At 33.5% G+C, this 60120-nt stretch overlaps 4 protein-coding genes, 2 long non-coding RNA genes and 3 other non-coding genes across 9 annotated transcripts; 2 read left to right on the forward strand and 7 right to left on the reverse strand.

The window, feature by feature from the left end:
- Nucleotides 1–8082: 8082 nt before the first annotated feature.
- Nucleotides 8083–16354, forward strand: LOC112792583 (mannosyl-oligosaccharide glucosidase GCS1). Its single transcript, XM_025835877.3, has 22 exons — nucleotides 8083–8565; nucleotides 8696–8769; nucleotides 9018–9269; nucleotides 9543–9717; nucleotides 10103–10189; nucleotides 10331–10399; nucleotides 10689–10785; nucleotides 11171–11253; nucleotides 11418–11525; nucleotides 11844–11965; nucleotides 12150–12257; nucleotides 12341–12414; nucleotides 13117–13242; nucleotides 13336–13403; nucleotides 13955–14104; nucleotides 14249–14299; nucleotides 14759–14815; nucleotides 14903–15052; nucleotides 15143–15234; nucleotides 15499–15608; nucleotides 15732–15795; nucleotides 15881–16354. The coding sequence occupies exons 1-22, from the start codon at nucleotides 8257–8259 to the stop codon at nucleotides 16023–16025; spliced, it is 2571 nt and encodes an 856-aa protein (XP_025691662.1). The 5' UTR covers nucleotides 8083–8256; the 3' UTR covers nucleotides 16026–16354.
- Nucleotides 16355–20587: 4233 nt separating this feature from the next.
- On the reverse strand, nucleotides 20588–23816 carry LOC112792584 (nuclear pore complex protein NUP54). Its single transcript, XM_025835878.3, has 9 exons — nucleotides 22937–23816; nucleotides 22775–22828; nucleotides 22550–22609; nucleotides 22210–22320; nucleotides 21885–21950; nucleotides 21679–21765; nucleotides 21305–21406; nucleotides 21026–21175; nucleotides 20588–20897 (listed from the first exon to the last, which is right to left on the reverse strand). The coding sequence occupies exons 1-9, from the start codon at nucleotides 23354–23356 to the stop codon at nucleotides 20784–20786; spliced, it is 1164 nt and encodes a 387-aa protein (XP_025691663.1). The 5' UTR covers nucleotides 23357–23816; the 3' UTR covers nucleotides 20588–20783.
- Nucleotides 23817–25822: 2006 nt separating this feature from the next.
- Nucleotides 25823–28573, reverse strand: LOC112792585 (F-box/kelch-repeat protein At1g67480). The gene is made up of 3 exons (XM_025835879.2): nucleotides 28088–28573; nucleotides 27047–27915; nucleotides 25823–26754 (listed from the first exon to the last, which is right to left on the reverse strand). Exons 2-3 carry the CDS (start codon nucleotides 27619–27621, stop codon nucleotides 26127–26129), a joined length of 1203 nt encoding a protein of 400 aa, XP_025691664.1. The 5' UTR covers nucleotides 27622–27915; nucleotides 28088–28573; the 3' UTR covers nucleotides 25823–26126.
- An 8024-nt stretch (nucleotides 28574–36597) lies between these two features.
- LOC112793647 (U4 spliceosomal RNA) lies at nucleotides 36598–36748 on the reverse strand. The gene has a single exon (XR_003198350.1). It is a non-coding gene; the product is annotated as a U4 spliceosomal RNA (small nuclear RNA).
- A 1273-nt stretch (nucleotides 36749–38021) lies between these two features.
- Nucleotides 38022–39419, reverse strand: LOC112792587 (uncharacterized). Its single transcript, XR_003197508.3, has 2 exons — nucleotides 38807–39419; nucleotides 38022–38300 (listed from the first exon to the last, which is right to left on the reverse strand). It is a non-coding gene; the product is annotated as an uncharacterized lncRNA (long non-coding RNA).
- On the reverse strand, nucleotides 38414–38543 carry LOC112793582 (small nucleolar RNA snoR74). Its single transcript, XR_003198279.1, has one exon. It is a non-coding gene; the product is annotated as a small nucleolar RNA snoR74 (small nucleolar RNA).
- Nucleotides 38578–38707, reverse strand: LOC112793583 (small nucleolar RNA snoR74). Its single transcript, XR_003198280.1, has one exon. It is a non-coding gene; the product is annotated as a small nucleolar RNA snoR74 (small nucleolar RNA).
- Nucleotides 39420–46638: 7219 nt separating the features above from the next.
- On the forward strand, nucleotides 46639–47394 carry LOC140178085 (uncharacterized). Its single transcript, XR_011870319.1, has 2 exons — nucleotides 46639–46919; nucleotides 47056–47394. It is a non-coding gene; the product is annotated as an uncharacterized lncRNA (long non-coding RNA).
- A 446-nt stretch (nucleotides 47395–47840) lies between these two features.
- On the reverse strand, nucleotides 47841–56122 carry LOC112792588 (uncharacterized). Its single transcript, XM_025835881.3, has 21 exons — nucleotides 55705–56122; nucleotides 55377–55462; nucleotides 55114–55215; nucleotides 53962–54068; nucleotides 53772–53872; nucleotides 53141–53228; nucleotides 52902–52990; nucleotides 52642–52781; nucleotides 52386–52551; nucleotides 52147–52270; nucleotides 51896–51992; nucleotides 51576–51705; nucleotides 51096–51155; nucleotides 50886–51004; nucleotides 50558–50682; nucleotides 49857–50081; nucleotides 49467–49627; nucleotides 49083–49246; nucleotides 48664–48746; nucleotides 48502–48587; nucleotides 47841–48187 (listed from the first exon to the last, which is right to left on the reverse strand). The coding sequence occupies exons 1-21, from the start codon at nucleotides 55921–55923 to the stop codon at nucleotides 48044–48046; spliced, it is 2616 nt and encodes an 871-aa protein (XP_025691666.1). The 5' UTR covers nucleotides 55924–56122; the 3' UTR covers nucleotides 47841–48043.
- Between the last annotated feature and the right edge of the window lie 3998 nt (nucleotides 56123–60120).

The raw sequence follows: 60120 nt of genomic DNA on the forward strand, positions 1-60120 counted from the left end.
CCATCCGCTATAACTTTATGATGGATTTTTGGCTCACCCCATGAGCCGCCATCTACAATAAAAAACTATGGTCCAAATCCTCTCAAGAGAAGGAGTTCAAATTCCTTGTTGTTACCACCTCGGAACACCAAAAGCCACTCGCATTCTCCAATATAACTTCAGTCCGTAGGACTACAGACTTAAAAACTTGGCCGATGACCCACCTATGGTCATTACGGTCAGAGTAGGAATGGGTGTTATAAAGAGAATTTTAGTGGACATGGGCACTGACTCCAATATACTATTTCGGAATGCTTTCGACGCCTTGGGACTAAAAGAAACAGATCTCCAGACCCACCAACACAACATAGTAGGTTTGTGGGACTTCATCAAACCAGATGGGGCAATCAGGCTATTGATTTGCATAGGGAGCAGGAACCAGAAGAGCTCGGTTATGGCCGACTTCGTTGTCCTCAAGGACTCCATTGTATACGCTATTTTGAAAAGAAAAACCATTAACGACTTCTACGCAGTGGTATTCACCATTCACGATGACGTTGATCTAGCAATGCCCTACAACAACGCCAGCCTATCCCTGCAAAAAAAAGTCTCGCGATTTAGTGAGAATATTTGTTGCTGACCTAAACGCAAGACTTGTGGAGCGTCCCTGACTGGAGCCAAAAGGGGACTTTAAGAAGCTACAGATAGGCGACATGAAGGAAAAGTTCACATGGCTAAACCGAAAAACCTACTTTACGAACTCAAGGGCCCCCTCACGACCATCTTAAAAGAAAACGGGGATCTTTTCGCATGGATTCCCACTGACATGCCGAGGTTAGACCCTGGTTTCATGTTTCACAGGCTGTCCAAAAAACCACCGGCAGCCGAAATGAAAAGGCAGACTGAACTCACCTCAACTTGGTTATCAAATGTGGTGCTTGTCAAGAAATCCAATAAAAAAGGAGAATGTGTAGATTATTTAGACTACAATAAGGCCTATCCCAAGGACTCTTTCTTACTGTCTAACATCTTCTCGATACAAGTTTCTAAGCTTCATGGATGCTTACTTCGAGTACAACTAGATATCGATGCACTGACCTGACGAAGAAAAAACGACGTTCATCATACAAAACGACATCTATTGTTACATAGTAATGCCATTTGACTTGAAAAATGCCGGAGCCACATATTAGCGGCTCATGGCAAAGATCTTCCAGGATCAAATCGGTAAAACGATGGAAATATACATTGACGATCTGCTCGTCAAAACCGCAGGTACGGGATCTTTATTGGAGGATTTGCAACTGGTGTTCAAATCCCTCTGTGAGCACAGGATCTTATTAAACCCGGCAAAATGCCTTAGCAATGGAAGCCGAAAAGTTCCTAGGTTTCATGATAACTCAGTGTGGAGTCGAGGCGAATCCAGAGAATTGTGATGCGATTATCCAAATACCCAATTCGGGATCTATAAAAAATGTTCAGAGGCTAACAGGAGGACTCATTGCCCTCTCTTGATTCTTGGAAGCTTCAGTTTAGAAAGAGTTATCTTTCTTTAACTTGATAAAGAAGGGAATCGTATTTTAATGGACAGAAGAGTGCGAGGAAGCCTTCCTCCATTTCGAGAAAATTCTATCGGAATCCCTGGTGCTAAGTAGGCCAGTAGAAGGAGAATAGTTGATTTTATATCTGGCAATTACCAGTGAGGTCATGGGAGCGGCATTCATCCGAGAAGACGACAAACAACACTTCCGATCTATTTCACTAGTAAAATATTCTAAAACGCGAAAGTACGATACTCTCCGCTCGAAAAACTAGCCTTTGCGTTGCTTATACCTTTCAAGTGACTGAGGCAATACTTCCAAAGTTGCTGGATCATAGTCTGTAAAAATCAAGCCATTGATTTCCAACTAAGCATGATGGGATGAATGATGACTTGGTCTGTGGAATTCTTACAATTCGACATTGAGTTCCAACCAAGACATGCTATCAAAGTTCAGGCAATGGTGGACTTCTTGGCTGAAATAGCCACCTAGGATCCTGCTTTCCCGACCCAACGATGGAAACTCCACGTCGATGGAGCATCCAACCAATCCTCGGGCGGCGCAGGAGTAATCATAGGAAACTCAAGTGGCCTCATGTACGAGCAATCCATTAAATACGAGTTTCTAGTATCAAATAACCAAGCATAATACATCATAACAGGGCACTCTTTGGCCAAAGAACTCAGAGCCAAAAGCTTGGATGTAAACAGCAACTAACAAGTCATGATGTCCCAAATTAATGGAACTTACCAAGCTCGGGACTCCCTACTCCAAAGGTATCTGGAGAAAGCCAAGGAGCTATGCACGACTTTTGACGAGACCACAATTTAGCATGTCCCTCAGGAGCGAAACATGAGGGCAAAACTACTGTCGAAACTAGCTAACAACACCATGTCCTCAAGAAGAAATCACTCCCTCATCTAAGAGGCAGTTAAAGAATCCTCAATCACTTTGGTCCTAAACCAATTGGGGCCTCGAACTGGACAACCCCGATTAGAAGATTCATCAAGGAAGGTGAACTCCCAACCAACCCAACTGAACAAAAAAAACTGACAAGTATACTATAATCTAGGAAATACTATTTCGGAAAGGCATTTCACAACCACTCCTAAAGTGCCTCTGCCCTGACCAAACAGAGTATGTCATGAAGAAAGTCCATGAGGGTTGCTGTGGTCATCACATGAGTGGAAAAGCCTTGGCCCATAAGCTAATAAGGGCCGGCTATTACTGGCGAACCATAATTCATGACTCAATGCAGCTCGTTAAGTCGTGCATTAAATGCCAGGAAAATGAGAATTTCCACAAGGTCCCGGCAGAAGAGTTGTCTTCCATCATGGCTTTCCGACCTTTTGCTATGTGGGGAATAGATCTCACGGGCCTCTTCCCTATGGCCTCGGGATAGCTCAAGTTCTTCATAGTAGCCATCGACTACTACACCAAGTGGATTGAAGCCGAAACCATGGCCAGCATAATGGCAACTCAATACAGGAAATTATTTTGGAGGCAAGTGATAAACAGATTTGGTATACTGGAGGTTGTTATCCTGGAAAATGGCACCCAATTCGCCGACAAGAAATTCTGTGACTTCCTCGAAAGACTTAAGATCCAGCAACACTTCTTTTCGGTTAAGCACCCCTAAGTTAATGGGCAAGTAGAAGCCACGAACAAGGTTATTCTAAAGGAAATCAAGAAAAGCTTGGAGCAAAAAAAGGGTGACTGGGTAGATGAACTCGGCTTTGTTCTCTGGTCTTACCATACCAATCAACAGTCGACAACTGGAGAAACACCATTTTGCCTGACCTATGGCACCGAAGCGGCCATACCAGTCGAGATTGGCAAATCAAGCCCAGGGTTCCTCTTCGGAGCCTTCGATCAAGAAATAGAGAGAGACTTAGTTGACGAGGTTCGGGAGCTAGCCCACTCGAGGGAAATAGCAACAATGCATTCAGTACACAATTGAATACCAAAAGACCAAGTACAAACAAATTAAGTTGTATTATTTTAAGATTAACTTGTTCTTCCATCACTGTACATAATCACTTAAATTCTACATAAGTCACACACATAAAGCAAATAAGGATCATATTTTGCCATTTCTACTTCTACAAAGTTGATAAGTCACCTGGAAGGAAGAACTGCTTGTGGAACAAAAGGAGTATATGTTGTTTCTCTCTCAGCTGCAAGACAATGAGCCTTCTGAAATTTTTTTAGCACGGTCTTAAAATCTTTTGTGGGTTTGGCATCTGCCATCTTCTTGCTTTCCTGCGAAACAAAAATTTTGAAATCAAAGGCATTGAAGTTCATGGCTCGATCACGGGCTAGATAGGGTTAGGGTTCTTCGGAAGGGGATTTTGAATTTGAGAGAGAAAGAAAGAGGGAGAGGTGCTGTGTGTAACAGCGTGACGACGTCGACGATTGCAAAGCTTCTGACAGGGAGGAGTCGACGGGAGGGTAACAGCCACGACGACGTCTATAAAGTGGCTGGAAGGCGATGATTGTGACGGCAACAAGGTGAGCGAGAAAAGCGAAATGGACGAGCTTGCGCAGGCAAAGGGAAGGGGATGATAGCAGAGAGGGGGAATGCGGCGGCTGGGTAGGAGGAGAGCAAGGCTGGGAGACGGTTGGGAGAGGAAGAAAGATGATTTCATAAGGGAGAGGGTTATGCGTTTTGGTTGGATTTGGGAATTGGGACTGGGATAGTGGGCTTTCTCTTTTTTTTTTGTCTCAGGCGTTAAACGACGCTGTTTTCTGAAACAAATGACAAAACCGAACCTTTAAAAAACCTGGCCGGTTTATCAGTTAACCACCGGTTTGGTTGGTTTTTTTTATTAATTTTTTGCAGAACAGTTTTAGAGGACAACCGGACAGGCCAAATAACCAGTTTTTGGTCAAACCAGTCTGTCCGGTTCGATTTTCATAACCTTGATATTTACTAAGGTTAGGAGAACCGAATCAGTCACTATTGGATCGAGTGATTGGTTCAATGATTTAATAGTCCAATTAGGATCAAAATGTAGTTAAACCGATTTAATTAAATATACAATAAAATTATTAAAAATTTAATTATTTTTAAGCTAATAAAATTTAAAATTTTATAATTTTATATAATAAATTATTTTATCATTAAAAATTTATAAACAACTTTAAACATCAAAGTTTATAAGTCACAAAAAAAAAAAAACATCAAAGTTTATAACCAAAGAAAATTCAAAACGTACATAAATAACAAACACATGCATATTCTATTATCAAAAGAAACAACAATAAACAAATAAATTTTCAACTAAACAAAGACATTACTCATCAAAAATCATAATCATCATTAAGTGTTCCATTCTTTTCATCATAAAATACACATTCAAGATTCAACAGAGTTAATCAAAATGAACTTATCATTATTTTTGACAATTATATCAAACATAATTTATTATGTCCAACCACTAAAATTTAGAATCCAAAATAGTAAGGAAAAGTATGGGGAGCCAATGGAATATTTGTATAATGCGTACAATGGAGGTTTAGGGAGTATTAGATATATAATTATTAGTGTTGCCTTTTTCATTAGCGTAAATCTTTGGGATGAGTGGTATCATGACATGGTATTAAAGCTTTAGATTTGAAAGGTCAAGAGATCGATCCTTGGTGAACCCTAAAATTAATTTAAACTTTTGGGATGAGTGATTTTATAACATAAGATGTTTATTATCCCTAATACCCTGAAGGGGGAAGGTTTTGTTGGGTTTTTTTCTTACTTATATCAAAACGACGTTGTTTTGATTTGGATTAGTGAACCCAAAGCTTTAAAAATCGGATCAGTTCAATTAGTTTATCGGTCAACTATCGGTCGACTAATTTTTTTATTGATTTTTTGTAGAGTGATTCTTGACATCAACCAGACCAATTAGAGGACTGATTTTTGGTTAATTTAGTCAAATTAATCGGTTTGACCGGTTTTCAGAACTATGATATTTACTGTTATTAGTTTATTATTTTTCTTTTTGTCAATCTCTGTCACTCGTTTGAAATCTAATGATATACCCATTGATGCATTTTAAATGACGTGCTCTTTCAATGTCTAAAATAATAGTATTTATTTACTTATTGAAATTTGATATAAGTTTTACTAATAAAATAAGAGTTAAACCCCAAAGTAGTCCCTGAGATTCACAAAATGTACCGATTTGGTCTTTGACTTCCCAATTGCACTATTTTTATCCTCGAGATTGGAAAAAATGCACCTAGTTGGTCTCTTCCCCCTTTTTCGTCTAAACTCCATCCTGACGGCAGTGATGTGGCAATTTTTTGCCATGCTGGACATCCCAATGGTTACATGACGTGGCTATCGAAAGTTTGTAACCCAATGTGGTCCCTGAGCTCCTTTTTAATCCTAACTGCTCATGGAGTAGTGTACCACTTCTTCTTCTTCTTCTTCGATCTTCTTCGTCGTTGATGTGTACGATGGTTGGAGGTGCTGGAAATTTGAAATTGATGTCATCCAACATACTCTCCGCGGCCTCATTAATTTTCTGGTAACCATAATATCCATCTTCCCAGGTCAAAGTCCTAAAACAACAAGACTTGTGTGATGCTCCAGAAACTCAAACATAAGCAACCAGCTTATTTCAAGCGAATAGTAAAAGTATATGCCATTTATAAAAATAAGAAGTTTCTAAATTACACTGACATTAACTTACACTGAACTTAGTTTATAACATTATATAGATCATGGACAACTATGATGCACCAAGCAAAATATGGTACATCACACACTAAGATAATGGTTCACTCTTATTTCTAGATTAGACAAAGATGATCTTGATCATGAGGTTCTAAAGTTATGTTTCTCAACAAGAAATTAATGAAAAGAAAATTATGGACCTAAACACAAAGATTGACCTATTGAATAAGTTGCAGTTGTTACAAATAAAAACAGGTCAAACAACTATTTGACACCTATAATAACAAAAAATGGCTCATCCATAACCATTATTATTGGCAAAAAGGGGCTTGAGCAGCATACATGCATGAGATCCAAAGTTCAAATTGTACCAACAAGTAACAAAAGGAGCAGACCAAACAAAATTTAGTTAATAATCCAAGGTTTAACCCTTTTTAAAGTAACGTTAGTTCACATAAGCAAATAACATAAGAAAATAGTGAGCCATCAACAACATGATCAATTCTTCTAGAAGCACACGCCTCTAACTCATAATAAGTTAAAAACTGTGAACTTAACTTATTGAGAAACTACCACATAAAAAGACAACTTTACTCATTTCAGCACAAACAAACACAAAAGGCAGCACAACAAATAGCCACAGAACTTACATGGGAAAACGGTGGTTAAGTTTCCAAAAAATAGCATACTTCCACTGTGTACCATCACAAAAGTCCTTCAACATCTGATGAGTCATAAAAGTGGCTTCCGTCTATTTTATATTCTCTTTTTACTAACACTTTTGAGAAAAAAATGTACAAAAATCACAGTCCAAATAACAAGTTCAATGTTCAAAGCACACAGACAGACATAAACACAAAACACCTCTGTATGAACCTCTCCCGACTTGTTTAATCCTCAAACCAGCTCTTTTCTTGATTGGTGGCCCTATTGTACCAATTAGCAAGAAAACAACCATAGCTTGTTTCCTCCAACACAAAAGTATGAGAAAGTAAACATATAGAACCGTACTGTCACAATCAACAATCACTATAAGGGGATCAAGAGTGTACTCATGTGTGTCATTTTCACAAACATGTTATGTGCATCCAATTTTTCTTTAGAAGAAGAATGAGTCAAAGCTGAGATTCAAGCAAGAAGAACCAACACCTCCATAACCAAAGACCAACAAAAAGTTGGTGAAGTCAACTCATGACCTATAAGGCTATAACTAGTCAACTACAGAAACAATCACCTCCCAAAAGAATCAAAATTCATTTTTCTTTTCTTTTTTTTTTCTTGCTTCAATTTTCTCAACAGCCAAACAAACACATTTAACAACAAACAAACAAGATGCTTAACACTTACCTCTATTATGACTACAAAACCAAATCATTTTCACCATGCACAAATTCATTACACTCCATGGGTATCGAAAGCTCTGGCACTCGTGAGGCTCTGCTGCAACTTGGCGTCCTTGTCGTCGATCAAGAAGAAGAAGAAGAAGAAGAAGGAGGTTTAAAAAGAGACTCAGGGACCACATTGGGTTACAAACTTTCGATAGCCACGTCATATAACAGTTAGGATGTCCAGCATGGCAAAAAATTGCCACATCACTGCCGCCAGGAAGTAGTTTGGACGGAAAAGGGGGAATGGACTAACTAGGTGCATTTTTTCAAATCTCAAGGACATAAATAGTGCAATTGAGAAGTCAGAGACTAAATGGGTGCATTTTGTGAATCTCAGGACTACTTTGGAGTTTAACTCAATAAGAGTAATAAAAGTTTTGTATGAACAGTTGTTAGTAAGATTTTTTTTATATAATTCTCAATGTAATTGGTTTAGCAATGATAATTTTTTTAATTAAATCTAAATCTAAATGTTTGCACCCATTTATCATATGGTACATCAGTTTTAGACATTTATGATATGGTTTATAATTCTGAGCTTTCAATCTTAGTATTATATTTTTGGACATTAGCTCAATGCATAGAGAGTTCACTCATACTAGTCCTTGCCAGGTCCTCAGCAGCACCTACGCGACGTTGTGACTTTGCGATCGAGTGACTGAAACCATAAATGACCGGAAGCGGAAGAAGAACCACTCGGAGCAGAGCCAGATCCTCCGCCGATCCTGACGGCGGAGACGACGATGCCTCACTCCGGGAAGCGAAGTTGAAGCTGAAGCGTCGGAGAGAGAGGAGCAAGTACGGAAGCACCATTCCGCTATTCAACAATCCGAACCTCAAGGTGGTGCTCCTTATCACCGTGGTGGCATTCTTCGTAATCTTGTTTCTGATCTTTCACCTTGTCAATTCCACCGCCGAACCCGAGCTCCCTCGCGCCGTCACGCCGCTTCCTGCCCCCAAGATTATGGACCTTCCTCAGGTGAAACTCTCGCTTAACATTATTCCCTCCATTATTTAATTGTTATTCTGAGTTTTTTTCCTCCATTTTTCTTAACTTTCTGATTCCGAAGATTGACGCGCGTGAATGATTTTTTTTTTTCGCGCTGCAGTTTCAAGGTGAACACAGGGAGAGTTTGTATTGGGGAACTTATCGTCCCCATCTTTATCTTGGAATTCGTGCCAGGTATCGTCTTTATTTGTTTTAGTAAATAGTTTCTGTAAAGAGTTTGGTTAAACAAGGTTGTTCGAGCTGACACGGAAGCAAGACTATTTTGGAGGCTAAATATAAGAATTGTGGGTAAAATGAGTGCCATGTCTGGCTTAGATATTGTATTTAGGATACTGATATCAACGACATTTGATTCTGCAAGCATTCTAAGTTTCTAACAATATATATTTTTGTTTGTTTGTTTGGTTGGTTGGTTATGTCAGGACTTCACAGTCTTTGATGGCTGGATTGATGTGGATTGGTGTGAAGGATGGAAGGTATCACTTGCGACATGTCTGCAAAGATGAGGATGATCTTGGCACTTATGGTTGGACAAAGCATGATGGACGTGAATTCGGGCATCAGTTGCTGGCAGATCATGGCATGACTTTGGCTACTGAGTTTTTAAAATCAAAGGTGGGTGGCAGTGGTTACGGAGGGGATTGGGCAGTTCGAATTAGTGTGCACATCAATAAGTAAGTCATGTAATTGCTTTCAAATCACTTTCCACTATAAGTGTTAAAGGGTGGAAAAAATTTGTTAGTCGGTTGTTTTGGACAAAGTAGATACTAGCAATCCTGTTAAATCATTTTTGGCTTTTGGTCTGATTTTTCCTCCTAGAAGATGATAACATAAAATCTAACGCTGATCTTAATTTCTGGTCCGAGTTGCTTTTTGTTTCCCAGCATGAGTCTCATATCTGACTATTGATACGCTATGGTGAACTTTATCTTGTGGTCCAATCTCAGGTCTGAGTGGAACGAGGAGTTTGGGAAAGGTGCCCAGCTTTTCTTCTATTTGGCTGATGAAGGTGGTAATGTTCTGGATCTAAGTAGAGAAAAGTTGAACATTCATGAGGATTCTTTGCTTGCATCTGGCTCTCGACTGGATATTGGAAATTGGCAGCTGCATTTAAAATCAACGGTAATGATAGGACATAGTGTTTTGGTTGAATATTCAAGATAACGTTGTTCATACTATGACTTCTTGTTTGTGTTTATGGTTTTCTGGTTATAAATGTCCTACATTTCCTTTAAGCAGCACCTTGAAAGTGCGATTTTCTTCTTTGAAACAGTTTAGGAATAAGCTTGTGAATCTCCATATCTTGAATCATGCATATCACTTGAGCATAACAGCACCTCATGAAAGTTTACTATCCTTTTTCTTTGGACCTTTAATTTACCTTTATAATCCATTTGTGTTCTTGCCCTAATATACTACATTTAATTGTCAATTTGTCATTCTTTATGATCTGTTATCGTATGCATCCAAGTAACCTGTTATTAACCGAATATTTTTTACTTTACAGGATGATTTAGAGCTGCATTATTCTGGATTTCGCACCCCTCACTTTCATAATTTATCTGATCTTGTTGAGGAAAATCTTGCATCACAAGTATGTTTAGGTGTTCCAGTTCAATTAATTTTGTTGTATAATTTTGGATTTATTATTTATTATTTATTATTTATTATTTATTATTATTTTTTGCTTTTGGTCTTTCCATTGACGTTTCTGCTGCTGTGCATGTCATAGTAGATAAGAAACCATGCTCGATTACAGCTGTCTGACTCATCAGTTGATTCTCCAAATGTGTTAGTTTTTCAGGTAATATAAACATTTAATTACATATGCTCTTTGTGAGGTCTACATCCATGAGGTGGTCAAACGAGATCTACATGTAAACGGTCTCTCTGTAGACATGATACATGACAGAGCACAATGGCGTCATTTGATTCATGTAGCCGACCCCACTTAGTGGGACAAGGCTTTGTTGTTGTTGTTGTTTGTATGCTCTTTGTGAGGTCCATTTGACAATTATAAATGTTTAAATTTAGTTTGTCTTACTCTTCAATACACGCACACACACACATACACACACATCTTTTTGCCGCAGATTATCGGTGGATTTCCTTTCACAACAGATATTGCACTTCTTTCTGGAACTGGTTCGGAAAGCTCAAGAGTAGACGAGCGTGTTAGTCAGTTAACAGGTTTTTTCCACTTCTATAAATTGTTTCTCAAAACACGAAATTTAAATGCACTTAAATGAAGTTGAATAAATCTAGAAATTATTATGTTGTGAGAGTTGGTCATTGCTCTGAGCTGCTTGTGGATGGACATTAAGAGGGCTTATACAATTGTGTAACTAATATGTGCTAAATAATATTGAGGCTGAAATTTGAAAGATAATCATTTATGGCTCCTGTGCTTTTAAATTCATTTCTTTTGGCTTTTGGTTTGTCTCTTATGATTCTTTTGCTTTTAAATCTTAATACCTTTAAAGAGAAATTGGCTACTCTTTTCTGATGTAGATTTTTTAATCTTTTTTATAGTGTGTAATTTTTTGTTTGTTTGTTTTTCTCTGCTCAATCTTAGGCACCTCATTGACCAGTCAACTGAATGATAAGAAACAAGCTTTTGACAAAAAGTTTGAAGATGTTTTCAGTTTGGCTGAGAAGGTACTAATTTCATTGTCCTTTTCCTTATTCAATTTTTATTTCACTTTATGATTTTCCATAATTTCTTCTCTTCTCAAGGGGGGAAATGTTTGAATCTCAAGTCTTCCCCTTTCTCTCTCAAGATGGGAGAAGTTGTTTGAATCCCAAGTTATCTTTGATTCCAGGTGGATTCAGAATCCATATCTGTTGGTAAGGCTGCTGTAGGGAACTTGTTAGGTGGCATTGGTTACTTTTATGGGCAGTCAGTAATTGCAATTCCAAGAACCCTCGATGTAAGTTACTTTTGTTTATTATTTGTTAGTCCTTATTGAAAAGTATTTACCCCATAGTGCCATATAACACGGCTTGTGGTTATACTAAATATGGACATCTTCACATGTTTTATCTTTTCCATAGGTAAATTGATTTTATGCAGAAAACTGTTTTGGTGTCAGTTGATAATCTATACCAATATACCTCATAACAGCAGATTTGCTATTCTTTTATTAATATGTGGGCGGTTTTAGTTTTCAGTCATGATGCTATCTTGTGCTTTTTGCTACAAGCTATTTGGAACTCGCACTTATGCTGTATGTTGTTTTCGTTTGCAGCTTAAAGAGCATGTTAAGTATGTATCATATTGGCCTGCTGAGCTTTATACAGCTGTACCAGGTCGATCTTCCTTTCCAAGAGGATTTTTATGGGATGAAGGCTTTCATCAACTTCTAATCTGGTTAGGTTCTCATCCTAGTAACATCCTTATCTCAACCATAATCATCATATCTATTTGTTTTGCTTGAACTTCTACTCAGAAAAAAGTACTGTATTTTCTGGATTGTTCAAGACTTATGGGTTTCAAATAACAAAAGATTGTCTATTATATGTATGCTTTCTTTGCACTTATGCACATCAACTAGGCGTTGGGATATTCATATTTCGTTGGATATCATTGGACACTGGTTAGATTTGATGAATGTTGATGGATGGATACCTCGTGAACAAATTCTGGGAGCCGAAGCGCGAAGGTAGTACAACACATTTTCTATAAATTGATGCATTCATTTTTAGCTTTTAGCTCCCCAAGTGACAAATTCTTCTGATCTTGCAGTCGGGTCCCAGAGGAATTTGTTCCGCAGCATCCAACAAATGGAAATCCTCCAACTCTGTTTTTAGCATTGAATGGTACTTCTGTTTATTGTTATTTCTATGTTTCTCTTTTTCCGTAACCTTTTCGTTTCAATCTTATTGTTTCAATCATGTTCCCATTGTGTTCAATCAATCATTAACTCCCCAGTCTGATTTTCCTTATGTTGGGGAATGATAATGAGAAAGTTCCTGTGTGGTTTTGTCTCTGCGATGCCCACTTATCCTTACAACTTCTTTTGATTTGCTTGTTCTTTAAGTTGGGAATCATCATAATTGTGCTGGGTTACCGAAAATGTTTGTGAATAATTAGTTTATGGAGAGTGGAGACCAAGCTGGACAAATGCAATTATCTCTGTAAACCTCACTTTAGGTCATAAGGATGACTAACATTGGTTTGATGATGTTGAATGCATGTTAATCACAGGGCCTGCCAGAAAGAAATTATGATGGTTGTGATGCTATCTTTATTACTTGCGCTGCTTACAAACTTATTCTGTAAAATAACTGAAAATATATCCTTCAGAATGAAGCTAGGGTTATTATATCATATATTCATATGGTACATGAAGATTCTGTAGACTGAAAAAATTATTTGTCCTGTCTTATATGAAGTTATGGCCATGACATATTCTTTTTGTTCCTGATTAATTGGTCTGTTCATCTCTATTGCCTTTGAAATATCCCTTTTGTATTATGTGCTAAACCAAGTGGTTAAAAATCTGTTTTGTTTTCCATCAGATATAGTTAACGGCTTGAAGACCAACAAGTTTAATTCAAAGGATAGAAGTGATATATCTCTGTTCCTAGAGCGTGCCTTTGTTAGATTGGAAGCATGGTTCCAATGGTTTAATACAACTCAGTCAGGTATATTATAAATCTAATGCCATGTGTGCTTCAGTGCTGAGATGAGTTAGTTTCTTCCTCACCTAGTTTTGGGTTATCATCTCTTTAATACAGGGAATCAGATGGGCAGCTACTACTGGCATGGACGGGACAATAAAACAATACGAGAATTGAATCCCAAGGTTCTGGCCTGTTTAGTATATTTAATTTTTAGGGTATATTTGGTTGGTAGTAAAAATGAATTGCAAATTTTTATGAATGAGTTCATGTATAAAATAACGCATACAGTTCATCTCAAAAATTTTCACCCTATTTTAACCCACCAATTAAACATACTATTCATTTTTTCTGGACTCATCTGCACTTCCGATTTAAACTATACATACGTAGGTGACTTGAGTAGAACAGTCATGAGCAAACTGAAAGTGGAAACTATTGCTGGCACAGCCACAATTGAGTTTTATTAGATTTTTATTGTAACATGACATGAACCTACTTAAAGCATAGATCTAAAAACAGTTTTGGCCATTTGTGCTTAATTTATATTACGGTGGTTCTACCATCTGTTTTGACAAGCAAAATAGGATTCATTTTTCTGGATGATGTTTATTATTAATAGAAACTGAGAAGTCATATCTGACATGCATTGAATGTGTCTGAAACCTTAATTATTGCATGAATATACATTGCATTATGTCCAAGTATCACATTACATTCATTCTGGCATCTTCAGACACTGTCCTCAGGATTGGATGATTATCCACGTGCTTCCCACCCAAGTGAAGATGAGCGCCACTTGGATCTTAGGTGTTGGATGTCACTTGCAGCAGATTGCATGCATTCCATTGAAGAGCTGTTAGATAAGGAAACCAAACCTAGTAAGGTATAATTTAGAAACAAATTTATCATTATGTGGGAATGCATTATATTTATATACTTTTTATACAAATTAGGGGAAATGTAGATAACTGAATTGTTGAAGCTTAAATCACCCAATTTAACTGACATTTTAAATGAAATGGTGCAGAATTATGGTTCTACAGCTAAGTTGCTATCAGATCTTGAGTTAATAAACCAGGTATTACCTGTGTTCTCCATCTTGCTTGATATTTCATTATGCATCTCTGCAAGAAGGTGAGGAATAAAGATAAAAGAAAATAACCGCATACCCGTAACAGAAATTAGAAATCTTGTGGAAAATATGATGTTCAAAAAGGAAACTTGATTCCTTCCTTACACTACTTTATAAAAATTTCCCATTGTCCTTACATATTAGAAAACACGGTTTCTCTTTGCTTCTTTGTACTATCTAAATAACCAAAGTATGTCATTTGAGTGAAGCCTAATCATGCTCCTTTTATGCCTTCTCCACACACTCCATGGTGTCGTGACCATTGAGATTTTCAATTTTGCTTCTTCTGTGTAGCAGTCCAAGGATGATTGTCTTTTTATCATAAGATTGTGTGCTGATACTAGAGTCATTTCATGTCTACCATTATTCATTCACATGCCTAATTTGTGCTTCATGTACATACAGATGCATTTTGATGTTGCATATGGTGCGTACTTTGATTTTGGAAATCATACAGAGAAGGTATACTGTCAAACTTACGCAAGATTTGCGATGCTTGTGTCCCCATGCCTGAGAATGTGATTTTCTTTGCATGCTTAACCACGATAGGTTCAACTTAAATGGAAAGAGGTGGCGGTTGGACATAATCAAGCTGCTCGCGAGCTTGTCCGGGAAGTTTTGGAGAGACCCAAGTTGAGATTTGTTCCCCACATTGGTTATGTGAGTTTATTCCCGCTCATGACAAGGATCATTCCATCAGTAAGTAGCATTTCCACATTTCGAAGTTATTCCTTGTCTGAATGATTCCACAATTAGATTCATATTATAATTCGGTACTGGCTTGTTCAGGGATCATGGATTCTGGAAAAGCAGCTTGAACTCATTTCAAATCGAAGCCTCTTGTGGACTGACTATGGACTACGTTCTCTTGCCAAAACAAGGTCCATAACCATTGCTCTGATGAATATTTGATTTGAGTGATTTTAGTCCCTATAAAGTACTCTTTTTTATGATCCCTATAAATTTTTCTTTAGTCCCGACTTAGTATGATAATGTGATACATCTTTGCCACGTCAATATTTTTTCTTACCATGTCTACACTTGACCAAAACCAAAAACTCATTTAAACCTTCAATTATTCTAGTTACCTTGTTTAGCACGATGATTCTAGTGAACCAAAAACTATATTATGTTTTGTGTCACAGTTCCATGTACATGAAACGCAACACAGAGCATGATGCTCCATATTGGAGAGGTACAATTTGGATAAACATGAATTACAGAATTCTTTCAGCACTCCACCATTACTCGAAAGGTAATTCTGCACAGGCAAAAAAGAAAGTAGCAAAATTTTCAATTTATTAACTTATGTTAGCCCCCAACCCCTAAAAATCTCATTCGTTCCTGAAACTAATCTTTGGGTTGAATTTTATCTCAGAGAATGGCCCGTATCAGGACAGAGCTAAAGCTATCTACGAAGAATTGAGAAGCAATTTAATTAGGTATTGTTCTAGTGTATTTGGTGCTTTTGGAATCTTATCTTTGATATTAGTTTATAAGAATTACATCTTTCCCATCTCACTGCAGAAATATAGTACGCAATTATCGACAGAGTGGATATCTGTGGGAACAGTATGATCAGGTTAAGGGTAAGGGAAAAGGGGTACACCCATTTACGGGTTGGACATCACTTGTGACATTAATCATGGCAGAGGCTTATGAAAAGATTTAGGCAAAGCAGCAGAGAATCAGAGATTACATGCAGCAACACAGATCAAATGTCTCTCACCGCAAGATTGTTAGTCACCGAAGGCTGCAAGAGATGTGGCGCACGCTGTTGTATCTGAATATTGACCTTCGTAGATTCTAGAAAATGTTTTTAATACCTAGGTCCGAATGTGATTGGTGAAAACCATAAAGCAAGATGCCAATAAACTCATGTAAGGTTAAACTCTTCCTGAAACATTTTTCTTTTGCCTTTTTCTTTTGTCGTAAGTTAAACTCACCAATACCTTCTTACTAACTATTAATATCTTCAAAAGCAATGTTTTAAATGTTAAACCATTTTTTAAATATTTTAGAGACCAAATCAGAGTTTATTTCTGAAAATTGCTATACACGTTTATGTAAATGTCAATAAAAATGAAAGTAAAATAAGTGAATCGATAAATTCAAATGCATATTCTTTCCAAGACAAAGTTCTAGATTTGTTTTGACAATTTTTCTCTATAGACGATTATTGTATGAGAATAAAATCAACGAATAAAGATGCAGACCAATAAATGCCTAAAACGTCAATTTAAATTTAATGACCAACATATTTTGAATATCATTATATAGTATAAAAGGTCATTGATTTCTTATTGTTATTAAGAGAATGAAATCATTAAGGATGATGACGAATTAAACTATTAAAGTATGGCAATATCTTAAGCTAAATGGGTAAAAGGTGATTTTTCTTTCTAAATCTTACTCGGGGATTTCTTGTTGGAATTTATGTTTTTTCTTAAAAAAAATCAAAGATACTTGAAAAAGAATTAGTTGACCGGATGCATTAAGATAATAAATATGCGGGTTAAGTATGATTTTGGTGTCTTCAATTTTTTTTTCATACAAAATTGTACCTAAGGTTTAACATAATTTTAAAATTATCCTTTTGACCTAAATATCAAAATTTTGGACTAAATTACTCCTGACAAAAAAATTATAAAATAAAAAAAGAAAAAAGAATAGAGAAGCCATTAATAAAAGAAAAAGAAACCATAAAGAAGTCATTAATAGAATACCAATAACAACAACTCACAATATTCAATAACAATGTTGTATTTAAATTCAAGAACAACAACAACATCATTATTGCAATCTAATATTTCAAATTCAGCGACAGCATAGTATTCTTATTTCTTTTTTTTTGAAATAAAGAAAAAAAAATCTGAGATACTGAGAAGAGAGGGAGAGAGAGAGAGTGCACGAGCTCGCTAGAACAGCCGTGTTGCCGCCGTGCTTTTATGCTCCGAAATTGCCGCCAAAGAAGGGAAGAAGAGGAGATCTAAAACCGTTTGCGGAGGAGAAGCACGTCCGTGAGCGAGCATGGTGAAGACGACATCGTAGAAAAGCAGAGTTGCTGTCGTCGCTGCTCCTCGCGTGCTTGCCGTTGTTCCACGGTCGTCGCTGCTGTTCTACTTCTGTTTCTGATTCTGTTTTTTCTGATTTTGCTTCTGATTCCATTATTGTTGTTGATGATGTTGTGATGAAGAAGAAGAAAAAGATGCTGATGCTGTAATGAAGAAGAAGATAAGGGTATTTTGGTTCGAATGATGATTTTAAAACTATGTTGAACTTAAGGACGATTTTGTATGCAAAAAAAGGTTAGGAACCAAAAAAATTTTCAATCTATATCTTAGAGACCAAAATCGCACTTAACCCTAAATATGTAAAAAGCTAGACAATCAAGTATTATTTTAATTAAATCCAACTAAGTCATTGGACGCGCACTTTTTTTTTCTTCTTATTATTACGTGCATTGTTGTTGCTTCTTTTTCTTCTTGCTTCATTTTTCTCCTTTCTCCTTCGTTATTGTCATCATCATCGTTGTCGCTACCACCACCACCATCTCTTCCTTTTTTTCATTTAAATTTTTTTCCTTTTTTTTTCTCCTCTTCCTTCGTTATCATCATCATCATCTTCTTCTTTGTAGTTAAATATCACATAAATTTTTTTTAAAAAACCTCAAGTCTAAAACCGATGCATTCAACCAAATAAAATACATTTAAATGTGTTTTAGATTCAAAAGACACATTAAATTATTGCAAATGACATATGAATAGCTAAATCTCTTATATATTAGTTTATATAACAAAATCAATTCTATAATAACAAAAACACATCATTTAATTAGAAATGACATAATAAATTTTGATAAATGATATAAGAAATATTTAAAGAATTACAAGTTCGAAACCTAAATTCGCTCAACCAATAATATATTCAAATATGTTTTGGAACCAAAAAAATACATCAATTTATTATGAATAACACAAGATCGGCTAGATTTCTTATATATGAGTTTAATACCACTCATATAATTCAATGATAAAAAAAGTATATCATTTAGTTAGAAATGACATAATTAAAAAACTTTTGTGTCATGATTAAAAAATTACATGTGAAAATTAAGTAATTTTCTGTGTCATAATTAAAAAATTTTGGTGCTATTTGACGCTTATTAAGTAAATAATTTTATGTGGATGTGTATAAAAAAGGACGAGAGATCAGATATTTGCAATGGTAGAAATTGGTGTCTCTAATATTTTGTTTGGTTGTACAGTGTCTAAAAATCAGACCTACGGATTTATGTTATTTAACTTTTTAAAAAAAATTACAAATCGAACCGTCCAATTTATGTTCTTGAAAATTACAAAATTTTTAATATTAAAATCGGATTCTCTGATTGTTGTTTTCAAAAATAAAAAAAATTAAAGTTAAAATCAGACCTTTTAATTTGTAACCTGTTTTTCCTCTTCAAACAAATCAGACCGTTCAATTTGATCAATATAAATTTAAAAAAAATCCATATCAAAAGAAAATACCTAGACTTCCAATAATAACCTACTACACATATTTAATCCATACGAAAAAATTAACCACTATTTGGTTTGATTAAATTTTTATTTTTCAAAAGTAGTTTATAAAAGCTAACTTTTGAAAAATAGTTTTTTAAAAATTATAATATTTATGTTTGATAAATTAAATAATTAAAAATAATTTTCAATAAGCACAAATAACAAGTATGTTTGGTAAAATAATTTTAAAAATTTAAAAATACTATAATAGACATTAATGTAAGAATTAAATTTAGATATTAATTGATATAATGAATTATATTAGACTTTTAAATTTTAATAGGAATAAGCTATTTTTAGAAAATTTCATCTTAGATATTTTCAAAAACACCCTTATCTTTTAAAAAATACAAACACAAATACATAATTTTTTATTTACCAAATATAAAATAAAAAATTTATACACCTTTTTAAAAATTTTGTCAAACCAAACTTTAATTTTGTAATATCTATGTTTGGACAAACTACATAACACTCTCTTTTTTATTCTCAAAATTTCAACATCTACTAGACTACTAGTCCTCTACATTGCAAAAAAAATAATTTGCTTTTTAATTTTTTATTTTTAAAATTTTGTGAAAAAAATTAATAAAATTTATATTTTATTTTTTTATTTTCATAAAATTCTAAAAACAAAAATATTAAAAATAATAAAAAATAAAAATACAAACCATACGTACTATAAATTATCTTATTCAATTTGTAAGAATTACAATATGATTAAAACTTACAAATAACTTCAAAGTATTTGTTTGCAAGTTCTCATGTAATTACAAATAAAAAACAGAAAATTTCATTCTTTTTAATCTATCAAATAAGATTATTTTATTGGTTTCTTTTCTCCTAGTCGATTCTTACCTTACTTGATTTCGTCCCTTTAGTGAAATATAGATAATGGTATAAAATATCTTTTAGATACCTTTTGGTACTTCCAAACATTTGATTCAAGATGCAGGTACATAGTGTTTATAAATAGGTTATGTTGCAACACTTTTTTAATTTAAAAAATAAAAGTAAAAAGTATTATTAAAATAAAAAAATATGATTTTAGTTTTAATAATAATTTTTAATATTGTTAGAACTCTTTAACTACTGTAGCTATAAAACACTGTATACTATGCTATATAAGTAATATTTAGAGTAAATACTCAATTTGGTTCATAAACTTATACGTGAATCTCAATTTAATTCTTAAAATTTCAATTATTTCTATTTAATTTCTAAACTTTACAAACGTGATGCGCTAATAAGAGCATCCAAATGCCACGTTATAACTTGTAAAACACCATTTTGGTTTTAGTGTTCAAATAGCCAAAAATAAATAATGACAAATCACTTGCTTTGAAGGAAAAAAAAAATTTAATAAATAAGTCTACAATATTTTTGCATGACATTTGACTGTCCACATTAACGTTTGTGCATCAAAAATTATCTCAAAAACTAATTTAAATTACATTTACAAAATTTAGACACTAAACAAAAACAATTGAAATTTCAAGAACTAAATTAAATCTAACGGACAAATCCAAATACCAAATTAAGTGATATCTCGTAGTATTCATCTACTGGTTAATTCATAAGCAGAACGACAAGGACTACTTTCCCTTTCGCAAACTTTTGAATTAAATCCCAAGAAAATTTACCAAAAAGCATAAATCATTACTCATTAGTATTACGGGAACCAAAAGCCAACTTTAGCCCTGATTAAAATATCATAAGAATTTTCGAATAGCGAACAAGGCAAACGATGCCCAATTTACTTCCATGATTTACTAACGATGTCTGTGTTCAGCTATAACAGATGGACAGAAACAAAATACAAGCAAAACCAACACTATCATTTAGAAGTATACATAGGAAGCTCAGAATCAATTCCCATTTTCAGTTGCTGTATCCTCAGCCATCATAATTTCCATATCCCTTATATCTCGCTTCAGAACACTGCCAAGTCTTCCTATGGCCTCCGTCTGCTGCTGCAACACCTGCCCGCAGAAACGTAGCCAAACTATTACATTAAATTCTTTGAATTTAATATTTTCGAACTTTCTTTTTATATTTTGCATAGAGATCCAAATTTTAAAGCATAAATCTCAGTTTCGTCTCAACTTACCTCCTGCAGGTCAGCAAGACTTTGATCATGAATCTTGGCTGATCCTGGAAGATAAACAGAGCCACCAAATCCCATCGAGTTTGCCTGAACACGAGATACTGTTAGAAGGTTTTGTACCCTTCTAGACAGATCAGCTCCAGATCCTCTCAGCTGAAAAGATATTAGCTCAACTTCAGCCATGAATTAATCATTCCAAGACACTCTTATATGTAGCATTTACTCACATTCCATTCAAAGGTATTTCTATGGCTGCAAAATAGTAAATCAAAGGACACAAACCTGCCGGGTAATTGTGGCTAATTTCTCAGCGAGTTCGGCTTCTCCTTTAGTCAGGGGGATGCGACAGCCTTTCCCCTCCAACGCCTCCACTATTCTCATGACCTTATATTAGATACATGAGCAAATAAATTAATGAAATATCAAACAATATATATATATATACACACACACACACACACACATATATACATATATACATATATACATACACACAATGCAAGGTGATAAAATTCATCAATATGATTATCAGCAACTAATTAACCAAGTGCTACTGAGGGCATACAATTGGAGAGGTGAGGAAGAGAAGGGATAAACAAAATAAACCCATTTTACAATCTACAGAACAATTCCTTTCACAAAAAAGGAGCCCTTACTCTTAAAAGGCGCCGCTGGAGAATTTGTTCCTTCTGTTTCATTCTTTGAATCCGAGGAAGTGTCTCAGCTTGAAAATGTCTTTGGAGCTGCAAAATGCATTAGATAATTCAGAATAGTCGAAACGTGATTAATATAGAAATCAGTATTACTACGGTACCACTTTAACATTGAACATGGAAAAGCAGAGAAAGAGAAAGAGCAATACCATTTTAACATTGCTTTGGGTTATACGTAATCTCTCTGCGTCTGAAACAATGACTTCATCTTGGATCTGCACAACAATGTGAATCAGATATGTATGAACTTCTCATGCATAAAAGGTTCTAATGCTAGCACCAATGTTCATGTGTTAACAAATGTTATGATTCGTTTTGTTAAGAAAAAAACCCAACATATAATAGACAATCATCCATATTCCGAAAAAGGTTCAGATATTCAAAGTATGAATGTTATTCTAACAGTTCAACCCTCAAGATAAAAAAATTACAGTAACTTACATTCACTAGAAGCTTAAAATTAAAAGGGCTTACCTTAAGGCGTTGTGAAAGATCCTTAAAACCCTGAACAAGTTGGGGCCACAGGCGTTCTCTATCAGCACTTTCCATTCCCTCAAGCTTCCCCATAGCCTCAGCCCACATGATCTGGCAGTATAAACTATTCTCCATAATTAGCCAAGCGGTGGCAGAAAGATAACAGCTTGATACATTCCATTACAGACCAAAAACTAACTATTAGAGTCAGTCTGGTATCCCATTAAATTTCAGGGTGTTCATTCCTATCTTCGCCATAATGTTGAAGAGGAAACCAAACTGAGCTCAAGAGTACTTAGAGGAACTGAGGAAATAGCACAAATTTCAAGAAGGGACTTACGTCTGAAACACCAGCAGGCTTAACCCTAAACTGTGGATCCGTTACACTGAACAACAAATGCTGCAGAACAAACACAATGGACCAACATTAAGATGAACCAGCCCAGCTCTTGGAATTTGAAATGAATAATACAAGATCAAATCCCACAACTGAAAGGGGGGAAATTGCGATTTTCTCAATTTCTTAACTTAGGGGTAAAAATTTTGAGAATAGTGAGGGAAATACCTTAAAAGCATACTTAAGATTTGTAGGTTCATCCTTGTAAGAATCAACGATTGTCTAAGCGAACAATACAATAAAAACAATCAGGATGAATCAAATGAAACACACAAATTAACTTGTTTTTTTTTTCCATAAAAAGAAAAAAGAGGGGCTATGTTATGTTACTTGAATATCCCGATCGGCGAGAGAGAAGGGAACATGAGCCACATTGGCCATCTGGGTAGTCAACTGAGCATTCGGAAATGGTGTAGGCTGTGCCGGTGTTTGTGGCTGCGGTGCTCCAAAATTGGACTGAAAACCGAACCCAGTGGAAGCCGGTTGCTGAAACAGCGAAGGTGTCTGCTGCTGTGGTTGAGAGGAAAAAGGGGTTGAGAATAGCGAAGAGCCGAATCCGGTAGCGAATGAAGGCGTGGAAGGAGTTCCAAACGCAGGGGTTGAAGACGGGGTACCGAAGACTGGGGCAGAAGAAGGGGTACCGAATGCTGGGGTAGAAGAAGGAGTTCCGAACGCTGGGGTTGAGGAAGGTGCACCGAATGCAGGTGTTGAATTTGGGGTGCCGAATGCAGAAGAAGAAGCCCCGAACATTTTGGTTGCTGATAATCTAAGAGATCGATGGGTAACGAAGTAGTTGTTGTGGCGGTGTCTGAATTCGGAGGGAAAATATGCCCTTTCCCAGTTGGAGTTGAATTCGCACTCCAAGTGTTCGACGAAAAGAATGAGAGAGTAAAGAGAGTGTTTGAGAGTCTGCACTTTGTTTGAACGGACTCCAACGGCGCCAACAAATTAGTGCGAGTTTTCTTTCCTCTCTCCTCACACCGTCACGCGCAGTCGCGCATACCCAAATAAAAAACAACTACGAAAAAAAAAACACAAAAAAACAAAACTCAAAGACAAAAAGTATGAGATTAGTGACTAGTGACTACTCACTAGGTAGTATCCATGGTTAACGTAGATTTATTGTTTTCTTTATCATTTACATAGTAAACAATAATTTTGCCAACATGAACAAAATTGAGAAAGGGTTTTTACTTTTTAATTTTAATATGGAGAGGAGATTGAAGTATTTTCGCGTTATAGAGAACATACGAGCTTTACGTGAACGTGGTGTGAGAGACGAACTAATCGGACGGAGCGAGTTAATTGAAAGAACTCGGACGGTCCGATTTAAGGAACACAAATCGAACCGTCCGATTTATGTGATTCCCACCACGTGTCACGCGTTCCTTTCTCTCTAGAGCGGTGCCCCTTAAATCAACATGCTTCTTTCAACATCAATTCACTCTTTCCGAGTCACTTTCACATCCCTACTAGCAGTTTTATTTTCTCTCTTCTTCTTCGGCCTTGAGAATTCTGTAAAAAAATTTACAATATCAAAAAACAAAAATGTAAAGATGTTGATCGTTCTAAATTTTATATTATACATTATCTCAGTTATTTTGATTATGTATTGTATTTTTTAATTTTTTTATATTTTAGAATTATTATTATTATTGTTAAAAATTTAAGAATATATATTTAAATGAAGTAAATATTATATGTTATAGAATTATTGTTAGAAATTGAATTTAGGAATATGTAGGCTAAGAAATTGTTATTATCGTTAGAAATTAGAAATATATAATTAAAAATATATATATTTAGATGTAGTTAGTTAGTGAACATTTTAATTAATGATAATATTTAAGTTAGAGTAATGTGTTAGATTAGTAAAAATACATGTTTAAAATTAATAATTTTAAAAAATTGAATTGTCCAATTTTTTCTCTTGTATAAATTGAATTGTCCAATTTAATAGCCCAAATTTTTCTTACAAAAAATTGAGTGGTCCAATTTGTGCCATCAAATTTTAGAAAAAATTGTCCTATATCTATATATAGCACCCTCGTATTCTATATCAACGTATAACACACATAATACTAGCATATCTAAAATAATGAGCCTCTTACTTGGCTCTAGTCACCAAAAAATAATTGAGAAAGGGTTTATCTATTCTCTGTGGTTCTGTATACGTGTTAAGAATATTTTTTTTGACATTTTGATACACTAAATATTATAAAAATTTTAAAAAAATTATTATTATATTTTTAAAATATCTCTTTGGAATAAAAGTTAACCAAATTCATTGAGTTCAATTTCTGTTGGTTAAAAAACTTCTACAATGTCAAAGCGGTATAATTCTGTGATCAATTTCTATTGGTTAATTGTGAGTAGAAATTATACTAATAGTACATGTTAATTAAATAAAAAGTTCATGTACAAATTAAAAATTAGTTATTAAATTAGTTATTAATTATTTATATATGAATATATATAATGTTTAACAAAACAAATATTATGTGTTATGTTTATATAAAAAAATTAATTATTAAATTAATTATTATATATTTATATATAAATATATAATATTTATTTTATTTTTAATATATATTTTATATTTTAATATATACTTTATAAGAGTGTCTGAATTGATAATTTTTTTTTGTATTATGATATATATTTCATATGAATAATTTAATAATTAATTTTTTGTGTGCACAAAATATAATTATAATTAAATTAATTTATATTAAAATTCAATTATAAATCCATATTTTAAAATAATATTTTAATCAAATCTTTTGTAAAATACTAAATTAGTTTCTTGTGTTTGAATTTAATTTTATTTTAGTCTTTAAAATTTAAAGTGTTTTATTTAAATTTAAAAAAAATTATTTAACTTTAATATAATCCTACCATAAATTTAAAATTAAATGACAGAATATTCCACGTGACAGTAGTGCAAAAATAAAATCGATAATTGAAAAAAAATGTACAAATTCAAAAGATACAAAATTAACAGCGGATGCATTTTTGTAAATTGCTAGCTTTGGTTCAAACACACGAAGAATATTGTTAAAAATATGTTTTTAGTGAAGAGGTTCCCGGTGGCAAGAAGAATACTCCTCTCGGCAACAAAAAAAGTTGGTTATGACTCATGAGCTTTCCAGATTTTAAAACTAACATTGGTTAATTATTTAACTTTAACTACACAACTAGAATTAAGCACAAATGTAACAGACAAATTTAGTATTTTACCCCATATATTAAAAGTCAGAACACAATTTACTCTCGTATAAAATTATAGTATATAACCATCTCATAATATACAGTTATACACACTTGGGAAATGAAGCCATCAATGGTAACTAGATGAATGGAAATACTCCATCATACATCATAGACACAAGGGGGGAAAGACATCATCATAGAACTAACAGAGCCAAGGAACAGTAGTAAATTAGAATCTGATAATTATCCTGAATTAGAGTTAAACAAGACTGATGGTTCTCCATGATTCACTTCAAGGTCTCTTTTTTCATGCTTTGACTGTTACACTGCACAAGCATAACCCAGATGGTTTGATCTCACTTGTTTGCCACTCCGATCCAGGGGCTGCATTTGGATCATACAACAAAGTTTTGCATGTAGGTTCCTCCTCCAGTGAGAACAGCAAGAGTTTACCATCAAGAATTCCGAACCGGAAACCGATACTGGAGCTCCCAGTCAAAGGTAGAGGCTCCATTTTCCATGTATTGTCCTCTGAATTGAAGATTGCCAACTTCCTCTGATTCTTCCACTCCATACAGAACAGCTTCTTTCCCAGTACTGCATGAGCAGTCACCATGACACAACCATTTTTCATCTCACACCAACTGTGCCTTTCAGGATTGTAAACATCAACAAATTTTGAGTTTCCAATTGTAAAACTCGACCTTCCACCCATCACGTAGAGCTTCCCCTCGAATCCACACGCGAAGCAACCTCGTCTCGGCCGACGAAGGCTCTCAATCAATGTCCACTTGTCAGTTTCTGAATCATAGACCTCCACACTGGAGAGGCTGTCGCCATCTACTCCGTTGCCTCCAACAGCGTACACCAAGCCATTGACCTCAGCGCAAGCAAAGTCATATCGAGCCACATTCATGTTTGATAACCTGCTCCAACTGCAATTGCAATTGCAAACTTTTAACATTGATATACAGATATCAAACAGCTTTATCAATTACAAAGTTATATGCTTTTGAAATGTTGGAATGAACGAAGATTTTTAAGACTTAGATCACACAATCCAAACCCATTCTAAGGTGTCATGTTCCTACTTTCTAGTTTTTACCAGTTTGATGAAACAGTCCAAAAATCATGATTTGTCTTGCAATAACTCAACAATGCAGCAGGATTTTGACATGTGTAGAAAGTTGCCAATACTAAAATATAAGTTGCAGCTGAAATACAAACCTGTTGACACAAGAATTGTATTGGTAAACCTCTGCTGAGGCAGTGGCAGTTCCATCAATAACTGAATAGCCAGCCATGACAAGTAGCTTCCCATTAACAACCACCACCCCAAATCCAGCCTTTGTTGGACCAGGCATTGGTGGAAGAGATCGACGATTCTGACCCTCACAATCCATTACCTCCCAATGGCTTCCTTTCCCTTCTTTATCTGCAGTTAACAGGAAAAGCCATTCCTCAACCAAGCCAGCCAATTTTCTTACCATTATGAATTCTTTGCTCTGAATGAAACACCTCCATCTCTTACAAACACCGGCCATAGCCGGGAGGTCCGAATGAGGCACAAGTGCTAAGCAATACTTGGAAACATCATCAGGCAGCCGAGGTAGAATCGAGCTATCATCATCCTTATCCGATAACTCAGAGCGCACAGAATGCTTGCTCTTAGAAAGTGTTTGATTTTCCTTATTGGGTAAATTAGAAAAACACATATTCGGTTCTGTGAACCACTTCTTACCAGCAATGCATCCAGGCATTTTTGAAATGATCATTAACACGTTCAGATATAATATTACCATGAACAGAAATTTTGTCCGCAACTGTGACTAATCAACTAAATAGTGTAAAAACTGTATAACTGAGTAGAGCACCAAACTATAGGAACTCAAAATACTCTTCACCCATGGGGATTCTACAAGACCAAGGCATACAAGATGTGGAAGAACGAACAACATGAGCGGTATAAGAAGATGATTTTCTGTGCTTTATCCACTCTGACTCAAGTTCCATAACAGAATTTGTGTTACTTGTATTATTCCCTTTATATCTTAAGCTGCCAAAGTGAAATCTTCCCTCACACATTGCCCAGATATCTACATATTATGCCAAAAGAAAAGATTATTACATTTCAAAATTAACATTAGAAATTCATGAACTTGACAAAATATAGGGCTAAATGAATAAATAATGAATAAATAAAAGGAAATAATTACAATAGCACTAAATGAATAAATAAAAGAATGCAATGAAAGGAGAGGAACTTACAAATGAGAAGGAATTGTGAAAGTTTATGGAAATGATGAGAAAGAGAGAAAAAGAATGTGTTGCGATATGGTGGAAGTGTAAGAAGCAGCAAAGGGGAATTTATAGGATTTAGGATTTGGTAACCGAGACAGGATAACACTGACACAATCCAACCACGTCACTGCTTGTTTTTCACGAACAACAACAATTTGATATGCTAAGTAATTGATGATTACTAGTATTCTTAATCACAACACAAGATAACGTGTTACAAACTTTTTTTTTATTATCCACGCCTTCCCTCTAACAACATTATCTACAACTTCTTATTATGAACAATAACAGTTGAAAGTTTCAACTTTCAACTAAATTATGGTACATAATCTTAAATTAGATTAGATTAGATGTATAGATGTCTTTTTATTAGAATTGTAATGAGCATGATGTGTGATAAGTGATAACCGCTAATGTGGTTCGCGTGTTTGAGCTGTTATGTGCCTCATGTGCACTGTATCATATCTATCTTATTCTCTTATCCTGTTATGCGCTATCCACCTTTTTCTTTTTATTATTTTTTATTACCGTTTTACCCTTGTTCATGCAACACTTTTCTTTTTGGCGCAAAAGAGCAACACTTGTGTTTATATAATTTTATTAGAGTAAAATATCGTTGACGAAATTAGTTTTTGGATCGGTATGACAGTATGTATTACAGCTCAGCCTGATGTGTTTAAGCTGACTCTTGGAAATAAATAACTTCTGACTCAGATTTTATAAAATTTTGCCAAATTCTATGGGATGTAGAGTTTCTTTTATAAAATTGTACATGTATGTTTTGTTTTCTAAACGAACACTTATTTCGCTATGTATAAATAAAATTCAATCATCATTTGAAATATAATTCAATCAACACCATGAACACTTATTTTCATCTATTTTTAATATATAATTTATATTTTATATGCATAATTAATTTAATAATTAATTTTTTATTTACACATAATTTGATTATTTTGAATGTATTTATTTTATTACATATTCTCAGATTCTTAGTTTCTAAAATTCCTCAAATACCAATAAAAGGAATGATAATGTGTGCGTGTTGTGTTACGTGTAAGTTCTCTTGGCAGGTGTGGTGTGTCTGGACTCTGGATATCAGAGTTTGAACAGAAGTGGACTGCACCAAATTTCTTACAAAATCACTTTGGTTGTTTTTTTTATCCTGACTTATTTGCTCCACTTTGGTGTTGAGCTCTTCCTTTAAAAAAAAAATACAATAGACTTAATAGTTATTACATATGTTATTTTTATTTCCATAAGATAATCGCATTTTTCAACTCAAATAAAAATTTTAGATTTTCACAATAAAAATATTTAAAATTTTAAACAAATACGAAAATATCATAGACAATTCTAAGAAATAAGTCAAAATTCTTTAACATTTGACCTTCTTATAAGATTCATGGCAGCCATAGGCTTAGTAGCAACACAGAAAATATCAGGTGAACACTATTACACATCCCAGAAATAAAAACAAAAGAAGAATATGACAATTTTCTTATTAGAAAAGAGAAACAAATCTGATTTCATCTTTCAGCACTAGAATCTTCGATTTTAGGTTACCTTGCTATTAAGACGCGTCACTTAATTAAAACCAGTCGCTCAAAGAATCAGAATAATAATATGCAAACGAAGTAGAGAGCACCACATAATTTGAGATTCCAAATGACGTGTAAGATTTCGATTGAAGGCACAAGCACTCATAGCTACATCATTATATTTGTTATACAAAGTGTGGTTCAACTTCGAAGATAGTTATAACTTATAAATATGCCATCATAAATAATAGTGTTGTGTATGGTTAACGATGGTTCCTACTTTATGGGACGTTGAACACTCTTACTCAATTAACATCAACTTCTATTTCTATTTATCAAGCATTTTCCAGGCGCCATTATTGGTGTGGAATGTTGGAAGTTACTGCTGTCTCATTCTCTCTAGTTCTTGGTCCATGTTTTTCACTTAAAATTAGTAATTGATGATATACAGAATTGTTTTGATCTTTTTTTTTTCTTTTTCTGGAAAAATCATGTTTAAAAGGAAAATCTTGTAATTGAGATTTCTGATCAACGAAATTTTCAAGTTTTTTTGGATACGAATTTGAAATGATAAAAAAATGTCATTTGACCTTCGAAGTTAAGTTTGTTTTAGCAATAAATCCTTAGACCAAAAATAATAAAAGTACAATTGGCAAAATGAAATGGAATTTTACTTTAAAAAATAAAAGGTGATCTTGGGTCTTTTATTTTATTTCTTTTCAGGTGCCCAATTACGTTTTTTATTTTTTACATGGAGAAGAGAATGTAGTAATACAACACTGTGGAGAAGAGAGATGTTTTTCATATATATGGTATCAGTAGAAAACGGACCCTCCGTTTTGAGTTTGAAAAAAATAAAAAAAAGTTAAAAATCCTAATCGGACGGTCCGATTTGTAATTTTGAAAATAAAAAAATTTTAATGTTGAAATCGGACTATCCGATTTTTATTTTAACAAATTAAAAAAAATAAAAAATACAAATCGGACCCTCCGATTTGTAGTTTATTTTTTTCTTCAAACAAATCAGACCGTCCGATTTGAATAAAACACCATATAAAAAAAACACTTAATCTTCCAATATCAATGTATTACACATGTATTTAACTAATATAAAAAAAAATTAGCCGCAGAATTAAATTCGTATGTTTTCAGATAAATATAGAAATCAAGGCTTTTCTTTTAACCAAAATATATTTTTATTTAATAATTATGTTAAAAATATTTTTTTAAATAAAAAATATCTTTTAAAAAAGGATATAAATTGTAGTTTATAAAAAAATATTTTTCTAGTACTTTTATTTTTATTACTAAAATTTTGTCAAACACATAAAAAAATTCTTTTTTATTAATTTTTTAACAACTTAATGATACCTAAACAAATTTGAAAGTATTAAGCTCATGGTAATTCCCATTAGGGCATGCTATTATTCGGTTGGAAATCAAGGATTTCAAACTCTTTAAATGATCATCATATATTATAGGTATTCAATATTCATTATAGTTTTATTTCCTTAGACAGGAGCCATACTGTGGAACTTTCGAAACAAATTTCGCTCCCTTCAATATTTGTCAATGATCAAACTACACATGGGGGAGAAGAAATAGACACATTATGGAGTATGGACACAGCGATGGGCAGCAGCACTTCAACATTCATAATGCTCCTAATCCGATAATGACCATTTAGCTCCCCAAAGTTGGATTGGCCAATATGTGGTCCCTCCAAAATTTCAAGATAACATTTGTGGCATCGCAAAGAACAAGAGAAAATGACAACATTTGAGCCCTATGGTTGTGGATGAGGCTTAGCAGAAACTAAAAAAAAAAGGTTTATTGAGTTAAGAAGAAGAAATTTTATATTAGAAATGATAAATCTTTAATATATTGAGCATTTTTAGATTCTCATTAAACAGATTGTTATACTCTAGTGGGGTCCGGATGCAGCCCTGTTCAGCCTCCTACCACCCCTTTGGTTGAGTCCAAAGGCGAACGCGTTTGGTAATTGGTATCATTCCTACCGGTTGTGGTAGGCAGCGGGTAGGTTGTTTTGTTTTGCTTTTTTTTTTTTTTTTTTTGGTGTGGTATTGAGGCAGCTAGTAGTTATTAATAACAGACAGAGAAGATGAAGGGTATGTACGCAAGCTAGCTGATAACTGATGAGGGAGGACTTAGGGGCGTCTGATGAGTTATGACCGTAGCAACTTTGCTTCTTGCACCTTAGTGTGAATTGGGCTTTGGGGTGGGTACTAGAAAAGAAAAAGGAAAATTCAAAGGTAAATCGGCTTATAATCAAAAGGCTTTAGCAGCTGATTGGGATTGGTTAAATGAGCGGCTTATTCGTCCCTTAAGCAAATATTGAGTGTGAGAAACCAAAATAAATTAGTGTTTACCTCAATGTTACGCATTATTTACAACAAACTCAAACGTAGAAATGATCATAGGGAATTGAAGGAGCGTTATTAGTTTTAAATTCGTCTTTAGAAATATATGTATCAACTTGAATATGTATCAATTCGGCGTAAATGGTAAGTGAATACAAAATTACAAATAGCATATCTCTTTCTGAGAAGGGGCCGGGTTCCATGAAAGTAAAAAGAATGTGGTTTGGTCATTTTAATAATAAGAGCAGTTCGAAGCAATGAGTAAATCCTTAGTTAATTCCTGAAATTTATACTACTTACTCATTTTGGTCTTTGAAATTCAAAATTTCTCATAGTAGTTTCACATATTCAGGTCCGAGCATCAATTTAGCCCCTCGACCATTTCCGACGATGAGTTAGCAAACAGAATGCTGAGGTGGCAAAATCTTGCCACACTCGACGCTCAACGATTAGGGGACATGCCAACATTTGATTTTAGACCCCATTTGGTCCCTGGAACCCTAACTTCTTCTTCCTCCTACTCTGTGCCGTCCTTCTCCCCTCGCTTCCCTTTTTCTACTTCCTTGTCTCCCACCCAACCCATTCCCTTCTCTTTGACTTCCTCTTTGCCTTTGCCTTCTCCGCCGTACTCCTTCCCCTTTTTTGACATAATCTCTCCTTTCCACCATTGGTCTGTACTGCTCTGTGCCGTCCTTCTCCTCTCGCTTCCCCTTTTCTACTTCCTTGTCTCCCACCCGATCGATTCCTTTCTCCCTGATTTCCTCTTCGCCTCCGCCTTCTTCGTCGTGCTCCTTCCCCTTTTCTGATACAATTTCTCCTTTCCACCCTTGGTCCATCAAAATGGTTGAAATATTGATGTTTGAAATTATAAGTGGAGGTTGAAAAGAGACAAAAAAAGAAAACAAGGAAGAAGAGGACAAACAAGCAATAGGTGGCGGATGTTGAGATTTTGGCAGTGGTTAGGGGTGGCAACGGGGCTGGTAGGGACGGGTTTTTGCTCTACCTGACCCCGCCCCGCCATACACCAACCCGCATAGAACCCACCCCGCTTCTGCCCGCGGGTAATAAAACGCTAAACCCTAACCCGTCCCTGCGGGTACCCGCCCCGCCCCTACCCGCCCCTATAATTATTAAAATCCAATAAATAAAATTAAATTTCAAAATTTATATAATCATCATCACATACATAACATAAATTAAAGTAAAAATTTTAATATGATACAATATTATTAATCATTTACTAATTATTTTACATATATTATACATATTATATATTAAAATAATATATATTATATATATAGCGGGGCGGATAGGGACGGGTATTACCTAAATCCGACCCCGCCTCGCCCCTCCCAATAACCCGCCCCGCTAAAAACCCGCCCCGAGCGGGTAGGGGCGGGGTGGGTACTCGCAGGTTCGGGTGGTATTGCCATCCCTAGCAGTGGTGGGGTGTCATAGAGAGGGAGGGAGGAGAGAAGGTAAAGCAAAGCAATTCAGCATAATAAACCACGTGGTTGATTTTTCCCCTTCTTTCATTTCAAATTTTTCCCTTCAGGTTTTCAAAATAAACTCACATGTGCTTGATTTGAGTTGGAAGAAGTAGTAGTAGTAATTAGGGTTCTAAGGACCAAATGGGGTCCAAAATCAAATATTGTCATATCACCTAATTGTTGGAAAGACCAGCATGGCAAGATTTTGCCACCTCAGCGCTGTTTGCCGACTCATCATCAGAAATGGTCGAGGGACCAAATTAATGCCCGGACCTAAATTTTAAATTTCAAGGACTATAATGAGTAATCGCATAAATCTCAAGAACCAAAATGAGGATTTACTCTCGAAGCAACGCATTAGTCATGACCTTTGACAGGAGATTATATTGTAGCATACAAAATCATTCGGCTTTCATGCCACGAGAACGATTAAAATTGTACGCTAAGTTACTATCACCGCCGAGATGACATGTGTTACTTTCTAACCCCGTTATACTATCAATATCTAAAAGAGATTAAACTTAAAAACAGGTAAAGATGTAACCAAGGCAAGCAAATATATTGTTGTAGTCTATGCAAAAGCATACTGGAAAATCTACTGATAGGGAAAGGGAGGGGTAGAAAATAGGAAGCAAATTACTGTCAAAAGTATAAACAAATTAAACTTTAAAATCATGTATTTCTAGTACCACAATAAGTGATATTTTCTTATTATTCCAAGTCTTACTTCTTAACAGGTTTCTTCTTCGAAGTTGAGTTTGCCGACGGCTGTGGCTTCGGATGCTTTTCTACCTCGCTCGAGTCCAACCACTTGAGAGGATGGCGATTGTAGAAGGGCCAATTAGGGACGGTCACCAATGTAGTGAGAATCACACCACCAAAATATGTGAGGATCATCAATTGGAAAGAAGCCGTAAAGTATCCAGTTATGAATGCAACCACAGCAAAGGCAAGCAGCAATATCTGCATCAGCTGCTCTGCTAGCTTTTGTCCTTGCCAATCCATCTAATGAAAGCCAAGAAAAGTTAAACAAAAACACTAAATCGCACTCTGAATCCAAAAGATTAAAAGCTATCACACCAGAAAGGATCAAGATCCTCTAAAGTGAAGAAGTTGATAAAGTAGTAAAGTGAAGAAGTTGATAAAGTAGGACACACATTTTATATAAGTTACAAAATCAATGGTGATTAACTCATCACTTTATCACTTTACCAACTTCCTCAGTTCGGATAATCTAAATTCCACCAGAAAACATTACATTTGTAAGAAACAACAAAAACTTTCAAAGTCTTTTAAAGAATTATTTATTTTTTCTCAATTTCTTGTGTCCTTACAGATAAATATTGCATCTAATTACAGGCCAACAGCCAAGTCCAACCTATCATGAAAAAGAGAACTGTATCCAAATTTGCATCAGGTTTATGAGTGAAACTAGGAAAAAGAACAAATTCTTGAATTTTTCACCAGGAAACTCTTCCTAGAAGTCGCAAACAGCGATAAAGGCGCTCAAGTTTCATCAATCACAATCACGGAATGGAACACAATGTGTGACATGGTGCAGCGATGTAACAAATTATAACTATTACACACACGCTAGATGGCATGCAATGATGCAAAATAAATTATCATAATACATTTCACACAAAAAAACTTGGACAAGATCTTTGTTTTATGGGTGTAGCTGCAAACCCTTGCTCAGTTCAATATTAGGTACAAATCGAAAATGTCGATCTATATACTCTAATTAAATTTGAGAAAAGCTCGGCTCAGATTCAAGAGAATTATTATCTGGATTCAGAAAATATCATCTAATCTAAAATGAAATAACAATCGACAATTGTTGCGCCCTATTGTTTTCCCCAAACAAGAAAATAACCTACAAATTAACCTAGCATCAAATTCAACAAAGAATCGTTACAAGTTCAGATCAGTTAAACAGAACAAAGACAATTGCACTAAGAATCTGGTTGCTCAGCAACGCGAAACGAAATAAAACCCCATAAAGAGTGAACGGTTAAAAAAAATAAAGAAAAAGGGAAAGAGAGATTACCGTTGTGTAAGAGCAAAGAGGAGGTGGCGACTGGTGAGCGAAGGCGGTGAGCACACAGAATCCAACTGAACGCAGTGCTCGGCGCACTCTGCCTAGTTAATGAGAAAAAACGTCAACTCTTTTCGCGTCTTCTCCTTCAATTTTCCGTTTTCCCTCTTTTAATAATAAACTCTGTTTTTAGGTGAAAATGAAAAAATTATGTCTTTTATTGTTATTTTAGATCATTACTTTATTACTTAAACGGCCATTTGGTTATATCATATTTTTATGAATTTAATTTTGTGTATCTAATTAAATAACATTACATTATTAAAAATAATTATTATTTTATTGACTGCGTAAATAGTCATCTAAAAAAATAGATATAATTGTATTGTACGATTGTATAAAATATTTTATATTATTAATATATCAAAATTAAATTCTACTTCTATTGTATTAATTTTTATTTTTATTTTTTCAAACTTTTTAAAGCCTTAAAAAATAAAAACATTATATTCGTTTTTTATACTTATATTTTTAAAGGCGTATGTATTTGGAATATAATTAAAATTTTATGTATCAATTTTGTATAAAAAAGTTTAATTCATGCGTTAACAGAAATTCATACGGCTTTAAAATAATAAATTTATCGGTAATATAACAAATAAACAAAACAATATAAAATCTTTGAATTCTATAAAATATAATAAATGATATGAGAAATATATGTGCAGAAAATGCAAAGAATTTAATACGTGTAAGAAATTTACCCTTTCAGAAACGGGATAAGCTATTTGTTGTTGAATTCAAATGTATTCATTGACTATTTTATTGAACATTATAGTAAGTTGGTACCTTTTTGTTAGAGATAATGGTCAATTTTATTTCTGAATTTGTATTCGAGTCGATGTAAACAATCAGATGGACTCTGAAATGCTGATCTAGTTAACTCAATTTACTATTATTGTTAATCTAACTTAATTTTAAACAATTAGAATAGAACAGAAAACATTTAAGACTTAAATTGTAGGGCTTTACCCGTGAGGGAACCCTTCCAGAAATTCTCGAAGGCCTGGGCTTAACCCAGGCCTAAGAGGGGGTTTGGAAATAGTTTTCAACCAGCAATAGACGCGCCTCGGTTAGAACCTCACTAGCTGCGTCATTGCCCCAAGCGCAAAGATGAATTTTAAGGGTGCTATTTGTTTCCTTATATATGACAGCTTCATGTGTTGTTATATGATCAACCGACGATGTTAGACTAAAAACGCTTTTCTCTTATTTTTGCTTTCACCAATGACTCTAAACCCAATGGGAACAGTCACTGAACAAGAATATTATTTATTGAATTTCAATTATCTTTTCATCCTGCATGCTCATGTCTTCAGTCTTGCAGTTCATTCCTTTCACTCATGTAGTTGTGACCATAGAATTATGAAACAAATCAATAATCCTGCCAGAACATTCAGTTGCCATTGATGAACGAGTTGGTTGAAGATTTTGATACATTCGGTAAAAGGAAAATCAGTAAAATTGCTATTTCTCATATAGCATACTGGGTTCTATTTCTCTAGCCTTCTAACCAAGGAAAACCATTTGCTCTAACAATAGAATAGAGATTTTCATGATGAATTTTATGTGTAATTTACTTATGCAACTTCATTAATATTAGCTCTAAAATGTAAATTCAAATGTCAAAAATACTTTCAGTTTATTTTTACCATGAAGGTTCAACTCATGCACTCTTATATAAATCAATAGAAAAAGATCTTTTAAAGTGACAATGTTAGTAAAGTGATAAAGTGATGTTTTAATCACTTTTAAATTTGAAACATTTATTACCTGTAAACTCTACTATAATCCAAGGATGATTAATGGTGCAAACTAACTAACTCTTTTTTCTCTAAAGTGACTAAATAACTTTAAAGGAGCCGGATCTAAATCAATAAAATTCTCCAGGATCTCAAAGTCATATTACACGCCATTTCATCTTGGTTATTCTAACAGTTTTTATTCAAATAAAATGAACACCATATAAACCCAAATGCCCATATCTAGACCAATTACATCTTTGCATTTTCTACGGTGAGAAAATTTTGCTACTTCTATGATATCTCATTTACAAATTAGACGATAAGAGCAAGTGCATTGGGCAAGTGGTGAAATAGGTATATATCGTGGGGTTTGAACTTTGAATCAATCAAAATCGATTCAATTCGAAGCATGAAATTTATTATAATTTAAATTAGATCAATTTGTATATTTGATTTTATCTTCTAATCCAATCTCAATACAAATTGTAATTCAATTTTGCCTGTCTACATTGTGATATCTGGGTATATATGATATTTATTTTATTTAAATAAAATATTCCCCTGTTTCTAATGTAAAGAAAACAAAAATGGAACACACTTACAAAAATTTTGTAAGATCATAATACTTGCGCCATCATATCCATATTCAAAATTGTAACCAATTTGACATTTTATTATAGGAAATGTATACATATCCTTATCCAGTGATGGTAATAAATAGCAAACCAACAGCCAAAACAAAAACCTTAATCGTGACAATTACAATGTAATTGAGTCAGCCCCTTCACATTCAGATACCTATATCTAAAGAAAATGTCAATATCCAGCCCTTAATCCTTAAGTCGTCCAGCAAGGTTTGCCTCCTCTTTGCTTCTGTTCTAGTCCATTAGAATGTTATTTCTTACTTCACCTCCATAGTATTCTGCAGGATAATTTTAAAAGTAAGATTCCAATTATGAGGAAAATTGCTCAGTGCTCAACAACACATTTCACCGACAATAAAAAAGCTAGTTCTGGTATCAACTGAACATGAAAGCATGTTCCATCGTTTACTGAACCTTGAGTCACAATACAAAGAACAGAGGTTCACCCAATAACAATGATAATTATATCCCTGACGGTTACGAGAGGACTGCTCACATAGGCAACAGACCCCTGCTTTTTTCATCAGGTTTCTCACTCCAATATTTAAAAAAAAAAAATGTCCCATGGTTTACTGAACCTTGAGTCATAAAGAAAGAACAGAGGTTCACCCAATAACTTTGGATTCATATATCCCTGAAGGTAACGAGCGGCCTGTTCACAGAGGCAACAGGCCACTGCTTTTTCATCAGGTTCATAAATTCAAACGGATAAATACATAAATTGCTTATGGTAAGATCTACTTCAAATCCTAAACAAAAGTAACAGAGAAGAATATATCTATACCTTCTAAGCTGAGCTTAGAACCTCTTGGCCTTGCAAACTGCACAACTATAACAACACTCATGATGATACCAAAGAGGTTATATAGGAGAGGCGTTAAAACCCTAGTTCTGTTTATTGGGTGGAATTACAACCCCTCATCCCCAATAGGCGGAGCTGTTTTTTGGGTATGGGCTTGGGCCCGAGGACCCGACCCACACCGAAAACAATAACACCCTTCCCAACCCGATATTACACCCTAAGGCTACAGGCATCCCGTGCTTTGAAATTAATACCCACCTAATAGCAGAAAAAAAGCAAAAAAAAAAAAAAACAAAAACAAAAACAAAACGCTGTTGAGGGAGGAAACAATAAGGCGCTTTTGAACAAGTTGATATGGCGAGGATGATGCTTCCATTGAGATAGAAATCGCTGAGGCTGAGGAAGGTACCGGCTTCCAAGTTCCAACATGGAACCCATCCGCCGTTGCTACCCAAAATGTTCAGGCGGTCTCAATGGCTACCCATCCTGAAAGTGGAAAGGTTGCTTTGATAGCATCAGCTGCAAGCTCGGACCGGAGAGGACAACGATCGATGCTAGAGCGCGAAGAGAGAATACTATTCTTTATCACATTTTTATGAAATAAATAACTACTTTTAAAATTAAAAATTCAAATACAATAATAATTTTTTTTAATATAATCATTTATTATTTAAATTATTTTATCAAAAAAATAATTAAATTATTTATTTAAATTAGACTTTAATTATGTTTAAGATTTAAAATGTTAAATGAAAGCATAGATTTTTACAATTGAATAAAAAATAAAAAATAATTAAAAATTTAAAATATATATTTTTATTAATATTTTAAAATTTTTTAATTATTTTAAAATAATATAAAACAAAAATAATAATATTTTATTATTATTATTTTATTATAAATATTTTTATTTTATTTTTATATTAAAATTACTATTATTTTTAAATTTTAATAATTTATTAGTTAGTTTATATCTATTATATAATTATATATTATAAATATTTATTAAAAAATAATATTAATAGATATTAATAAAATACCTGGGCAAGCGCGAGCAACACATACGCAGCATATTAGAATGACATAAAAAAATGTGGGTTATTTTATCTGGTACAGATAAAAAACGATCATCTTTATTATTTTTAAAGTATTTTTAAAATTTAAAAAAAATTGTAATCATTTCAATAAAAAAAAGAAAGACATGAGCAAAATATTATATTATTCTAGTGTTGTTTGTAGATGGAGTAATAATATGAATAATAACTTAAAGTATTTGAAATATAATTTTATCAAATTGATTGAGTAAAGTTTGATTTGTATTAAATATGGGATACAAAAAGTATATAGAACCAAAAAGTTATCAGTCAAAAATTAAACAAAATCACATTAATTTATATTAATAATTAATTAATTTTAAATTTTTTAAATTTAAAATTCAAAATTTAATTAAAACTTAATTAAAACTATAAAAACATTCATCTTCTCTCTCATATTAACCTACTCACCTCCAACAATCACATACAAAAATCTCTCATTCTCTCAGGCTCTCTCTGCCTAACCCACTTCTCTGTAACGGAGTATGTGCTACAAGGTGCCAGTTATCATCTCGTCCAAATCTCTACCGTAGAGTCTATAGAACTTGCTGCCAGCACTGCAACTATGTGCCCCCGAGCACCACCAGCAATCAAGAAAGAGATACAAAAATTTAAATAAAAGAAAATAAAAAGTAATACTAAATTTTTCTTTTTTTCGTTCCTTTTTTTGTTTTTTTTGTTTATTTTTTTTAGCTGGACTAAACAAAAGAAGAAGTATAAAAGATAAAAGGAGGTGGACGGACAGAGGAGGGGGCTCTCGGTTGGCGTGGAAATTTGGTTTCGGATGTGATTTTGAAAGGATGAACGGGTGGTTGAAAAGAAGGGTATTGACTGCAAATTACACACTTGATCTTAGTCAAAAGGAATTTTTTAAACAATTACATAAATATAAAAAAACATTCATTTAATATGAAAAAAAATCCTAATACTTAACAAAAGAAATATCCAGTTATAATTTTAAAAAAAATTATGAAATTTTAAAGAAATAGAGACATTCACATTTATAATACAAAAAAATTCGAAAAATATATAAAAGAACATCCATTTAGTATGAAAAAAAAAACATTCTGATACTTAGCAGAAGAAACATCTATATATATTAACTCGTAGAGATTTTAGATTCACCCAAACGTATTTGACTGATTTTTGGCTAATATCATTTTGGTTCCCTAGCATTACTCATGTGAATATTGAAGAAGTGTTGTAATGAAAGAAATAATGGTTTGAATATAAGATAAATAACTGTGAGTTAATAAGTTATAGTTGCTACCAATTGCAAAGAAAAATTGAAAATAATAAAAATATAAAAAGGTTATAAAAAATAGGGTAAAACATCTCATAAACCAAATGCACTTCAATATTATTTGAATGTCTTAAACTAGAAAATACAACGTCAAAATCCCAAAATACATTTCTATATATTTATTAGTATTTTAACCATGCACTTGATTCGAATCTACTTGATTCGATTTTCATTCAATTAACGTTTTTTACCTAATTTAAATCTATTGGATTCGATTTAGTACGTGTTTCACTAAATCGAATTTAATCAATTAGATTTATATAGAAATGTGCTTTGAGACTTTGACATTGCATTTTTTGAGACATTCAAGTAGTATTGATGTACTTTGATTTATTGAGGTATTTTGTCCTAAAAAAAAATATGTTTAGAAACATTGTTGATTTCAATTCACTCGGGTGTTAGAATTTTTTTTTTATGCTTAAGTACTAAAAAATAAAGCAAATTTGAATTCTAGGTAAGAATTCAACTTTCATCATTCAATTTAAATCAAATCACGTAGAAAAAGGTTTGATTTTCAATTATATTCTCATGAGCTATGATGTTACCAAAATTATCCTCAATAAAAAGTTAGTGGTGATAGTAAAAGGATAAAATAATTATTTCTAACACACTTTACATGTTCTATTTCAACTTGTTATATGAAAATAATATTTTCGATAAAGATATTGTTGAACTCTTTGATAAATCAATGTTCAATAAGAATAGGCTTCGATCATTTTCAAGTGTCAAAAAATATTTCGGTCAACCTCCAAATACATGTTATAATTAACTTTAGATTGGAGCCAATTAGGTACTCCGTATGTACTCTCTATTAGTCGATTGACTTAAGGGTGGAAATCGAAGAAGCAGACTTGATGGAGGTCAACTATGTCGAAGAAGAGGTCAGCAATGCGATTTGTTAGTCGAAAAATAACAAAGTTGTGAATTTCGAGGTGGAGTCATCGAGGATAGTCAATCGATGAAGGAGAGAATATTGATCGACTAGGACTCATCAAAAAGGAGTGAAGCAATCGAAGAAGTGAAAAGTTAATAAGTGAAGATGGTTAATGGTGGAGAGCGAGAACAGTTATTCAAAGTTATATCTGAATTTGATTGGTCGAAGACTTCCATAAATACGTGAAATATCGAAGAAAACCTTTTCGAAGAAAACACTCACACTCACTCACATCCTTGGCGACTTTCTGAGTCAGTTAAGAGTCTTTCTTCTTCGAAGAGTTCCTTCCATGTCTTTACTTTTCATTTAAATTCCCTGCAACTTTTCTTTTTATGCAATTTATCTTCGTTACAATGTCATTTCGATTCCTTTAAATTCAACAACTTTTATACTTTCCAGCCTTTACCTTTCAATTTGTCCTTTATTTTTTCAAACACTTTTTCTTTATTTAATTTGATTTTCCTTTTATTCAAGACATTTACATTTTATTGTTTACTTTGAATTTCTGCAAAACTTGGTTCCTTCTACTTCGTCATTGTCAAAGGCATGGATTTTGATGCAAAATAAAACTGGTACTCACAAAGAGGAGTAGGTTTCGCTCCCAAACCATTAGATACCGAACCATCATCGATTTGCTAAAAATCGACAAAATAAATTGGCACACCCAATGTGACGGTTTTAAAATTTAATTGTATCCAAATTTGTTACTTTCAACTGTTGCATTGTGCATGCAGTGTTGATATTTGGTGCATGCGATTAAGAAGTGGTAAAATTGTTACCATTTCTAACGAAGTTAATCGAGATTACCAAGTAGGCTCCTCGTCGAATAATCCAGAATCGATGGCTGAGTTTCGACAATATATTGACGAAAGCCATAATGATTTAGTCAACCTATTGACTCACCAGATGATTACTATTTTGAATCCTATCATTGCTGACAATGAGTCAAAATATGATCGACAGATTAAACAAGTCGAGAGAATTGCTCGAATTGTCGATTATGACGAGGGGAATGTATTTAACAATCCTGAAAGGGAAGAAAATATCCCTTATCTCGTTCGACGAGATCAAAATGCTGATGAAGTTTTGAAGTCTCATGGATATCATTACCAGGTGACAAGGATTGTTGAGGATGTCCTCAATGGAATGGGTATCAATGTGGATCTCATGCGTCGACCGTATTTTGTTTCTGTTTTTCCTTTTGCAGTGCAAATGACAGAAGTGTCAATGAGTGTAAAAAAATTCCAAAATAATTACAAAATTTACAGGAGAGGCTGGAGAGTCAACTGTCGAGCATATAGCTCACTATTTGGCCGAATTAGGAAATTTGGTAAATAACGAAAACCTGAGAATGAAGTTTTTTCTTGCTTCATTAACGAAAAATGCTTTCACTTGCTTTTCAAATCTGAGACCCGGTTCGATTTTGACGTGGGCACAATTGGAAAATACTTTCCATGCTCAATTTTATAGAGCAGAATTGAATGTCTCGTTGACAGATTTGCTTGCAGTAGAACGAGATGATGGAGAATCGATAGATGACTATATAATTCGATTAAAATAACAAAGTTGTGAACTTCGAGGTGGAGTCTTCGAGGATGGTCAATCGATGAAGGAGAGAATATTGATCGACTAGGACTCATCGAGAAGGAATGAAGCAATCGAAGAAGTGAAAAGTTAATAAGTGAAGATGGTTAATGGCAGTTACAGATGGCACTCAAAGAGAGCGGGAATGGTTATTCAAGGATTGACGCATGTGAAAGTTATATCTGAATTTGATTGGTCGAAGATTTCCATAAATATGTGAAAGATCGAAGAAACAAAGGTTGGAACCTTTTCGGAGAAAACACTCAGACTAACTCACATCCCTAGCGGTTTTCTGAGTCAGTCAAGAGTCTTTCTTCTTCGAAAAGTTCCTTCCATATCTTTACTTTTCATTTAAATTTCCTGCAACTTTCATTTTCATGCAATTTATCTTCTTTAAAATGTCATTTCGATTCCTTTAAATTTAGCAACTTTTATCTTTTCCAGTCTTTACCTTTCAATTTGTCCTTTATTTTTCCAAACACTTTTCCTTTATTTAATTTGATTTCCCTTTTATTCAAGACATTTAAATTTTATTGTTTACTTTGAATTTATGTAAAACTTGGTTCTTCTACTTCGTCATTGTCAAAGACATGGATTTTGATGCAAAATAAAACTGGTACTCACAAAGAGGAGTAGGTTTTACTCCCAGACCATTAGATATCGAACCACCATCGATTTACTAAAAATCGACAAAACAAGAACAACCAACAACTTCTACCTTCCATGTGGAATGATCGGAATGTCTCTTCTTCATGTGGACAGGGCTTCCCATCAATTCACCAGACTGTACCCCTGAATTATCGGAGCGATGGTTCGTAACACAACACTTTTGTTTAAGTGGTGGTGGAGATTTTCAAAAGAGGAGTATCTATTGTGAAAACAGGTGGTATGCTATTATAATAATCTTAATCCTAATGAGCTACTATTCACCCATGCATTACTTAGTAAAGGGAGTCCATGAAAAGATATTTATCAGCTATAGATTAAGGAGCAACATGTAAGAGACATGATAAATGGTTTGTCCATAAAAATTGGTGATGGTAGAAAAACTTGATTCTGGGAGGATGTCTGGCTAAACTATAGTCCTCTGAAGAAAAGGTTTCCAAGACTCTTCTTGGTTTCAATTAAAAAAGGATCTGTCATAGGAGTTTTGTGGGTTTTGGGATGGATTAGAGTGGATTTGGAACTTCCAATGGAAGCAAGAATTATTCTAATGGGAGTTGGAACTTGTTAATCAATTATATGACACTTTGAGGCCGATTAAACTAGCCTTTGATAGAGAGGATAGAGTTGTGTGAAAGTTTGATAGACAATGTGTATTTTCTATTAACTTATTTGTGCAGGTATTGCAGGCGAAAATGCTTTCGAAGGACGTAACAAGTTATAGTTTCACTAAGATTATTTAAAAAGGCTTAGTTCTTCCAAGAAAAAAGCTGTTTGTTTAATTTGTCTTGACAGGCAGAGTGAATACAAAAAAAATGTTGACTCGAGATTGTTAATCAGAAAGATAATGTGTATGTGTGTATATGTATTATGTAATGGGAGAGTCTTTAGTGTGGATTGTATATAGTATCCACATGTGTGAATCCTATGTGAAAGAGATGATAATGAAACACGTATGTGAGGGTTTAGGTGTGACAGGATGCTATTGCATCATCCCCGTTGACAACCACAGAGAGACTGCAAAAGTTATTGATTTATCTGTGATTAGGGTGCTAATAAAAAAGTATTATATTTTGTTATCATGTTTAATTTTTTAGTTTTTAGGCTTATAAAGCGGACATATTTTTAATAAGGGTTAACAGGCTTGAGTGGATTATTATTTTTTTTATATAAATTTTATAGTAATTTACTAAAAAAATCTGTACCCAACTCAGATTATCCATAAGAAATGCTTTGGAAGAACAAAAAAGAATTGTGATAAAAGTTTACTATGTGACGGAACAAATAAGAGTTAATGTTGATTAAAAAAAAGTGGGTAAATATCCCATAAGATTGAAATCAAAGAAACAAAATCTCTCTCACCTCGTATACAAAAAACAAAAACTCTCTCTCACCTGTGTCATTGATCTCCTACACCACATAATAAAAATTTAACCTTAACCTATGTCATTACAATTCTTTAAATTTGGTATGCTTCCAATAATGTGTTTGAATTTTTCACTATGACGCAAACGTTAAATAATTGTTTCTATATACCTTGTATTAATTTAAGAGACTTTTTTTAGTACTTAATAATCAGAGGATGATTTAGCTACTTTAATTTTAATTTTAGAGTTGTTTTTTTAACTTTTGGCATATAGTCAGTAGTAACTAACTTTATAATTTTTAATGGCATCCATATGCAACTTGAATATCAATTATCATACTTTAATAAAATTTGTGTTGTTTTCGTTATCTAATTGAAAATACAGATATATTTATTTGTTGGTTTTTCTTCCTTTAAAGTTAACTTTAATTTTGACAATAAGTATAGTTAAAATTATTTTCTAACATGAATATTATAATAAAAAAATCCCTTTCGTTATTATAACAAACATCAATTATTAAAAAATTCAACTCAATTGGTTCATTGTCATCATAGGTACTGCTCATACGTTAATATAATAAATGGATTTTATTCTCATTACTCTATGTTGTTCTTGGAGACTACATCCAGACTTCATATACGCAATTCTCGTATATACAATCCGAGTTCATCCACAAATTTTGTTCAACTTAGAAAAAAAGTTCACTTTCAACTGGTTCACTATCAATAGTCTTAGGCTGTTACTTCAATACTCCAAAATATATTAAATCTCAGCCCATTAATAATCAATCCACGTGGCCCATTACTCCATTAAACAAAAAAAGTTAGACCTTTTCTCTACATTAATGAATCTACGGAAGTGGAGTAATTATCATTCACTAAACCAACCAACCGTGGCGGGCGAGGCTCTGTATCGATGGTCTATTTGTTGGTCTCATATAGTCACATCCCAGGTTCAATTCTCAGCTGTAGCTGGGTGTGATAGAACCTGAATTTTGTGTGTGAGTGTGGTGTGCGTGAGTGGGTAATGCTTAGGATTGGGGGTTGTCAAATCCATCGACCAAAAAAAAAAAAACCAACCAACCAACACTGCAAGGAACAGTACATGTCAGTCTTTTGGAGCAGCAGTTACAACCGATTCCCCTCCACATGTAAGGCACTAAACAGAAACACGTAATATCCAGATGTGTGGATGTTTTGTATAACCACACCATAGAATTTTCTTTATGTAATAAGGATATTGAATATGTTCACGACTTGTTTTTTGGCTGTGTATTTACTTAGCAGGTGTGGTGTCCTTTTTCGATACTTTGAAGAAAAATTTTTAAAGTTGGACAGGTGCAACAATCAGGAAGGAGGAACGTAAGGAGTAGTTGATATATTTCTTTGCGATAATTTGAAACGTCTGGATAGAAAGGAATAGGAGAATATTTCAGAATAAAAAAAGATATTTCAAAAAAGATGTGTAGAAAAAATCCTTAACATGACTCTTCTTAGTTACAAGAAATGGAGATATAAAGATCCTTTTTATTATTGATGACAATGGGATAAATTATTACTTTGCTAGGTTGTTATTATTGATGACAATGGGATAAATTATTACTTTGCTAGGTTGTTACGTGGTTATGATTGGTGTTGGTTTGTTGGTTTTTTTTTTTTGTTCACTCCACTTTTGTGTTGAGCACTCTTATTTTAAAAAAATAAAAAATAAAATTTCAATCAAATGAATTCGTTTAAGTATTAGAAATTCAAATTTTGTCAGTATATGTAATAATCTATTAGCTAGAAACAAATTTCTAAATATAATTCAAATTCTATTCATTGATTTGTTAGACTGGAAAATACATGGAAAACCAAAAGAATAAAAGATTATAAAACACATGGTTTTCTTCCGGTCAGCTTCCAGCTTTATATTTAATTAATTTCATTACCACAAGTCATTGAGTATTCAATAATCTATGAGAAATTTGTGGCACAAATTGCAGTAGCTTCTTCGTGTAGTTTTTAAGACATCAAAAAATAGTAAACTACCAATAGGTGATTTATGGCAGATGAATGTCATCACATTTTGGTTTAGCTCTGAAGCCTGTAAATATCATGTTATTACTTTCTGCTAAGAAACTACACACCATTGTACAAAAACTACAGATTCCCATGCTGGAAATGGATTTGTGACAATAAATAAATTCGCAAATTATTGTATCAATTCCTAAGGCTATCCTGTACAAAATTAATCACAGAACAAGAATACCCTACAAAGGATGCTAACAAAAAGTTAAAAGGTATAACTGGACATAAAACTAGAATAAGTAACAGCGTCCACCCAGTCCGGGAGAAGACCCTTTAATCTCTTTGCTGGATCAACCAATTTTTGGTCTAAAACCGCCAGATTCACTCTTAATGGTTCAGAACTGTTGGCCTGATTAATTAAAAACAAGATTAAAAAAAATTCAGCAATGCATCATGCTCTGATGATAACTAATGAATTCCAACACTTTAGGCATTAATGTTCATGATAAAATTGAACCTCGTCAACACTGCTAAATTACTCATGAGCTCCACCAACTTTATAATGAGTATGCCTAAATCTAAAGATACTTCATTCCTATCTACAATCTACAAAATATGTTTCAAAAATAACAAATTTCCCCCCTTTAAAGCCAAATAGCAATATTTGATTATGAAAATCACATATGCAAAGTCTCTTGGAAAGATTAACAGCGTAAATTTTACCTCTAACCAGAAGGTCCAATTCCTATCACTGGATCCGCTAAGCTTACAAATATATGATGGTGGACCACCATCATGAGTTTCGGTTCCTGAGTATTGCAAAACTACATTAGACAAAGAAAATATCAACTCAAGGAAAAACAGTGGATGAAACATTTTTCTCACCTGGAAGGGTATTATCAGCAAATGACCAACTGGATAAAGGGCCAGTGATGTTAAGAACTGCAACCCAGACCTCTTCTAGGGAACTGAAAAGAAGGCAAATCTACTTAAACATTGAAAGAGATTAATATACTTTATTTTATTACAGACAAATTCACACAATGATTAACGATTGCAAAATAACTTATGGAATTCTGGTTCTAGAGTATATCATGGCTATTTTTTCCCTGTTAGTAGTGCATCAAGGGGGATCAAACACCTCCATAGATAAGAAAACAACTTTGAAAGAGAAAGAGACCATTACCAAAAAAATGTTCATATGAAATTGAACAATTACTATAATCAAGATTTTCAAGCAAGTCCACAAGAAACCATACAGGACATAAGTGTGTGATTGTGTAGGTTAACCATGATCAACTCACCCTAAATAGAGCTCCAAGTGGACTCTCCTTGGTCCCTTTTCAGAATGTAAGTGTTGATTCTGAACAGATAACATGGGAAAGAATTCATACTGCTTCACAATATCATCACTTTTTGCAGGGAACTTCAGACTATTTGAAAAGAGAAAACTGACTGGAAAAATTGCCTGCAAAGAGCGATGTTCCCCGTTAATTCTTGAAGCCGTGGGAATATAGAACACAATTAAATAAAAGCTTTAGCAGTTGCTTTTGTATGAATAACAACATAGTACTAAAAGTAATACTAATAGTTGGAGGGATTTTTTCAATTTAAGAAAATATGCCCTGTATCAAAAGTCAAAACCCACCCAAAAGAGAAACATTCAATTTCTTTAGCATTAAACCTACCATCCAATCTTGGCGTTTAGAAAGCGATGCTGATTCAAATGAAAATTCGGAAGGAACATTCAATTCCTTTGCCAACTCGGGTGCATTTTTGAAAAGGAAAAGTAATGAATTGGAATCAGTTACAGCAAAATCATATGTGGATTCCACAATCCTATTTGTACCTGCCAACCCACATGAAAACTGTTAGGAATTAATTACAAAAGAGTTAATCAGATAAAGACATTTGATTACTAGAACAATAATGGAGAAAGAAAACACATAGAGGAACTCATAGATACATTTTAGATACTAGATTGTTCTAGATTAACTCTTCAGAATTTCAGAAGTTCAAGATGATTAAAATGGCCAACAAAGCTGTAATTTTCGCTAAACATTGCTAGGTTTCAATACCTTCAGTATGGAAAGTATGCTGAAAAACAATCCTCTTCGGTGCAGACATGGCATAAGGAAAGAACTGAGATGATAATGCCAAAGCAGACACACTGAGATGCAGCAGAAATTGCAAGATGGATGACCTGGCTAGCCACTGCCCACAAATGGGCAATAGAGGACCCATGGACCAACCAGTTACAACACCAACTAATGCAGACACAATGACATCAGGAACATAGTGCCCTGCAATTTGATGTTATATTCAGCAGCAAGAATTATAATAAGTTTGCTAACTTTATTATTTTTATAGAACATGTTTATCTACATAACTTATAAAATCTGTGCAACTAACAGAGGCACCTCAAGCAGGATAATCCCATACATATATTTCATCTGATTTTTACATAACTAGTATTTACATGTATTCCATACAGATGTAGTACATGTGTGCAGAAAAAACATATTGCTAAACATCAGCTATGCAATCATTCTAATTCCTGGGATGCAAAATAAAGTTTAGGAAATAATGTGAATGTGAAAGTTAAGTCACCAATACAATATAGCAATAGATTTTTCCTGGTATATGATTTTCACAAGTCTAATGATTCCAGTAACTAAGATCTGGTTGTTGTAGACCTTAAAAGAGGTTTCTGCTACATTAGTTTGATAACTAGGATCATAAAAAGTAAATAGTTCTTTCTTTCAAAGAACACACTAACCATATGGAGGAGGAAGAGAACCCATCATGCCCATCTTCTCTATTAGAAACTGGACAAGAAAGCCGCCAAAATAAACAGTATAGGCAAGGCATGGAACTAGTGGTAATATGTAAAACATAGTTGATCTGCAGAAGAAAAAAAAATATGAGTAGCAAATGTGAGAAAGAAAGATCGCATCAGCATATCAATGCTGAGAAAAAACAAAGATGAAGCAAGATATGAGAATATCCATTTTTTAATATATATATATATAAAGGACGTGAGAATTTATTCTGTGCAGAAAAGGCAAACATGGTAGTTACAAATTTGAAAATCATTCACATTGTACCTGAGTGATTGGCGTCCAAAGGATTTGACTGATAAGCAGTAGGATACCCATGCAGGAAGCATGAATGCAGATATTAAAAAAGTCAGAAAACCTCCAGTCAACCCAGCTACAAGATAAACCTGCTTTTACTAAGATTGTTTAGCCATACAACAAGAGTATATCATGCTGTAAAGAGAACAAATTGCCTTGATATATGTTGAATTTACAAACCAAAGTTAATACGGCATAGAACCCAAATGCTCCCCAGAACCTTGCTTCATCACATAGAGCCTGCAAGTTGAGTCAGAAAATATATTAGTTACCTTGGACCGTAACCACTACAAAAAAAATAAATAGTTCACAAAATAAATCAAGTCACAGATGAACCTACAAATATTTACAAAGACCACAAATGAAGGTAGCACAAGCCAAAGGATGCACTTAAAACACATTAATAGCTATAAAAGCTCTTGGGTAACAAAGGTAAAGACAAATTGAAGTTCAAACAATGATTATGGAGAATTTGACGTCTAAAACCTACCCACCACAACTTTTCTTGAAGCATAGATATTCTTTATTGCTAATGATGCCACTTTTGATTAAGTTAATTATACAAGAGAGGTAAAACATGTTTAGTCTCCCTAGGAGGAAAAATTTAAAGAAAGCAAAGGGTAAAATCCACATCATAGTGGGTTTATTAATGATGAATACCTCTTTTGATGTCTTGACAGTTGAAATGTCATGAGAAAGAGGAAAGCGTCTCCAGATAATTCTTGGAATTAAAAGACCAACAAGGGAGCAAGGGATAAACATCATGAAAGCCAAGTATGGATGACCAAACCTGTGTTTACTCTGCTACGTTAACATAAGAATACAGAAAATGAAAAGACTCGAATTATTATACCTCAGATACTGATCCATACTCTAGCCACATATAAATAGTTGGGTTTATAAGGTATTTATGACTTTATAGAACAAAAAGTTACATAAGCCATCCCTGCACCCATCTAAGTTAAGTTTATAGAACTTACCAATTCATTGTCTGAGACGAAAACAACAATCTCAACAATGAAAATGCAACAGGAACAACAATTCCAAATATAATCCCAAGCGCATGGAATAGAAATCCTGCAAATCCAACAGATCATAAGGTCAGTCAAAATATTAATATGTAATCATTTAAGCTCTTCTATAACAAAGACTAAAAAAAATCTTCACAAGTGATCAACAAGTAGTGTGATAATAATATATCTTGTGAAAAAGATCAGCAGCTATCATTTACCTTTTATGAAATCACAAAAAGTTGCTAACCAAGAATATGAACTACCACAGATAACGGACATAACAAGGAAGAAGAAGATGGGAGCAGTGTGAAGAACTTTAGCTACCCTTCTGGAATAGAATATCTGAAAACCCATAATTTAAATATAAGATAACAAAGCAAGATCGAACCATGTAGAAGATCATATTAAATGGAACATAATAAGTAACTGCAAGAACTAACAAAATTTCACTTCATACCATAAACCATGACAGGTAATCAAAGAAAATCGCCCGCTCATCATTGAATATGCCAGCACTATCTTCACTTGAATTATTTTGGTATGCGTTTTGTAACTTGGAAGAATTAGTAAAAGCCTTTATTATGCTGATTAAATTATCCCCCCGTACTTGCATGCTTCCAGGTCTAGAGACATAGTAATACATCAAATGGATGCTTTTTGAAAACTGGAAACATTTCAATTAAATATCTAGTATAAAAGAATCAGATTCATACATTAGCCTCTCTACTGTATCATAGGAGGTATGGTAAAAATAACCACCAAGGAGAAAGATAATGTCAAGGCCAGGAATATTCCCATAGTCTTCAGAAAATATTCGATAATCTGTATCCCCAGGGATAACAGGAAAAACATCCTGCATGTTAAAATAGAAACCTCATGTTTGAATCGATAAATACCAATAGGGAAACAAATGGCAAGCAGAACAGTAAATTATTAAACCGATATGGGGAAGTTAGAGGAGAAAAGACGAAACCTGAGCAGCACTGTTAGCCATAGGGTATATTGCAGCTTCTGCATAGATACTAGAAGGCCAAGAACTGGGTCCAGATTGGCAAAGCATATCTGTCAATTTTTGGAAAAGAAAAAAAAATTATATATTCATTGGGATTGTCCCATATACCACTTGTGTCATAAGTTGAAAAGAAAATTAAATAAAAAAGAAAAAAATTGAAGATATAGAACTAATCCTAAAATATTTTCCACCACATTTACCAGGTCCACCGGTCCCAGAAGCCTCTACATTTATAAAAGCTCCTATTGTGTCACGCCATTTATGAGTCTTCATGAACCCATGTGAACCCTTGTACATAAAAAATACATAATATCTCATAAGCTTCAAACCAACTACATATAAGTGTTTCTCTCCTACAGAAAATACTGTTCATTATAGCAATACTACTGCATTTTTTACGTTCAATGCAGAAAAGTATATGCGTGTGTGCCTACAAGAGGCTGTCGTGTTTGGGAGGAGGACTATCTGTGGTGTACTACATGTAAACACAACATTTGAAAGCAAATGTCATGTGAAGTGTAAAATAAGATCTGTAACCTTCTATGAAAATCAGCTCTATCTTCCTAAAACATTTTAAAGATCTTCAACTAGCAAGGATCTAACTATATTTAACTGGTCACAGATCATCACTCTTATTGGATGAAGCTTGGATGTGAAAGTCATGCTACAAAGTCATTAAAGTATAACTCTTGAATATCATATATAGATTGCACATATCCAGGGTCATAAGACAAAAATAACATATTAAACAAAATCTAAGTAATTAGACTATATGAATGATGATCATATGTGATCTCAGCTTCAAACATTTATCAATATAAGACATCCTACCAACATGAAAAGTTCTTCAGCGCCGTTAAAAAGAAAAATAACTGGGTGGCTGGGAGCCCAATCAGAGTCCACAATTAATCTTGCAATTTCTATCATTGATGCTGAAAAGGAGAAAATTAGATCAAGATTTATTATGCTCAAATGTAATATTTCAGATTCAATGAAGACTTCAAGCATAATCATTACCCACCAACACATGAACCACAATCACTAGCGCCAGGGGAACCAAGGGGGCTATCAAAATGTCCATTCACTAAAATTGACGGATCAGTATCTCTCGAATCTACAGATGAAATCCTGTAGTAAGATAGAAATGAAATCCATGTCAACCTTCCTTAAACAAAGACAGATACAGTATTACCTTGTTTTGGTCACATGCAGTCCAGAAAATATGTACAATAAGTTATGGTATGGTAATGATTCACCACAGTTTTTCAAAAATCATATGTTCTCTGTTAAATTATTAAACTGAAATTTCCACTTTCAAAGACCTTGAGATTTCATATCATTGTTATCATTCTTCTAATAAACATCTTATGATGCCTCAGTACATCGTCTAGCTTGTATCAAGAATGACAGGTTAGCTTCCACCCTGTCTCGGGTTCCATTCTGAAGTACAGAAAAGGGTCCATGTTGACTAAACAATCATGAAATCAGAAATATTTTTTATGAGAGGGAAAAAAATCATTTGCAAAACCAAAACACACAAAATGCAAATGGACATGTGAAAATATTCCATCAAAACTGCAGTTTTTATTAGGAGAATCAAATCAGATCCCCCCAGTTATTTTCGTATTTCATATAATAAGTCCACTTTTGTATTCCAACTACCCTCTGAAGTATAAAATTGAATTAAAAGTGAAGCTTTAAGACGATTACTAGATTCTACTTTAACAGTGAGATTATGTCCGCTTCACATCTCATCTTTTCTTCTTTTACCTTTTTCATTTTCATTTTCACTTTGTTTGCCACAATATATCAGGTTAGTTTTCATTTCTATTTAAAAAAAAAAGGCCCTTATAACTGGACTAAAATGCGACATTGTGGCAAAATGTGAAGAAAGGAACAGATCCAAGTCAGGTGCAATCCTACTGATAATATCTAACACTCATCTATCAAGTTTCAGAAATAAATGGTGTAATTTAATAATAAAATAATAATTATAATTTTAAAATAATGATATAATAATAATAAACTTCATATCTGAAACATGAAAATCACTTCAATTACAAGGGCCATATAATCTATTACACAATGTTAACTTAGGTAAGGCTAACTCGCTACTCACTACATACCAATACATAAATATGTCCATAAGTGACTATATTAAGTGGTAAGGTACCTCGCAACAATATTAGGAAGATTTCTGTATCCCAGAGCTATGTTGAACCCCAAAAAGAGCATATTGAAGGAGCCACTTACCGTAGTCTCGTCAATCTCAAATCTGCAGATAAAAAAGAACATGTAACTAAGCGTTTTAAAACTTAGAACTTGAACCTGTAAACAGTTTATATCAAATAAAATTTTTTAAAATAAAATTTAAAAAAATGGTGAAAAGGCAAAACTCTTAACATATAAAAATAATAATAATGATAATATTAGAACCTGAATTTGGAGCTAGCTCGCCCCTTTATTGATTCTAACTGGTCTACAATATAGTTGGCTGCTTTTTTCAATCCAGGCCGTCCTTCCTATCAATAAATGTAGCAAAAGTCAACATCCATGAACTGAAATCGAAATTGAAGTGATTCCTTTTTTGTTTCTTTTTTTATTTATTATTATGTGAAGTGAAATTTATATCACTTCTTCTAAGATACACGTCAAAACAACTGTATCTAACATCACACACCCAACACTATTTCAATGTTCCGAAAGCTATTTATAAGAGAAAAAAAAAAGAATCGAATTCCGATTCCGAAATAGTTTGACTCACTTGACGACCGTCGATCTCATGCGCCAAGACCCGAACGTGTTGGATGGCTCTGGCTTCGGAGAATCGATCGAGAGGGGCGTGGGTTCCGAGGGGATTAACGAACTTCATGTAGAGGACGGAGTAGGCAAGCAAGGACAAGAGGCCGTACAAGAGTGCGAGCAGCAAGAGGAACCTGAAACCCTTGGATTCATCTTTGGATGATCCGAAACCGAACGCCATTTTGCAGAAGGAAGAAGAGAAATTCAAAGTGGTTTTTATAATTAGTAAATAGAGTTTACTTAAGAGACACGGGTTCCAAGTTGTTGAGAGATAGAGTTGAGAGAATGTGTGTGTCAATAACAGCGGCAATCCCGCTCCCGACTCGCCAAAACGCAACACTCAGCACTCCCAGTCGGCGCAGCACCCCAGCCAAGCGCGCATTATTATAATTAGATCTTTTTGTAAATAAAAAAATGTTAGTCTAAACAAAATATTTTTCTCCAAATTAAAAATATCCACATTTAAAAAGTTAAATCTCTAAACTTTAACACCTTTTTATTTTAAAAATATTGTATCAATTCTAACATTTTTTTAAAAAGATCTAATTATAAATTTTAAAATAGTATAAAGACCTAATTGAGTGACATATATATAAGAATTAAACTCATATATTAAATTATATAATAATTTTTAACTATTATTTTTTATAAAAAAGAACATGTTATTAAATCATTACACACAACACAACAATTTTCTTTGCACATGTCTAAGGTTATTACCGATTAAGAACATTTTAAAATATGTTTTTCAATATATATACATATAGTGATTATTAATATAAAAACATTTTTATATAAAAATAATATTTAAAATATCAACACGTATTAGATTAAATAATTTAATTAAAAATTAAATTATTTAATAATTCTTATTGTTTGATATCTTTACTGAAAAACATTTATTTTTATGTAAATAATCATCCTAAAAACATGGAAAAAATAAATTTTATATTTTTTTTAAATTGATCAATTAATAATTTTTTGGTACAAATTTAATGAATTTAATACATGTCTTAAAAGAGACATTTTAGATGCACTTTTAATTTTGGGTGTGTGAAGTGTGAACACTTTCCTTCTGGTGACAAGGTGGCGTGTGCTATGGTGTGTGACATACTGACATTGGATATTTATGCTTTTCTTTTGTTAGTATCTGGGTTTGGTCTGCTTTCCTTTTCAGCCCTTGAAAATGATTGCTAACTGGGAATTTGGGCCTACCAAGTAACCTTGTTAATTTGACATTGTATTCATTATTTATTTAGTTTGTAACCACCTGGATGTGTTCCTTGGCTAATCATCAAATCTTTTAATCAACAAATTGAAAGTTTGATTTCCACTTTGGCTAAATATATAATTTTTTGTAAAAGAATTAGTCATTGCATTAATAACTAAAAAGTTAAATAAATATAAATATCCAATTAATTAAATGATAGGATGAATAATTGAATATATAACATATTAATAATTAAATCATATATTAATCATTACTACATAAGAAGATTTTTTTTTTCTTTTTGGGTAGAGTTGGGGGTAAAGACCCAAACAAAAGTAGCAAGCTACCAAGTAAATTAATTACACCCTCTCAATCTGAAAGAGCCAACAGCATATGAAGAAAGCACATGAACGGTGTCTGTAAGGGGAGCATCGAAAACATGAATCACATACGGAAGATCTTGACCCTTCTTAGTCAAAATGTCAGCCGCCAAATTCGCTTTTCGAAAAATATGGTTTCAACTCATCTGAGAAATTTTTCTTACAAGAATAGCAATGTTCTCAAGCAGAGGTGCACAAGGATGATGCGCTCAACAACCTTTTTTTATTTTTTAAAAAAAAAAGCTCAACACACATGTGGAGTAAGAGATACAAAACAAATAAAATCTAATGGCCATCTTATTAACAAACTTAATGGCCATCTCAGAGTCCGACTCAACAACTACCCACCGAAATTCATTAGTTACTGCGATTTGGAGACCTTTAATAATTCTCCACAGCTCAGCTTGCATAATCGAACAGCCCCTAAATTACAAGAGAATCATGTAACAAACCTTTCCAGATGGTTGCAGAAGAGGCCTCCACAACTCGCATTCTCCGTATGGCTGAAGAAGGATCCATCAACATTCATCTTAATGGCATCTTCATTTGGGGAGAACCAGCGAATTAACTCCCGATTAGTATCGACCTTCTTCGGTGTAATACTCGCCTTTGTTACCATGCTGAACTCATAAGACCTACTCATAAGTGCTACTACATAAGAAGATAGTAGAGCATTGCAATGGTTAGTTTCCATATTTTATTATAAATAACGATGTTCTAAATTCTAATAACTTAATACTGGTAAGATTTTGTCATTTTTCTATCTTTTGTAAATTTAGATAGATTAATTAAGCAAGTTAAACCAAAATATTGAGGGAAAGAAAATCATTCACTTTCACTGTGCTGGTTAAAATTGCTGTACATAGAAGAGTTTGTTTGAATTCAAATTACAAGGCTAAAACATGTCTCAAAATGAGAAATTTTGAGGATTCATCCAATACAAATATGAAATGAATGATGGACAATAAAGTTAAAGCAGTTCAAGTATCTCGAACAAGAATTAAGGAATGGTTTAAGTATCAATGTATCACACGAATGTAATAGTATCTCACTATCGCTATCTTATTGAAGTAGCAGATGCATGAATGGTTGTCTAAATATGACTATACGTAAGTGAAATCTTGAAGAATAAGGGAAAAAAATATATTATAATCTTTTTTTAGAGTTCTTATGAAACTATTTGAATGTGAAAAAAGAATTTTATTTTTATTTAAGATTTAATTTTATTGTTTAGAATAATTTTGACATATTAATAGGATATAATTCAAATTTTTTAGTTTAAAATAATTTGTATGAGTTAATATTTTTTTTATAATTTTGTCCTTAACAAGGAGAAGAAAGAGAACTAAATAGATGTTGGGTAAAATTAGATTAATCAATTATAAATAAAAATATTTTTAACATTTCTTAGTGTGGGGAATTGATTTCAAAATCAAACCCCTCTTCTTCTCATTTGTAAATGAAGAAAAAGTGAGAATTGAAATTTTCAAAAAAATTAAAACTTTGCGGTATTCTGTAAAATTTGCATAATACACCGAAAAAAAATAATTACAACAAACAATATATTTTAAGAATATACCAAAATTTCATGTTAATTACAACTTATCACAATATCAAGGGAGAGACATTATAAAAATCTTTTAAATTTTTTGATTTTTTTGTTGTTTAGAATTTGACACATTATCAAGACAATTTATGAAAGCAAAAAATCTAAACTTAATACATATATGGCACAACTCATAATAAAATCATTAATGTTATTCTAGTAGTACCAGCTTTTTTATATCTGATTTGACTTTTAAAGAATCAAAGTGCATTCTAGTTATTTTCAGGTGAGATTCATGCTTCAACTTAAAAATTGTCTTCCACTCATTAAAGCATCCATCATCATTAGTCTTGATGTTTGTGGCCCGATAAAAGCATTTATCCTTAAGATCGTCTGCTATTTTCTTTTGCCTCATGGGAGTTTTGAAATTATTAAGGAAGCTCAGTGTGGGCTACACATTTTCTGGTGAGGAACTTTTTTACTTAGCATAATTTAATGCTGCTGCAACCCTAATATTCATGACCTCTTCTAACTCTTCTACCAATATTGAGCTATCTTAAGATTTTTTCTTGTTTGCTGGTGGTTCACCCTCTTAAATAAGTGTAGCTTCCTCACTTAATTGAGAGAAGCCAAGACTAAATAATAGTGTAAGAAAGTCATTATTTAATACAACGTTGACAACCAACATTATAGCATCATTCACGGCTTGAGCAAGTAGACGACTGCATAGTGACACATAAAATAGTTTAAGAATACAAAAAATATTGAAAAAGAATTTTATTAAGTAGAATTTACACGTTAGTAGGAGCTACTTCCTCATGAGATTCTTTTTAAGGTCGTGGAGGACTGCAGGATTACAAAAAAGGAATTTAATTAATACAAGCAAATCAAGTGTATCTTAATTCACATAAAATACACCGAAATATGAAACAAATACATCGATTATTTAAAAATACATGCAACTCAATAGAACATTTACAAAATGACAAAATTAATATTTTATTGCCTAATTACAACAAAAAAGAACAAGAACACTAATTGCACCTCAAAATAAAAGCAATACAGTGAAAGAGAAACTAAATACACTGAAAATATTAGAAAAAGAATTTAAGTAATATTTACGCATTAATAGTTTCTTCTATATTTTTCTCTCTGGAATATTTTATTAGATCGTTTTTCTGTACGGTGCAACTTTTGGTATTATAAGGCCTTGTACTTATGTGGGAACAATAAACAATTTAA

This window comes from Arachis hypogaea, chromosome 13, assembly GCF_003086295.3.
Source record: "Arachis hypogaea cultivar Tifrunner chromosome 13, arahy.Tifrunner.gnm2.J5K5, whole genome shotgun sequence".
Lineage (NCBI taxonomy): Eukaryota > Viridiplantae > Streptophyta > Magnoliopsida > Fabales > Fabaceae > Arachis > Arachis hypogaea.

Coding starts and splice junctions, on each gene's coding strand:
- LOC112792583 (XM_025835877.3), top strand. CDS start 8,257: ATGACCGGAAGCGGAAGAAGAACCACTCGGAGCAGAGCCAGATCCTCC. Junction 9,718..10,102: donor AGCTGCATTTAAAATCAACG/GTAATGATAGGA, acceptor TTTACTTTACAG/GATGATTTAGAGCTGCATTA. Junction 11,526..11,843: donor CAATTCCAAGAACCCTCGAT/GTAAGTTACTTT, acceptor TTTCGTTTGCAG/CTTAAAGAGCATGTTAAGTA.
- LOC112792584 (XM_025835878.3), bottom strand. CDS start 23,356: ATGTTCGGGGCTTCTTCTTCTGCATTCGGCACCCCAAATTCAACACCT. Junction 22,610..22,774: donor ATCTTAAGTATGCTTTTAAG/GTATTTCCCTCA, acceptor TTTGTTCTGCAG/CATTTGTTGTTCAGTGTAAC. Junction 21,407..21,678: donor TCCAGCGGCGCCTTTTAAGA/GTAAGGGCTCCT, acceptor ATCTAATATAAG/GTCATGAGAATAGTGGAGGC.
- LOC112792585 (XM_025835879.2), bottom strand. CDS start 27,621: ATGGTAATATTATATCTGAACGTGTTAATGATCATTTCAAAAATGCCT. Junction 26,755..27,046: donor TACAATTCTTGTGTCAACAG/GTTTGTATTTCA, acceptor TTGCAATTGCAG/TTGGAGCAGGTTATCAAACA.
- LOC112792588 (XM_025835881.3), bottom strand. CDS start 55,923: ATGGCGTTCGGTTTCGGATCATCCAAAGATGAATCCAAGGGTTTCAGG. Junction 55,463..55,704: donor ATGAGATCGACGGTCGTCAA/GTGAGTCAAACT, acceptor ATTTATTGATAG/GAAGGACGGCCTGGATTGAA. Junction 52,991..53,140: donor TTCTGGGACCGGTGGACCTG/GTAAATGTGGTG, acceptor AAAAATTGACAG/ATATGCTTTGCCAATCTGGA.